The following is a 66,709-nucleotide window of genomic DNA, read 5'->3' as shown; positions in this document are numbered from 1 at the left end:
GGTTAGGGTTAAGGTTAGGGTTAGGGAGACGGTAAGGGTTAGCGTGAGGGTTAGGTTGAGGGTGAGGGTTAGTGTTATGGTTAGGGTGATGGTTAGGGTGAGGGTTAAGGTTAATGTTAGGGTTAGGGTTAGGGTGAGGGTTTGGGTGAGGGTAAAGGTTAGGGTGAGGCTTAGAGAGAGTGAGGGTTAGTGTTAGGGTTAAGGTTAGGGTTAGGATGAGGGTTAGAGTAAGGGATTGGGTTAGGGTTAGGGTTACTGTTAGGGTGAGGATTAGGGTAAGGATGAGGGTTAGGTTTAGGGTGAGGGTTAGGGTGAGGGTTAGGTTTCGTGTGAGGTTTAGGGTTAGAGTTAGGGTTAGGGTTAGGGTGAGGGTGAGGGTTAGTGTTAGGGTTAGGATTAGTATTAGGGTGAAGGTGAGAGTGAGGGTGTGGGTGAGGTTTAGGGTTAGAGTTAGGTTTAGGGTGAGGGTGAGAGTGAGCTTTATGGTTAGGATTAGAATTAGGGTTAGGCTTAGGCTCAGGTTTAGTGTGAGAGTAAGAGGGAGGGTTAGGGTTAGGGTTCGGTTTAGCATTAGGGTGAGGGTGAGGGTTAGGGTTATGGTGAGTTTTAGGTTTAGGTTGAGGGTTAGGGTTAGATTTAGGGTTATGGTGAGGGTGTGGGTGAGGTTGAGGTTTAGGGTTAGGGTTAGGGTTAGGGTTAGGGTGAGGTGATTTTTAGGTTTAGGATTAGGTTTAGGATTAGGGTTAGGATGAGGTTTCTTGAGTGGTTGATCGTTAGAGTTATTGTTAAGTTTAGGGTGAGGGCTAGGGTGAGGGTCACGGTGAGGGTGAGTGTGAGGTTGAGGCTTTCGCTTATGTAAGGGTTAGTTTTTGCGTTAGGTTGTGGATTAGGGTGAGGGTGAGATTTAGGTTGAGTGTTAGGGATAGATTGAGGGTTGGGGTTAGGGTTAGGGTGAGGGTTAGGGTTAGGCTTAGGGTGATATTTAGGATGAGGGTGAGGGTTAGGCTGAGTGTGAGGGTTCGGATGAGTGTTATGGATAGGGTTAGAATTAGGGTGTGGGCTAGGGTGAGGTTGAGGGTTAGGGTTAGGTTTAGGGATAGGTTGAGAATTATAGTTAGGGTTAAGTTTAGGCTGAGGGGTAGAGTTAGGGTTAGGGTGAGGGTTAGGGTTAGGTTAGGGTTTGGGTTAGGGGTAGGGTAAGGGTTAGGGTGAGGGTTAGGGTGAGTTTGAGGTTTAGGTTTAGCATGAGGGTTAGGGTGAGGGATAAGGTGAGGGTTAGGGTTAGGGTTATGGTTAATATGAGGGTGAGGGTTAGGGTTAGGGTGAGGTTTAGTGTTAGGGTGAGGGTTAGGATTAGGGTTAGGGTTAGGGTGAGGTTGAGGGTTAGGGTGAGGGTGAGGGTGAGGTTTAGGGATAGGGTTAGGATGAGGGTGAGGCTGAGGGTTAGGGTTAGGATTAGGGTTACGGTTAGTGTTAGGCTGAGGGTGAGGGTGAGGGTGAGGATTAGGGTTAGGGTTAGGGTGAGGGTTAGGGTCAGTGTGATTCTTAGTGTGAGGGTGAGAGTAAGGGTTACGTTGATAGTTAGTGTGAGGGGGAGGGTTAGAGTTAGGTTTAGGATTAGGGTCAGGGTGACGGTTAGGGTTAATGATAGGGTTAGGATTAGTGTAAGGTTTAGGGTGAGGTTTTGCGTTAGGGTGAAGTTTAGGGTTTGGGTGAGGGTTAGGGTTTGGATTAGGGTTAATGTGAGGGCTAGCGTCAGTCTGAGGGTTAGGGTTAAGCTTAGGGTGAGAGTAAGGTTTAGGTTTAGGATTAGGGTTAGTGTTAAGTGAGGGGTAGGTTTAGGGTTAGTGTGAGGTTTAGGGTTCGTGTGAATGTTAGGTTTAAGGTTAGTGTTTGGATTAGTGTGTGGGTGAGGGTGAGGTTGAGGGTTAGGGTGAGGGTTTCGGTTAGGTAAGTGTTAGGGTTTGGGTTTGGGTGAGTATTAGAGTGAGGGTGAGGGTTAGGGTTAGGATTAGGGTTAGGTTGAGGGTTTCATTAAAGTAAAGGTTAGGGTTAGGGTTAGGGTAAGAATTAAGGTGAAGCTTAGAGTTAGGTTGAGGTTGAGGGTGTGGGTGAGGGGGAAGGTTAGTGTTAGGGTTAGCGTTAGGTTTAGTGTGAGGGTGATGGTTAGATTAGTGTGAGCCTTAGGGTTAGGGTTAGGGTTAAGGTTAGGGTTAGTGTTAGTATTAGTGTATGGGTGAGGGTGAGGGTGAGGGTGAGGGTTAGGGTTAGGGTTAGGTTGAGTGTTTGAATGAGGGTGAGTGTTAGGGTTAGGGTTAGGGTTAGGGTAATGGTGAGGATTAGGGTTAGGATTAGAGTTAAGGTTAGGGTTAGGCTGAGGGTGACGATGAGGTTGAGGGTTAGGGTTGGGTTAAGGTTAGGGTGAGGGCTATTGTGAGGGTGAGGATTAGGGTGAGAGTGAGGGTGAGGGTGAGGGTTTCTGTTAGTTAAGGGTTAGGTTTAGGGTTAGGTTGAGGATTAGGGTGAGGGTGAGGTTTAGCGTCCTCACGCTAAGGTGAAGTTTAGGGTTAGGGTTAGGGTGAGGGATAGGCTTAGGGTGATGTTTAGGATGAGGGTGAGGGTTAGGGTGAGGGTCAGGTTTCAGGTGCGGGTTAGGGTTACAGTTAGCGTTAGGATAAGGGCTAGGGTGAGGTGAATGGTTAGGTTTAATGTGAGGGTTAGGTTTAGTCTGTGGGTTAGTGTTAGGGTTCGAGTTAGGGTTAGTTTGAAGTTAAGGGCTATGGTCAGGGTTAGGGTGAGGTTGACGGTTAGGGATAGGGTTAGGGTTAGGCTCAGTGTGAGAATGAGGGTGAGGGTGAGGGTTAGACTTAGGGATAGGGCCAGGGTTAGTGTTAATGTGAGGGTTAGGGTGAGGGCGAGGATAAGGGTTAGGTTGATGGTTAATGTGAGTGGGAAGTTTAGGATGAGGGTTAGGGTGAGTGTTAGGTTTAAGGTTAGGTTAGGGTTAGGGTGAGGGTTAGGGTTAATGTTAGGGTTAGGGTTAGGGTAAGTGTTCGGGTGAGGGTTAGGGTAAGGGTGAGGGTTAGGTTTAGGGTGCGGGTTAGGGATAGATTGAAGGTTAGGGTTAGGGTGAGGTTTAGGGTTAGGATTATGGTTAGGGTTAATGTGAGTTGTAGTTTTAGAGTTATGGTTAGGGTTAGGTTTAGTGTGAGTGTTAGGGTTAGGCTTAGGTTTAGGGTGAGGATAAGGGATAGGGTGAGGGTGAGGTTTAATGTGAGAGTGAGTGTTAGGGTTAGCGTGAATGTTAGGGTGAGGATTAGGGTGAGGGTTAGTGTTCGGGTTAGGGTTAGGGTTAGGGTTAGGGTGAGGGTGAGGGATAGTGTTAGAATTAGGATTAGGGTTAGGGTTTATATTAGGGTGAGTTTGAGGGTGAGGGTTAGGTTTAGGGTGACAGTGCGGGTCAGGGTGAGGGTTAGGGTTAGGGTTAGGGTTAAGGATAGGGTGAAGATTAGCGTTAGGGTTCTGTTTAGTGTGAGGTTTAGGCTGAGGGATAGGGTTACGTTTAGGGTTAGGGTAAGGTTTAATGTGAGGTTTAGGGTTAGGGTTAGTGTTAGGGTGAGGTTTAGGGTTAGGGTTAGGTTTAGATTTGGGTTTATTGTTAGGGTTTGGGTGAGGGTGATGTTGACAGTGAGGCTGAGGTTTAGGGATAGGGTTAGGATTAGAGTGAGGATGGGAGAGAGGGTTAGGGTTAGAATTAGGATTAGGGTTACAGTTAGGCTGAGGGTGAGTGAGAAGGGGAGGGGAAGGTTAGGGTTAGGGGGAGGTTTAGGGTTAGGGTTACTGTGAGAGTTAGGGTTAAATTTATTGTTAGGATTAGGATAAAGGTGAGGGTGAGGGTTCAGGTGAGGGTTAGGTTTAGGGATAGAGAGGATGAGGGCTAGGATGAGTGTGAGGGTTATGGTTATGGTAAGGGATAGGGTGAGAATTGGGGTTAGGGTTAGGGTTAGTGTGAGGGTGAGGTTTAGTCTGAGGGTTACGGTTAAGTTTAGGGTTAGGTTTAGGCTTAGGGTGAAGGTAAAGGTTAGGGTGAGGGATGGGGTGAGGGTGAGGTTTAGGGTTAGGATTAGGGTGAGGGTTGATTGTGGGTTAGGGTTAGTGTTAGGTTTAGTGTGAGTGTGAGGGTTAGGGTTAGGGTGAGGATGACGGTGAGATTGAGGCTGAGCGTTAGGGTGAGGGTGAGGGTGAGGGTTAATTTGACGGTTAGGGTTAAGGTGAGGGTAAGGTTAAGGATTGGGGTAAGGATTTGGGTTAGGATTAGGTTTAGGCTGAGGATGAGCTTGAGGGTGAGGGTGAGGGTTAGGGTTAGGGTTAGGGGGAGGGTTAGGGTTAGTATGAGGGTTAAGGTGAGTGTAAGGGTAAGGTTTAGATTGATGTTAGGGTGAGGGGGAGGGTTAAGGTTAGGGTGAGGATGAGGGTGAGGGTTAGGATGAGGGTTAAGTTTAAGGTTAGCATTAGGGTTAGGGTGAGGGTTAGGGTTAGTGTGAGGGTTACGGTTAGGGTGAGGTTTTGGGTTAGGATTAGTTATTAGGGTTAGGCGTAGGGTTAAGGTGAGGGTTAGGGTTAGTCTTAGGGTTAAGGTGATGGTTAGGGTTGGGTTGAGGGTTAGGGTTAGGGTGAGGGGTAAGTTTAGGGTTACAGTGAGGCTTATGTTTAGTGTGAGTGTTAAGGTGAGGGAATGTTTAGGGTGAGGGTTTGCTTGAGAATTAGGGTTAGGGATAACTTAAGTGTAAGGATGAGGGTTAGGTTGAGGGTGAGGGTTAGGTTGAGGTTTAGGGTTAGGGTTAGGGTGAAGGTTAGGGTTAGGGTTAGGGTTAGGGTTATTTTTAGGGTTATGTTAAGGGTGAGGGTGAGGGTGATGTTGAGGTTTTGGTTAGGTTTAGGGTTAGGGTGAGGGTGAGAGTGAGCGATAGGGTTAGGATTAGAATTAGGGTTAGGGTTAGGCTGAGGGTGAGGGTGACGGTGAGGGTTAGGATTAGGGTGAGTGTTAGTGTTGGGGTTAAGTTGAAGTTTAGGGTTAGTGTGAGGGTGAGGCTTAGGGTTAGGGTGAGGGGTAGGGTTACGTTTAGGATGAGGGTTAGGGTTAGTTTGAGGGCAAGGGTTAGGGAGAAGGTTAGGGTGAGGGTGAGGTTTAGAGTTAGGGTTAGGGAGAGTGCTAGGGTGAGGGGGAGAGTTAGGGTTAGGTTTAGCGTTAGGGTTAGCCTTAGGGTGAGTGTGAGGATGAGAGTTAGGTTTAGGATTAGTATTAGGTTTAGGGTTATACTTTGGGTGAGGGTGAGGGTGAGGATGAGGGTAAGGGTTAGGATGAGGGTTAGGGTTAGGGTTAGGTAAAGTTTGATGTTTAGGGTGAGGATTAGGGTTAGGGTTAGGGTTAGGATTAGGGTGAGTGTTAGGTTTAGGGTTAGGGTTAGGGAGAGAATGAGGGTTAGGTTTAGGGTTAGGGTTAGAGTTAGGTTGAGGTTTACGTTTAGGGGGAGTATTTGTGTTAGTGTTAAAGTGAGGGTGAGGATGAGGGTTAAGTTTAGGATTAGTGTTAGGGTTAGGGTTAGTCTTAGGTTGAGGATTACTATGAGAGTGAGGTTTAAGTTTAGGGTGAAGGTTAGTGTGTGGGTGAGGGTAAGGGTTAGGGTGAGGATTAGGGTGACAATGAGGGTTATAGTGAGGGTGATGGTTAGGCTTAGGGTTAGGGTGAGGGTTAGGGTTAATGTCAGGGTTAGGGTGAGGGTGAGGTTAAGTGTTAGGCTGAGGGTTAGGATGAGTGGGAGGTTTAGGGTTAGTGTTAGGGTTAGGGTTAGGGTTAGGGTGAGAGTTAGGGTTAAGGTTAGGTTAGGGTTATGGTGAGGATTAGGGTTATTGTTAAGTTTACGGTTACGGAAACTTTTAGGGTGAATGTCAGGGTTAGGGTGAGGGTTAGGTATAGGGTGTGGGTTAGGGTTAGAATGAAGGTTTGGGTTAGGGTGAGGTTTAGGGTTAGGATTATTGTTAGGGTTAGGGTAGGGTGAGGGTGAGTGTTAGGGTTAGGCTTAGGGTTAGGGTGTGCATTAGGGTTAGGGTTAAGGTTATGGTTAGCATGAGGGGTATTTTTAGGATTAGGGTGTGTATTAGGTTTAGTGTGAGGCTTAGGGTTAGTGTAAGGTTTAGTGTGAGTGTTAGGCTGAGGGTTAGGGTGAGGGTTATTGTTAGGATTAGTGTTAGTGTTAGTGTTAGGGTTAGGGTTAGGGTGAGGGTGAGGGTGACGGTGAGGGTGAGGTTTAGGGATAGGGTTAGGTTTAGAGTGAGGGTGGGAGTGATGGTTAGGGTTAGTATTAGGATTAGGGTTAGGGTTAGGCTGAGGATAAGTGGGAATGAGAGGAGGAGGCTTAGGGTTAGGGGTAGGGTTAGGGTTACAGTGAGAGTTATGTTAAAGTTATTATTAGGATTAGGGTGAGGGTGATGGTGAGTGTGAGGGTTCGGGTGAAGGTTAGGGTTTGGGATAGAGTTAGGGTGAGGGCTAGGATGAGTGTGAGAGTTAGGGTTATGAAGAGGGATAGCGTGAGATTTAGGGTTAGGGTTAGGTTTAGGCTGAGGGTTAATCTCAGGTGTAGGGTTAGGGTTAGAGTGAGGGTTATGTTTAGTCTGAGGGTTACGGTTAGGTTTTGGGTTAGATTAGGCTTAGGGTGAGGGTAAGGGTTAGGGTGAGGGTTAGGGTGAGGGTGAGGCTTAGGGTTAGGTTTAGGGTGAGGGTTGGGTGAGGGATAGGTTTAGGGTTAGGGTTAGGGTGAGGGTGAAGTTTATTGTTAGGGTTAGAATTAGGGTGACTGTGAGAGTGAGGCTAAGGGTTAGGGTGAGGGTGAGGGTGAGGGTGAGTTTGAAGGTTAGTGTTAAGGTGAGGGTAAGTGAGGATTATAGTAAGTATTTGGTTTAAGATTAGGGTTAGGTTGAGGGTGAGCTTGAGGGTGAGGGTGAGGTTTAGGGGTAGGTTTAGGGTGAGGGTTACGGTTAGGTTTAGGGTTAGTGTTAGGGTGAGTGTGAGGGCTAGGGTCAGGGTGAGTGTTAGGGTTAGGGTTAGGGTTAGGGTGTTGGCTAGGGTGAGGGTGAGGGTTAGGCTGAGGGTGAAGTTTAGGGTGAGGGTGAGGGTTAGGGTTAGCATAAGGTTTAACTTTAGGTTTAGGGTGAGGATTAGGGTGACTTGAGGATTAAGGTGATGGTAAGTGTTAGTGTGAGGGTTAGCTGTAGGGTTAGGGTGAGGGTGAGGTTTAGTGTGAGCGTGAGGGTTAGGGTGAGGGTGACGGTTCGGGTTCGGGTTAGGGTTAGGGTTAGGGTGAGGGTGAGGGTTAGGGTTAGGTTAGCATTAGGGTTAGGGTGAAGGTATAGGTGAGTATTAGTGTGTGGGTTAGGGTTAGGGTTAGAATTAGGGTAAGGATGAGAGTGAGAGGTAGGTTTAGGATTAGTGTTAGGTTTAGGGTTAGCCTTAGGGTGAGGGTGAGGGTGAGGTTTAGGGTTAGGGATAGGGTTAGGGTAAGGGTGAGTGTTAGGGTTAGGGTGATGTTTAGGGTTAGTGTTAGGGTTAGGGTGAGTTTTAGGGTTAGGGGGAGGTTACGTTTAGGGTTAGGTTTAGGGTGAGGGATGGGTTAGGGTTAGGCTTAGGCTGTGAATGAGGGTGAGAGTGAGGGTTAGGTTTAGGGTGAGGCTTAGGGTTAGGGTTAGGGTGAGGGTTATGTTTAGGGTGATGTTTATGGAGAGGGTGAGGGTTATGGTGAGAGTGAGGGTTAGGGTGTGGGTGAGGGTTAGGGTTAGGGTGAGGGTTAGTGTTAGTTTTAGGGTTAGGGCGAGGGTTAGGGTTAGTTTTAGCATTAGGATTAGTGAGAGGGTTAGGGTTAAGGTTAGGGTGAGGGTGAAGGTTAGGTTTAGGGATAGGATGAGGGTTAGGGTTAATGCTAGGGATAGGGATAGGGTTAGGGTGAGGGAGAGGGTTAGGGTTAGTGTTAAGATGAGGGTAAAGATTAGGGTGAGGGTTAGAGTTAGGGTTAGGTTTAGGGTGAGTGTAAGGGTGAGTGGTAAGTTCAGGATTAGTGTTAGGATTAAGGTTAGGCCTAGGGTGAGAGTGAGTGAGAATATGAGGGTTAGAGTGAGGGTGAGGCTTAGGTTTAGGATTAGGGTTAGGCTTAGGGTTAGGGTTAGGGTTAGGGTTAGTGTGAGGTTTAGGGTGAGGTTTAGGGTTATGGTTAGGCTTAGGATTAGTTTGAGGATTAGGGGGAGGGTAAGGGTTAGGGTCCTGGTTAGGGATCGGGTTAGGGTTATGGTTAGGTTTAGGGTGCACTTTAGAGTCAGGGTTAGGGTGAGGATTAGGCTGAGTGGTAGGGTAAGTGTTAGGGTGAGGGTTAGATTTCTTGTAAGAGTTAGGGTTAGGGTTAGTGGTAGGGTGAAGTTTAGGGTTAGGGTTAGGGTGAGGGTGAGGGTTAGGCTGAGGGGTAGGTTAAGGTTTCGGGTGAGGGTTAGCATTAGGGTAGGGTTAGGGTTATTGTTTGGGTTAGGGTGAGGGTGAGGGTGACGTTGAGGGTGAGGGTGAGGTTGAGGCTGAGGGTTAGGGTGAGGGTGATGGTTAGGGTGAAGTTTAGGGTTAGGGTTAGGGTTAGGCTTAGGATTAGTGTGAGAGTTAGGGTGAGGGTAAGGGTTAGGGCTAGTGTTACAGTGAGGCTTAGGATTATGGTTAGGTTTAGGGTGCATGGTAGGGTCAGGGTTAGTGTGAGGTTATGCAGAGGGGTAGGGTAAGGTTTAGGGTGATTGTTAGATTTAGTGTGAGGCTTAGGGTTAGGGTTAGGGTTAGTGTTAGGGTGAAGGTTAGGGTTAGGGTGAGGGTGAGGGTTAGGCTGAGTGATAGGGAAAGGTTGGGGTGAGGTTTACTTTGAGGTTAAGCGTTAGGGTGAGGGTTAGGGTGATGGTGAGGGCTAGGTTTAGGGTGAGGGTTAGCTTTAGGGTGAGGGTTAGGGTGAGAGTTAGGGTTAGGGTGAGGTTTAGGTTTAGGGTTAGGGTTAGGGTGAGGGTTATGTTTAGGATGATGTTTAGAGTGAGGGTGAGGGTCAAGGTGAGAGTGAGGGTTAGACTGTGGGTGAGGGTTAGGGTTAGGATTAAGGTGACGGTGAAGTTTAAGGTGAGGGTGAAAAATAGGGTTAGGGTTAGGGTGATGGTTAGCGTTAGTTTTAGAGTTAGGTTGAGGGTCAGTTTGAGGGTTAGGGTTAGGGTTAGCATTCGGATTATTGTGGGGGTTAGGTTTAGGGTGAGGGTAAGGGTTAGGGTGAGGGTCACGGTTAGTGTGCGAGTTAGGGTTAAGGTTAGGGTTAGATTGAGGTGGAGGGTGAGGGTTAGGTTTGGGTGAGGGTTAGAGTTAGAGTGAGGTTATGGTTGGATTAGGGTTAGAGTTAGGGTGATGCTGAGGGTGAGGGTTAGGGCTAAGATTAGGGTTAGTGTTAGGGTTACACTGAGGGTGAGGGTGAGGGTGAGGGTGACGGTTTTTTTTAACGTGAGTGTTAGGGTTAGGGTGAGGGTGAAGGTAAACGAAAGGTTTAGGGTTAGGGGTAGGATGAGGGTTAGATTGAGGGGTAGGGTTATGGTTAGGGTGAGGGTTAGGGTTACTGTGAGAGTTAGGGTTAGTGTTAAGTTTAGGGTTATGGAGAGGGTAAGGCTTAGGTTAGTGTGAGGGTTAGGGTTAGGTTTAGGGTGAGGGTAAATGTTAGGATGAGGTTTAGGGTGAAGGTGAGATTTAGGCTTAGGGTTAGTGTTAGGATTAGTGTGGGGGTGGGGGTGATGGTGAGAGTTAGTGTGAGGTTTAGGGTTAGGTTTAGGGTTAGGGTTAGGGTAAAGGTTTGAATGAGAGTGAGGGTTAGGGTTAGGCTGAGGGTGAGGGTGAGTTTGAGGGTTAGGGTTAGGGTTGGCTTAAGGTTAGGGTGAGGGCTATTGTGAGGCTGAGGTTTAGGTTGATTGTGAGGGTGGGGCTGGGGGTTTCGGTTATGTAAGTGTTAGGGTTAGGGTTAGGGTGAGGATTTGGTTGAGTGTTAGGGTTTGGGTTAGGGTGAGGGATAGGGTCGGGTGATATTAAGGATGAGGGTGAGTTTTAGGGTGAGGGTGAGGGTGAGGGTGCGGGTTAGGTTTATGGTTAGAGTTAGGTTGAGGGCTACGGAGAGGGTGAGTGTTAGGGTTAGGGTTAGGGATAGGGTGAGAATTAGGGTTAGGGTTAGGGTTAGGCTGAGGGGAATGGTTAGGGTTAGGGTGAGGGTTAGGATTAGTCTGAGGGTTAGGATTAGGGTTAGGGTTAGTGTGAGTTTAAGGGATAGGGTGAGGGTCAGGGTGAGAGTGAGGTTTAGGGTGTGTGTGAGAGTTAGGGTTATGGTGAGGGTTAGGGTGATGGTGAGGGTTAGGGTGAGTGTGAGGATTAGGGTTAGGTTTAGGGTGAGGGTTATGTTTAGGGTGATGTGTAGCGTGAGGGTGAGAGTCAGGGTGATAGTGAGGGTTAGGGTGTGGGTGAGGGTTAGGGTTATGGTGAGGGTTAGTTTGATGTTGAGGGTTAGGGTTAGGGTGAGTGTTAAGGTTAGGTTTAGGGTGAGGGTTAGGTTTAGGGTGAGGTTTAGGGTTAGGGTGAGGGTTAGGTTTAGGTTTAGTGTGAGGGTTATGTTTTGGGTAATGTTTAGCATGAGGGTGAGGGTCAGGGTGAGAGTGAGGGTTAGGGTGTGGGTTAGGGTTAGGGTTATGTTGAGGATAAGGGTGATGGTGAGCGTTTGTGTGAGGGTGAGGGTTAGGGTTATGTTTAGGGTGAGGGTTAGATTTAGGGTGAGGGTTAGGTTGAGGGTAAGTGTTAGGGTGAGGTTTAGGGTTAGGGTGAGAGTTAGAGTTAAGATTAGGGTTAGAATGAGGTTGAGGTTGAGGGTTATAGGTTGCGTGAGGATTTGAGTTAGAGTGAGGGTTATGGTTGTATTAGGTTTAGAGTTAGGCTGGGGGTGAGTGTGATGGTTAGGGTTAGGTTTAGGTTTAAGGTTAGGGTTAGACTGAGGGTCAGGGTGATGGTGAGAGTGATGGTTTTTTTTTAAGGTGAGGGTTAGGGTTAGGGTAAACGAAAGGGTTAGGGTTAGGTGTAGGATGAGGGTTAGATTGAGGGGTAGGGTTATGTTTATTGTGAGGGTTAGGGCTACTGTAAGGGTTAGGTTTAGGGTTAAGTTTAGGGTTAGGGAGAGGGGAAGGGTTAGGTTAGTGTGAGGGTTAGGGTTAGGGTTAGGTTTAGGGTGAGAGTAAGGTTTAGGGTGAGGTTTAGGGTGAGGGTGAGAGTTAGGTTTAGGGTTTGTGTTAGGGTTAGGGTGTGGGTGAGGGTGAGGGTGTGAGTTAGTGTGAGGTTTAGGGTTAGGGTTAGGGTTAGGGTTAGGGTGAGGGTTTGAGGGAGGGTGGGGTTTAGGGTTAGGGTTAGGGTTAATGTGAGGGTGAGGGTTAGGGTTGGGATTAGGGTTAGGGTTAGGGTTACGCTGAGGGTGAGGGTGAGTTTGAGGGTTAGGGTTAGGGTAAGGGCTATTGTGAGGGTCAGGATTAGGGTGAGGGTGAGGGTGAGGTTTTCTGATAGGTAAGTGTTAGTGTTAGGATTAGGGTTAGGGTGAGGATTTGCTTGAGGGAGAGGGTTAGTGTGAGGGTTAGGGTTATGGTGAGGGTTAGGGTTGAGTTAGGGTGAGGGATAAGGATAGGGTGATGTTAAGGATGAGGGCGAGGGTTAGGTTCACGGTGAGGGTGAGGGTGTGGGTTAGGGTATCGTTTAGAGTTAGGTTGAGGGATAGGTTGAGTGTGAGGGTTAGGGTTAGTGTTAGGGATCGGTGAGAATTAGGGTTACGTTTAGGGTTAGGGTGAGGGTTAGGCTGAGGTTGACAAAGAGTGTGAGGGTAAGGTTTATGCTTATGGTGAGGGTTAGGGTTAATGTGAGGGTTAGGCTGAGGCTTAGGATAAGGGTTACGTTGAGGGTTAGGGTGAGTGGGAGGTTTATGGTTAGGTTTAAGTTTAGGGTGAGGTTTAGGGTGAGGGTTAGGTTTAAGGATAGGTTAGGGTTAGGAAGAGGGTTAAGGTGAGAGTGACAGTTTTAGCATTAGTGTTAGGTTGAGGGTTAGGCTTAGGTTGAGGGTGAGGTTGAGGTTTAGGGTTAGGGATAGCTTTAGGGTTAGGGTGAGGATTAGGGTTAGGGTGAGGGTTAGGATTAGGGTTAGGGTGAGGGTGAGGGTTAGGGTTCAGGTTAGGTTTAGGCTGTGAGTGAGGGTGAGGGTGAGGGTTAGGTTTAGGGTTAGGGATAGGCTGAGGCTGAGGGTGAGGGTAGAGGGTGAGGGGTAGGGTTCAGGTTAGGTTTAGGCTGTGAGTGAGGGTGAGGGTGAGGGTTAGGTTTAGCGTTAGGGATAGGCTGAGGCTGAGGGTGAGGGTAGAGGGTGAGGGTTATGATGAGGGTGAGGGTGAAGGTTAGGTTTAGGATTAGAGTTTATTTCAGGGTCAGCGTGATGGTTAGGTTTAGGGTTAGGGTGAGGGTTAGTGTGAGTGTTAGGGTTAGGGTTAGGGTTAGGGTTAGGTTGAGGTTTAGGGTGAGGAGTATGTTGAGGGTTAGTGTTACGGTTAAGGTTAGGATGAGGTTTAGGGTGAGGGTGAGTGTTATGGTTAGGGTGAGTGCTAGGGATAGGGAGAGGATTAAGTTTAAGGTTTGGTTTAGGGTGAGGGTTAGGCTGAGGGGGTAGGTTTAGGGTTAGGTTGAGAGTTAGGTTTAATGTGAGGGTAAGTGTTCTGGTAAGTGTTAGGGTGAGGGTTAGGCTTAGGGTTAAGGTTATTGTTAGGGTTAGGGTGAGGGTGAGGGTGAGGTTTAGGGATAGGGTTAGATTTAAGGTGAGGGTGAGAGTGAGGGTTAGGGTTTGTATTAGGATTAGGGTTGAGGGTTAGTGTTTGGGTTAGGGTGAGGGTGAGGGATCGGGTGAGGGTTAGGGTTCGGGTTAGCATTAGGGTTATGATGAGGGTGAGGGTGAGGGTTATCATTAGGGTTAGGGTGAGGTTTAAGGTGATGGAGATTGTTAGGCTGAGGGTGAGTGTTAGGGTTAGGGTTAGGGTGAGGGTGAGGGTGAGTGTGAGGGTTAGTGTGAGGTTTAGGATTAGGGTTAAAGTTAGGGTTAGGGTGAGGGTTAGGGTGCTGGTGAGAGTTAAGGTTACCGTTATGATCAGGGTGAGGATTAGAGTGAGGTTTAGGTTGAGAGTTAGGGTTAGCTTTAGGGTTAGGGTGAGGCTGTGGAATAGGGTTAGGGTTAGGGTGAGGGTGAGTATTAGGGTGAGTGTTAGGGTGAGGGGTAAGTTTAGGGTGAGGGTTGGTTTGAGCGTGATGTTTTGGGGGTAGTGTGAGGGTGCGGGTTACGGGGAGGGTGAGAGTTAGGGGGAGGGTGAGGATTAGGGTTAGGTCAGGTTTAGGATGAGGTTGAGGGTGAGTGTGAGGTTTGGAGTTAGGATTAGGCTAATTGTTAGTGTATGTGGGAGGGTTAGGGTGAGGGTGAGGGTAAGGGATTGGGTGAGAGTTAAGGTGAGGGTGAGGGTTAGGGCTAGGATTAGGGTGAGGGTGAGGGTTAGGGTGATGTTTAGGGTGACAGTGAGGGTTAAGTTGACGGTGAGGGCTCGGGTGAAGTTGAAGCATAGGGTGTGGGTGAGGGTTAAGGTTATGGTGAGGGTTAGGGTGACAGTGTTTCTTTGGGTTAGGCTTAGGGTGAGGGTGAGGGTGAGGGTTAGGGTGAGGTGAGGTTTAGCCTTAGCATTAGGGTTAGAGTGATGGTAGGGTTAGGTTTAGAGTGAGGGTTAGGGTGAGATTGAGGGTTAGGGTTAGGGTGAGTGTAAGAGTTAGGGTGAGGGTTAGGGTTAGGGGTAGGGTGAGGGTAAGTATTATTGTGAGGGTTAGGGTGAGGGTTAGGGTGAGGATTATGGTGAGGCATAGGTTTAGCGTTAGGGTTAGTGTTAGGGTGAGGGAGGGTGATAGTCTTAGTTAGATAAGGGTTATGGTAAGGGTTAGGGTTAGGGTTAGGGTTAGGGTGTGGGTTAGCCTGAGGGATAGGTTTATGTTTAATGTGAGGGATAGTGTGAGGGTGAGGGTTAGGGTTAGGGTTAGGGTGAGGGTTAGCGTGAGGGTGAGTGTTAGGTTTAGGGTTAGGGTGAGGGTTAGGGTGAAGTTGAGGGTTAGAGTGAGGGTGAGTTTTAGGGTTAGGGTAAGAATGAGGATTAGGGTGACAGTTTGGTTTAGGGTTAGGGTGAGGAGCAGGGATAGGGTTAGGGTGAGTGTTAGGTTTAGTGTGAGGATTAAGATTGGGGTTTAGTTTAGGGTTAGGGTGAGTATAAGGGTTAGGGTGAGGGTTAGGGTGAGGTTGAGTATTAGGGTTAGCATTTGGGTTACAGCAACGGTTTGGTTAAGGGTTAGGGTAAGGGTTAGGATAAGGGTTAGGGTTAGGGTTAGGGTTTGGGTTAGGGTGAGGTTGAGGGATAGGGTGAGGGTTATGGTTAGGGTTAGCTTTAGGGGTAAGATGAGGGTGAGGGTTAGGGTTAGGGTTAGGGTGAGGGCTAGGGTAAGGGTGAGGGTTAGGGTTAGGATTAGGTTTTGTCTTAGGTTGAGGGTGAGGGTAAGTGTTAGGGTTAGGGTTAGGGTGAGGGTTAGGGTCAAGGTGAAGGTTAGGATTAGGGTGAGGTTTAGGGTTAGGGTTAGGGTGAGGGTGAGGGTGAGCATGAGGGTTAATGTGAGGGTAAGGATTAGGGTTAAAGTTAGAGTTAGGGTGAGGATAAGGGTTAGTGTGAGGTTTATGATGCAGTTGAGGGTTAAGTTTACCGTTAGGATCAGGGTGAGTGTTAGGGTGAGGATTAGGGTTAGGGTTAGGTTCACGTTGAGGTTTAGGTTTTGGGTTAGGGTTAGTGCAAGTGTTATTGTAAGGGTGAGGTATAGCGTTAGGTTAAGGGTTAGGGTGAGGGTGAGGTTGAGGGTGAGGTTGAGGGTTAGATTTAGGATTAGGATTAGGGTTAGGTTTAGCGTTAGGCTTAGTGTGAGGGTGAGGGTCAGGGTGAGGGTTAAGGTTAGTGTTAGGGTTAGGGTTAGGGTGAGCGGAGGGTGAGAGTTTTCATTAGATAAGGGTTATGGTAAGGGATTGGGTTAGGGTTAGGGTTAGGGTGGGGGTTAGGCTGAGGGATATGTTTAGGTTTAGGGTGATGGATAGGGTCAGGGTTAGGGTTAGGGTGAGGGTGAGGGTGAGGGTGAGGGTGAGGGTGAGTGTTAGGGATAGGTTTAGGTTGAGGGTTAGGGTGACGGTGCGGGTTAGAGTGAGGGTGAGGTTTAGGGTTAGAGTGAATATTCGGGTGAGGGTTAGGGTTAGGGTTAGGGTGAGGAGCAGTGTTAGGGTTAGGGTGAGGGTTAGGGTTAGTGTGAGGGTTAGGATTAGGGTTAAGGTTCGGGTTAGTTGAGGATAACGGTCAGGGTGAGGGTTAGGGTGAGGGTAAGTGTTAGGGTTAGCGTTAGGGTTACCGTAACAATTAGGTTGAGGGTTAGGCTGATGGTTATGGTTAGGGTTAGGGTGAGGTTTAGGGTTTCGGTTAGGGTGAGGGTGAGGGATAGGGTGAGGTTTAGGGTTAGGGTTAGCATTAGGGTTAGGTTTAGGGTGAAGGTTAGGTTAGGATTAGGGTGAGGACTAGCGTAAATGTGAGGGATATGGTTAGGTTTAGGTTTAGGTTTAGGGTGATGGTGAGGGTGAGGGTCAGGTTTAGGGTTAGGATGAGGGTTAGGGTGACGAAGATGGTTAGGGTGAGGGTGAGGGTTAAGGTTAGGGTGAGGGTGAGGCTGAGTTTGAGGGTTAGGGTTAGTGTGATGGTTACGATTAGGGTTCAATTTAGGGTTAGGTTGAGGATAAGGGTAAGGGTGAGTATTAGGGTGTGGGTGAGGGTTAAGGTTACAGTTAGGATCAGGGTGAGGATTAGGGTGAGTTTTAGGGTGAGAGTTAGTGTTAGCTTTAGGGTTAGGGTGAGGCTAAGGAATAGGATTAGGGTTAGGGTGAGGGTAAGATTTAGGGTTAGGGTTATGGTGAGGGTTAGGTTTAGGGTGAGTGTTAGGGTGAGGGTGAGTGTTGGGTTTAGGGTTAGGGTGAGTTTGTGAGTGAGTGTGAGGGTTAGAGTTAGAGTTAGGGTGATCATTAGTGTTAGTGGGAGGGTTAGGGTGAGGGTTATGTTTAGGATGAAGCTGACGGTAAGGGTTAGGGTGAGGGTTAGGGTGAGAGTTAGGTTTAGGGTTAAAGTTAGTGTTAGGTTGAATTTGAGCGTTAGGGTTAGGGTTATGTTAGGACGAGTGTTACTGTTAGGATGAGGTTTATCATTAGGTTTAGGTTTAGGGTGAGGGTGAGGGTGAGGGTTAGATTTAGTATTAGGTTAGTGTTAGGGTTAGGCTTATAATGAGGGTGAGGGTGAGGGTAAGGGGTAGGGTTAGTGTTAGGGTTAGGATTAGGATGAGTGTAGGGTTAGATTTTCCGTTAGATAAGGGCTATGATAAGGGTTAGGGTTAGAGTAAGAGTTAGGGTAAGGGTTAGGCTGAAGGATAGGGTTAGGGTTAGGGTGAGGGATATGGTGAGGGTGAGGGTTAGGGTTAGTGTGAGGATAAGAGTTAGGCTGAGGTACAGGGTGAGGGTTAGGGTTAGGTTTATGGTGAGTGTAAGTATTATTTGGAGGTTTAGGGTGAGGGTTAGGTTAATGGTTATGGTGAGGGATAGGGTTAGGTTTAGGGTGAGATTAAGGTTTAGTTTGAGGATTAGAGTGAGTGTTGGGGTGAGGGTTAGGGTCAGGGATAGTGTTAGAGTTAGTGTTAGTGTGAGGTTTAGGGTTAGGTTTAGGGTGAGGGTTTGGATGAGGGTTAGGTTGAGGTGTAGGGTTACTGTTAGGGTGAGGGTTAGGGTTAGTGTGAGGGTTATGGTTAGGGTTAGGGTGAGTGTAAGGCTTAGGGTGATGGTTAGGTTGTGAGTGAGTGTTAGGAGTAGCGTGAGAGTTAGGGCGAGGGTTAGGGTGAGAGTGAGGGTAAGGATTAGTTTGAGCGAAAGTGTGAGGGTGAGAGTTACGGTTAAGGTTATGGTTAGGATTAAGTGAGGGTGAAGGTGAAGATTAGGGTTAGGCTGAGGGTTAGGGTTAGGGTTAGCGTGAGGGAGAGGGTGAAGGTGAGGGTTAGGGTTATGGTTATGGTTAGGGTGATGGGATGGCGAGAGTTTCCGTTAGGTAAGGGTTAGGGTTAGGGTTAGGGTGAGGATTAGGGTGAGGGTGAGGTTTTGGGTCAGGGTTAAAGTTAGGGTGAGGGTTAGGGTTATGGTTAGTTTTAGGGTGATGTTTATGCTGAGGGTGAGGGTTAGAGTGAAGGTGAGGATTCGGGTGAGAGTGAGGGTTAGGCTGTGGGTGAGTGTTAGGGTTAGGATGAGGGTTAGGATGACGGTGATGGTTAGGGTGAGGGTTAGGTTTAGGGGTAGGTTTAGGTTTAGGATGAGGGTTGGTATTAGGGTTAAGGTTAGGGTGAGGTTTAGGGTGAAGGGTAGAGTTAGGGTCAGGGGAGGGTTAGGTTTAGTGTGAGGGGTAGGGTGAGGGTTAGGGTTGAGATTAGGCTGAGGGTAAGGGTCAGGGTGAGGTTTAGGGGGAGTGTTAGGGTTAGAGTTAGGTTGAGGTTGAGGGTTAAGGTTAGAGTTAGGGTTAGGTTTAGGGCGAGGGTTAGGGTTAGGGTGAGTTTTAGCGTTAGGTTTAGGGTTAGGGTGAGGGTGAGGGTGAGGGTGAGGGTTAGGATTAGAGTTAGGGTTAGGGTTAGGCTGAGTGGAGGGTTAGTGTTTACGTTAGATAAGGGTTATGGTAAGGGTTAGGGTTAGAGTAAGGGTTACGGTGAGGACTATGCTGAGGGATAGGGTTAGGGTTAGTGTGAGGGATAGGGTGAGGGTGAGGGTTAGGTTTAGGTTGAGGGTGAGGGTTAGGGTGAGGGTGAGTTTTAGGATTAGTTATAGGGTGACGGTGAGGGTGACGGTGAGGGTAAGAGTTAGGGTTCCGGGAATGGATAGGTTGAGGGTTAGGGTGAGGGTGAGAGTTAGGGTTAGGGTTAGGGTGAGGGTGAGGGTTAGTGTTTAGGTTAGGGTGAAGGTGAGGGATAGGGTGAGGGTTAGGGTTAGCATTAGGGTTTGGGTTCGGGTTCGGTTTCAGGTTAGTGTTAGGGTGAGAGTTAGGGTGAGTGTGAGGGTTAGGGTTAGGATTAGGTTTAAGTTAGGGTGAGGGTGAGGCTGAGGGTTAGGGTTAGGGTGAGGGTGAGGTTTAGGGTGACGCTGAGGGTTAGGGTGAGGATGAGGGTTAGGGTTATGGTGAGGGTGAGGGTGAGGTTGAGGGTTATTTTGACGGTTAGGATTAGGGTTAAAGTTAGGGTTAGGGTGAGTATAAGGGTTAGGGTGAGGGATAAGGTGTGGGTGAGGGTTAAGGTTACCGTTAGGATCAGGGTGACCGTTAGGGTGAGGGTTAGGGTTGGGTTTAGGTTGAGCGTGAGGTTTAGGGTTTGGGTTAGGGTTATTGCGAGGGTTAGTGCAAGGGTGAGATTTAGCATTAGATTTAGGGTGAGTGTTAGGCTAAGGGATAGGGTTAGGGTTAAGGTTAGCATTAGGTTTAGGGTGAGGATGACTGTTAGGATTAGAGTTACGGTTAGGGTGAGGGTGAGGGTGACGGCTAGGGTTAGGCTGAGGTTTAGGGTGACGGTGAGGGTTAGGGTGAGGGTGAGGGTTAGGGTAAGGGTGAGGGTGAGGTTTAGGTTTAGGGTGAGGGTTAGGCTGAGGGGTAGGGTTAGGGTTAGTGTGAGGGTTAGGGTTAGTGTGAGGTTTAGCGTTAGTGTGAGGGTTATGGTTAGGGTTAGGGTGAGGATAAGGGTTAGGGTGAGGGTGAGGGTTAGGGTTAGCGTTAGGTTTAGGGTGAGGGTTAGGGTAACGGTTACGGTTAGGGTTAGGATTAAGTTGAGGGTGAAGGTGAGGGATAGGGTTAGGCTTGGGGTGAGGGTTAGGGTTAGTGTTAGGTTCGGGGTGAGGGTTAGGATTGGGGTGAGGGTTAGCGTTAGGTTTAGGGTTAGGGTGAGTTTGGCGGTGAGCGTTAAATTTAGGGTTAGGGTTTGGGTGAGTGTGAGGGTTAAGATTAGGATTAGGGTTAGGTTTAGGCTGAGGGTGAGGGTGAGGGTGATTGTTAGGGTTATTGTTAGGGTTAGGGTTAGTGTCAGGGTTCGGGTTTGGGTTAGGGTGAGGGTTAGGGTGAGGTTTAGATTTGGCGTTAACATTAGGGTAAGGGTGAGGGTGAGGGTGAGGGTTAGGGTTAGGGTTAGTGGGAGGGCTAGGGTGAGGTTGAGGGTTAGGTTTAGGGCGAGGGTTAGGGTGATGGTGAGCATTAGGGTGAGGGTAAGCGTTAGGGTTAGGGTGATGGTGAGGGTTAGGTTTAGGGTGAGGGTAAGGTTTAGGGTGAGGTTTAGGGTTAGGCTGAGGGACAGGGTGACGGTGAGGGTTAGGGTTAGTGTTAGGGTGAGGGTTATGGTGGTGGTGAGTGTTAGAGTTAGGTTTACTTTGAGGTTTAGGGTGATGGTGAGCATTAGAGTGAGGGTGAGTGTTAGGGTTCCGGGAACGGTTTGGTTGAGGGTTAGGTTGAGGGTGAGATATAGGGTTAGGGTTAGGCTTAGGGTGAGGGTTAGTGTTTGGGTTAGGGGAGGGTGAGGGATATGGTGAGGGTTAGGGTTAGCATTAGGGTTAGGGTAAGGGGGAGGGTCAGGGTTAGGGTTAGGGTGAGGGCTAGTGTGAGGGTTAGCATTAGGGTTAGGTTTATGGTTAGGGTGAGGGTGAGGTTGAGGGTTAGGGTTAGGGTGAGTGTGTAGTTTAGGGTGACCGTGGGGGTTAGGGTGAGGGTGAGGGTTAGGGTTAGGTTAAGGGTGAGGGTGAGTGTGAGGTTTAGGATAAGGGTTAAATTTAGGGTTAGGGTGTGGATAAGGGTTAAGGTGAGGGTTAGTGTGTGGGTGAGGGTTAAGTTTACTGTTAGGATCAGGGTGAGTGTTAGGTTGAGTGTTATGGTTTGGTTTAGGTTGAGGTTGAGGGTTAGGTTTAGGGTTAGGGTTAGGGCGAGAGTTAGGGTTAGGGTGAGGTTTAGCCATAGGTTTAGGGCTAGGGTGAGGTTTTGGGTGAGGGTGAGGTTTAGATTTAGGATTAGGATTAGGTTTAGGATTAAGCTTATGCTTAGGGAGAGGGTGAGGGTGAGAGTGAGGGTGAGCGTTAGTGTTAGAGTTAGTGATAAGATTAGGTTTAGGTTGAGGGGAGGGTGAGAATTTCCATTACATAAGGGTTATGGTAAGGGTTAGGGTTAGGGTTAGGTTTAGGGTGAGGGTTAGGCTGAGAGATAGGGTTAGGGATTGTGTTAGTGATAGGGTGAGGGTGAGGGTTATGGTTAGGTTTAGGGTGAGGGTTAGGGTGAGGGTGAGTGTTAGGGTTAGGGTTAGATTGAGGGTTAGGGTGACAGAGAGGGTTAGACTAAGTGTGAGGTTTCAGGTTAGGGTTAGGTTGAGGATTAGGGTGAGGGTTAGGGTTAGGTTTAGGTTTGGGATTCGGTTTCGGGTGAGGGTAAGGGCTAGGGTGAGGTTTAGGGTGATGGTCAGGGTTAGGGTTAGCATTAGGGTTAGGGTGAGGGTAAGTGTGAGGGTGAGGTTTAGTATTAGGGTTCGGGTTCGGGTGAGGGATAGGTTTAGGGTTAGTGTGAGGGTTAGGTTTAGTGTGTGCGTTAAGTTTAGGGTTAGTTTTAGGCTGAGGGTGAGGGTGTGGGTGAGGGTTAGAGTGAGGGTTAGGGACAGGTTTAGGGTTACTGTGAGGGTTAGGGTGAGGGTAAGGGTTAGGGTTAGGATGACGGTGAGGGTTATTGTGAGGGTTAATGTTAGGGTTAGGCTGAGGTTGAGGGTTAGGGTGAGGCTTGGGTTTAGAGTAAGTATTAGGAATAGGGTGAGGGCTAGGTGAGAGTGCGGGTTAGGTTGAGGGTGAGTGTGAGGGTGATTATTTCGGTTAGGTATGGGTCAGGCTTAGGGTTAGGGTGAGGATTAGGGTGAGGGTGAGGGTTAGGGTGAGCGTTAGGTTTAGGGTGAGGGAAGGGATAGGATTTGGGTGATGTTTAGGTTTAGGTTGATGTTCAGGGTGAGGGTGAGGGTTAAGGTGAGTGTGAGGTTTCGGGTGAGATTGAGGCGTAGGGTGTGGTTGAGGGTTAGGGTTAGGGTGAGGGTTAGTCTGACAGTGAGGTTTTGGGCTAGGGTAAGGGTTAGGGTTAAAGTTAGGGTGAGGGTTATGGTGAGGGTTAGGGTTAGGGTTAGGATGAGGGTTAGGTTTAGTGTGAGGGTTATGGTTATGGTTAGATTGAGGGTAAGGGTTAGGATGAGGTTTAGGGTGAAGGTAAGTGTTAGGGTGAAGTTTAGGGTGAGAATGAAGGTAGGAGTAGCTTGAGTGTTAGGGTGAGGGTTAGGGTGAGGGTGAGGGTTAGGTTTAGGATTAGGGTTAGGTTGAGGAAAAGGGTTAGGGTGAGGGATAGGTTGAGTGTGAGGATTAGGGTGAGGGTTAGGGTTAGGATTAGGTGAAGGTGGGGGTGAAGGTTAGGTTTAGGGTGTGGGTTATAATAAGGGTTAGGATGAGTGTTAGCGTTCAGGTAAGGGTTATGGTGAGATTGAGGGTTAGGGTTATGGTTAGGGTTAGGGTGAGGGGATGATGAGTTTCCGTTTTTTAAGGGTTAGTGTTGGGTGAGGATTAGGGTTATGGTTAGGGTGGTGTTTAGGCTGAGGGTGTGGGTTAGGGTGAGGGTGAGATTTCAGGTGAGGGTGAGGGTTAGGGTGTGGGTGAGGGTTAGGGTGAGGGTGAGGGTGAGTGTGAGGTTTAGGTTTAGGCTGAGGCTTAGGGTGAGTCTTATTGTTATTGTGAGGTTTATGGTTAGGGATAGGGTGAGGGTAAGTTATAGGGTGAAGGTTAGGGTGAGGGTGAGCCTTAGGGTTAGGGTTAGCAATAGGGTTAGGGTGAGGGTGAGGGTTACGGTTGGTGTTAGTGTTAGGGGGAGGGTTAGGGTGAGGGTGAGGGTTAGGGTTAGGGTGAGGGTTAGGGTGATGGTGAGCTTTAGGGTTAGGGTGAGCGTTAGGGTTAGGGTGAGGGTGAGGGTTAGGGATAGGGTGAGGGTAAGTGTGAGGGTGAGGTTTAGTATTAGGGTTCGGTTCGTGTGAGGGATAGGTTTAGGGTTAGTGTGAGGGTTAGGTTTAGCGTGTGGGTTAAGTTTAGGGTTAGTTTTAGGCTGAGGGTGAGGGTGTGGGTGAGGGTTAGAGTGAGGGTTAGGGACAGGTTTAGGGTTACTGTGAGGGTTAGGGTGAGGGTAAGGGTTAGGGTTAGGTTGACGGTGAGGGTTATTGTGAGGGTTAGTGTTAGGGATAGGCTGAGGTTGAGGGTTAAGGTGAGGCTTGGGTTTAGAGTAAGTATTAGGAATAGGGTGAGGGCTAGGTGAGAGTGCGGATTAGGTTGCAGGTGAGGTTGAGGGTGATTATTTTGGTTAGGTATTGGTCAGGCTGAGGATTAGGGTGAGGGTGAGGGTTAGGGTGAGCGTTAGGTTTAGGGTGAGGGAAGGGATAAGGTTTGGGTGAGGTTTAGTTTTAGGTTGATGTTCAGGGTGAGGGTGAGGGTTAGGGTGAGTGTGAGGTTTCGGGTGAGATTGAGGCGTAGGGTGTGGTTGAGGGTTAGGGTTAGGGTGAGGGTTAGTCTGACAGTGAGGTTTGGGCTAGGGTTAGGGTTAGGGTTATGGTGAGGGTTAGGGTTAGGGTTAGGATGAGGGTTAGGTTTAGTGTGAGGTTTATGGTTATGGTTAGATTGAGGGTAAGGGTTAGGGTGAGGATTAGGGTGAAGGTAACGGTTAGGGTGAAGGTTAGGGTGAGAATGAAGGTAGGAGTAGCTTCAGTGTTAAGGTGAGGGTTAGGGTGAGGGTGAGGGTTAGGTTTAGGATTAGGGTTAGTTATTTAGGATTAGGGTTAGTTTGAGGAAAAGGGTTAGGGAGAGGGATAGGTTGAGTGTGAGGTTTAGGGTGAGGGTTAGGGTTAGGATTAGGTGAGGGTGGGGGTGAAGGTTACGGTTAGGCTGAGGGTTATAGTTAGGGTTAGGGTGAGGGTTAGGGTGAGGGTAAGGGTTAGGGTGAGATTGAGGGTTAGGGTTATGGATAGGGATAGGGTGAGGGAATGATGAGAGTTTCCATTTTTTATGGGTTAGGTTTGGGTTAGGGTGAGGATTAGGGTGAGGGTGAGATTTAGGGTGACGGTTAGTGTTGGGTGAGGATTAGGGTTATTGTTAGGGTGATGTTTAGGCTAAGAGTGTGGGTTAGGGTGAGGGTGAGGTTTCAGTTGAGGGTGAGGGTTAGGGTGTGGGTGAGGGTTAGGGTGAGGGTGAGGGTGAGGGTGAGGTTTAGGTTTAGGCTGAGGCTTAGGGTGAGTGTTATTGTTAGTGTGAGGTTTATGGTTAGGGTTAGAGTGAGGGTAAGGTTTAGGGTGAGGGTTAGGGTGAGAGTGAGCATTAGGGTTAGGGTTAGCATTAGGGTTAGGGTGAGGGTGAGGGATAGGGTTGGGGTTAGTGTTAGGGGAGGGTTAGGGTGAGGGTGAGGGTTAGAGTTAGGGTGAGGGTTAGGGTGATGGTGAGCATTAGAGTTAGGGTGAGCGTTAGGGTTAGGGTGAGGGTGAGGGTTAGGTTTAGGGTTAGGGTTAGGATGAGGGGTAGGGTTAGGGTTTGGGTGAGTTTTAGGTTTAGGGTGAGGGTAAGGGTTAGGGTGAGGGTTAGGGTGAGGGTGAGGGTTCAGCTTAGCACTAGGGTTATGGTGAGGATGAGGTTTAGGGTTAGGATGAGTGTTAGGCTGAAGGCTAGGGTTAGGGTTAGTGTGAGGGATAGGGTGAGGGTGAGGGTTAGGGTTAGGGTTAGGTTGAGGGTTAGGGTGAGGGTGAGTTTTCGAGTTAGGTTTAGTGTGAGGTTTAGGGTGACTTTGAGCGTTAGAGTGAGGGTGAGTGTTAGGAATGGTTAGGTTGAGGGTTAGGTTTAGGGTGAGAGTTAGGGTTAGGGTTAGGTCTAGAGTGAGGGTTAGTGTTTGGTGAGGGTGAGGGATACGGTGAGTGTTAGGGTTAGCATTAGGGTTATAGTGAGGGTGATGGTTAGGGTTAGGGTTAGGTTGAGGGCTAGGGTGAGGGTGAGGATTAGGGTTAGGGTTAGGTTTAGGTTTAGGGTGAGGGTGAGGGTGAGGTTTAGGGTTAGGGTGTCTGTGAAGTTTAGGGTGAAGGTGAGGGTTAGGTTGAGGGTGTAGTTTAAAGTGAGGTTGAGGGTTAGGGTGAAGGTTAGGATGAGAGTTAGGCTTGGTGTAGCGTTAGGGTTAGGGTGAGTTTTAGAGTGAGGTTGAGGGTTAGGTTTAGAGTCAGGGTTAGGGTGAGTTTAAGGCTTAGGGTGAGGGATAGGGTGAGGGTGATGGATAACGTTAGGCTCAGGGTGAGCATGAGGGTGTGGATTAGGTTTAGAGTGAGGGTTAGAGTGAGGCTTACAGTTAGCGTTAGGGTTAGGGTTAGGGTGAGGGTAAGGGTTAGGGTGAGGTTTAGGGTGTGAGTGAGGGTTAGGTTTAGCTTGAGTGTTAGGGTGAGGGTTAAGGTGAGTGTTAGGGTTAGGTTGAGAGGTAGGGTTAGGCTTAGGTTTAGGCTGAGTGTTAGTGTTATTTTTACAGTTAGGTTTAGGGTTAGGGTTAGGGTGAGGTTTAGATTTAGGGAAAGGGTTAGGTTGAAGGTGAGGGTGAGTGTGAGGATTCGGGTTACGGTTAAGTTTAGGGTGAGGGTGACGGTGAGGGTTAGGTTTATGATTAGGATTAAGGTTAGATTTAGGCTGAGGGTGAGGGTGAGGGTGAGGATTAGGTTTAGGGTTAGCTTTAGGGTAAGGGTGAGTGTGAGGGTTATGGTTAGTATTAGGGTGAAGGTTAGGATGAGTGTGAGGTATAGGGTTTGTGTTAAGGTTTGGGTGAGTGTGAGGGTCAGGGTTAGGGTTAGGGTTAGGGTTAGGGTTAGGGTGAGGGTGAATGTGAGGGTTAGGTTAAGATTAGGGTTATGGTTAGGGTTAGGATTAGGCTTAGGATGAGGGTGAGTGTGAGTGTTATGTTTAGGGTGAGGGTTAGTTTTAGGGTTAGGGTGAGGGTTAGGGAGAGTGTGATGGTTAGGGTGAGGATGAGTGTTCGGTTGAGGGTTAGGGTTAGGTTATGTTTGAGGCTTAGGGTTAGGGTGAGGCTTAGGGTGAAGGTTAGTATGAGGGTTTGGGTTAGGGTTAGGGTTAGGATGAAATTGAGGGTTAGGGTTACATTTAGGGTGAGGGTAAGGGTTAGGGTGAGGCTTAGGTTGATGGTTAGTTTTACGGTTAGGATGAGGGTTAGGGTGAGGAGTAGGGTTAGGGTTAAGATGAACATTAGGGTTAGGGTGAGGGTTAGGGTTAAGGTTAGGGTTAGGTTTAGGTGAGGATGAGGGTTAAGGTTAGGGTTAGGGTGAGGGTAAGATTTAGGGTGAGGTTTAGGGTGATTGTGCGGGTTAGGATTTGGGAAAGGCTAAGTGTTAGGGTGACAGTTATGGAGAGGGTGAGGTTTAGGGTTAGCATTAGTGTTAGGGAGAGGGTAGGGTTAGGGTTAGCGTGAGGGTTAGGGTGAGTGTTAGGGTTAGAGTTACGGTGAGGGTTAGGGTGAGGGTTAGGGTTAGGGTTAGGGTGAGGGGTAGGGTGAGGTTTAGGGTTAAGGTTATTGTTAGGGTTAGTTTTCGGGTTAGGGTGAAGTTGGGATTGGGTTTTAGTTTTAGGGTTATTGCAAGGGTTAGTTTTAAGTTAAGCGTTAGGGTTAGTGTTAGGGTGAGGGTGAAGATTAGGGTGATTGTGTGAGTGAGGGTGTGGGTGAAGTTTACGGTTAGAGTGAGGGTTAGGTTGAGGGTTAGTGTGATGGTAAGGGTTATTGTGAGTGTTAGCGTTAGTGTTAGGATGAGGTTGAGGGTGAGGGTGAGCGTGAGGGTTAGGGTTAGTGTTAGGGTTAGGGTTAGCATGAGGGCTAGGATGAGGGTGTGGGTTAGGGTGAGAGTGAGGGTGAGGGTGAGGATTTCGGTTAGGTAAGGATTAGGGATACGGTTAGGGTGAGGATTGGGCTGAAGGTGAGGTTTAGGGTGAGGCTGAGGGTTAGGGTGAGGGTGAGTGTTCGGGTGAGGGTGAGACTAAGGGTGTGGGTGAGGGTTAGGTTTAGGGTGAGGGTTAGTGTTAAGGTGAGGGTTATGGTGAGGGTAAAGTTTAGGGTTAGCGTGAGGATTAGGGATAGAGTGAGATTTAGGATTATGATGAGGGTTAGGCTTAGGTTGAGTGTGAGAGTGAGGGTTAGGTTAGGGTGAGGGTTCTTGTGATGCTTGGGGGTTAGGGTGTGTGTGAGGGCTAGGGTTAGGGTGAGGGTTAGGGTAACTGTGACGGTAAGGGTGAGTGTGAGGGTGAGGGTGAGGGTTAGGGTTAGGGTTAGCGTTTGGGAGAAGGTTTGGTTTAGGGTTAGCGTGAGGGTTAGGGTGATGATTATGATTAGGGTGAGGGTTAATATGAGGATTAGGATTAGGGTAGGGTTTGGGTGAGGGTAAGGATTATGGTGAGGTTTAGGGTGAAGGTGAGTTTAGTGTTAGCGTAAGGGTTAGGGTGAGTGTTATGGTGAGGGTTAGTTTTACAGTTAGGTTTAAGGTAGTGTTAGGGTTAAGGATCGTTTAAAGTTAGGGTGAGGATGAGGGTGAGTTTTAGGTTGAGGTTGACTGTTAGGTTTAGGTTTAGGTTGAGGTTTAGTGTGAGGGTGATGTTTAGGATGAGGGTGAGGCTTAGGGTGAAGGTTAGGGTTAGGTTGATGGTAGGGAAATGGTTAGGTTAGGATGAGCTTTAGGATGAGGGGTAGGGTTAGGGTTAGCATGAGGGTTAGGGTTAAGGTTAGGATTAGTGTTAGTGTTAGGTTTAGGGTTAGTTTGAGTTTAAGGGTTATGTTGAGGGTTAGGGTTAGGGTTAGGGTTAGGGTGAGTATTAGGATGAGTTTGAGGGTTAGGTTCAGGGTTAGGTTGAGGGGTAAGGTTAGGGTTAGGTTTAGGGTTAGGGTGAGGATTAGGGTTAGGGTTAGCATTAGGGTAAGGGTGAGGGTTAGGGTGAGGGTGAGGGCTAGGGTTAGGATTAGGGTGAAGGTTAGGATGAGTGTGAGGGTTCGTTATAGTGTTAGGATTAGGGTTAGGGTGAGGGTGAGGGTTAGGCTTAGGGTTCGGTTTAGGGTTAGGGTGAGGTTGAGGGTGAGGGTTAGGTTTAGGTTTACCGTTAAGGTTAGCAGTAGGCTTAGGATGAGTGTGAGGGTGAGGGTTATGTTTAGGGTTTAGGTTAGATTTAGGAATAGGGTGAGGGTTAGGGTGAGGGTGCTGTTTAGGGTGAGGATGAGGGTTTGGTAGAGAGTTTGCGTTAGGGTGTGGTTGAGGCTCAGGTTAGGGTGAGGGTTAGGGTGAGGTTTAGGGTTAGGGTGAAGGTGAGGGTTAGGGTAACGTTTAGTGTGAGGGTAAGGGTTAGGGTGAGGCTTTGTTTGAGGGTTAGGTTTAGTGTTAGGATGAGGGTTAGGGTGAGGTGTAGTGTTATGGTTAGGGTGAGCGTTAGGGATAGGGTGAGGGTTAGGGTGAGGGTTAGGGTTAGGGTAATGGTTAGGGTGTGGTTGAGAGTAAGGTTTAGGGTTAGGGTTAGGGTGAGTATAAGGGTTAGGGTTAGGGTTAGGGTGAGTGTGAGGTTTAAGATTTGGGAAAGGCTAAGTGTTAGGGTGAGGGTTATGTTGAGGCTGAGGTTTAGGGTTAGCATTAGGGTTAGGATGAGGTTAGGGTTAAGGTTAGGGTGAGGGTTAGGGTGAGGATGAGGGTTAGGGTTAGCGGGAGGGTAAGGGTTAAGGTGAAGGTTAGGATGAGAGTTAGAGTTAGGGTTATGTTTAGGGTTAGGTTAAGGGTTAGGTTGAGGGTAGGATTGAGGTTTAGGGTTAGGGTCAGTGTGAGGGTTAAGTTTAGGTTTAGGGTTAGGGTTAGTGCTAGGGTGAGGGTTAGGGTGAGGGTGTGCGTAAGGGTGAGGGTGAGGGTTAGTGTTAGAGTGTGGGTTAGGTTGAGGGTTAGTGTGACGGTTTGGGTTATTGTGAGTGTTAGGGTTAAGGTTAGGCTGAGATTGAGGGTGAGAGTGAGGGTTAGGGTTAGAGTTAGGGTTAGGGTTAGGGTGAGGGCTAGGGTGAGGGTGAGGGTTAGGATTAGGCTTAGGGTTAGGGTGACTGTCAGGGTTAGGGTTATGGTTAGGGTTAGGGTTATGGTTATGGTTAGGGTTAGGTTGAGGGTTAGAGAGAGGGTTAGGTTTAGGGTTAGGGTTAGAGTTAGGTTTAGGGTTAGGGTGAGGGTTAGGTTTAGGGTTAGGATTAGGGTTTGGGTTAGGGTTAGGCTGAGGGTGAGGGTGAGGGTAAGGGTTAGTGTGAGGGTTAGGTCTAGGGTTAGGTTTAGTGTTAGGGTGACGTTGAGGGTTAGGGTGAGGTTGTGGGTGAGGTTGAGGGTGAGGGTTAGGATTAGGGTGAGAGCTAGGTTGAGGTGATGTTTAAGGTGAGGGTGAGGGTGAGGATTTCATTTAGGTAAGTGTTAGGGATTGGATTAGGGTGTGGATTAAGCTGAGGTAGAGGGTTAGGGTGAGCGTTAGGGTGAGGTTTAAGTTGAGGTTGAGGGTGAGGTTGTGGGTGAGTGTTGTGGTTAGTGTTTGGGGTATGGTTAGGGTGAGGGCTAGGATGATGGTGTTGGTTAGGTTGAGGGTGACGATTTCAGTTAGGTAAAGGATAGGGATACAGTTAGGGTGAGGATTAGGCTGAGGGTGTGGTTTAGGGTGAGGGTTAGGGTTAGGCTGATGTTTAGGGTTATGGATAGAGTGAGGGTTAGGGTTAGGGTGATGTATAGGGTGAGGGTGAGGGTTAAGTTCAGGGTGAGTATTCGGGTGAGGGTGAGGGGTAGGGTGTGGGTGAAGGCTGGTTTAGGGTGAGGGTTAGGGTGATGTTGAGGGTTAGGGGAAGGTTTAGGGTTAGGGTGAGAGTTAGAGTTAGGTTTAGGGTTAGAGTGAGTGTTAGGGTTAGGATTACGGTTAGGGTTAGAGTTAGGGTTAGGTTGAGGGGAGGGTGAGGGTTAGGGTTAGGTTTATGGTTAGGGTGAGGGTCAGGTTTAGGGTTAGGATTAGTGTTTGGGTTATGGTTAGGCTGAGGGTTCTGTTGAGGGTTAGGGTTAGGTTTAGGGTGAGGGTAAGGGTTAGGGTTAGGGTTAGGCTGAGGGTGAGGTTGAGGGTGATGGTTAAGTTGAGGGTTAAGGTGAGGGTGAGGATTTCAGTAAGGTAAGGGTTAGGGATTGGTTTAGGGTGGGAATTAGTCTGAAGGTGAGGGTTAGGTTGAGGGCTAGGTTTATGTTAAGGGTTAGGGTGGGGTTTAGGCTGAGGATTAGGGTGAGGGTGAGGGTGAGGGTTGGGATTAGTGTTTGGTTTAGGGTTAGGGTGAGGCCTAGGATTAAGGTGATGGTTAGGGTGAGGTTAGAGTGAGGGTGAGGATTTCGGTTAGGTAAAGGTTAGGGATAAGGTTAGGATGAGGATAATGCTGAGGGTGAGGTTTAGGGTTAGGGTGAAGTTTAGGGTTAGTGTTAGGGTGAGAGTTATGGTTATGGTGATGTATAGGGTGAGGGTGAGGGTTAAGTTCATGGTGAGCGTTCGGGTGAGTGTGAGGTGTAGCGTGTGGGTGAGGGTTAGGGTTAGGATGATGGTGATGGTTAGGCTTATTGTGAGGGTTAGGGTTAGGTTTAGGGTGAGTGTTAGGGTTAGGATTAGGGTTAGGGTTAGGGTTAGGTTGAGGGGAGAGTGAGGGTTAGGGTTAGGTTCTGTGTTAGGTTGAGGGTTGGGTTTAGGGTTAGGATTAGTGTTTCGGTTAGGGTTAGGCTGAGGGTGAGGTTGAGGGTTAGGGTTAGGTTTAGGATGAGGGTAAGTGTTAGGGTTAGGGTGAGGGCTAGGATGAGGGTGATGGTTAAGGTGAAGGTTAGGGTGAGGTTGATGATTTCAGAAAGGTAAGGGTTAGGGATTGGGTTAGGGTGTGGATTAGGCTGAGGGTGAGGTTTAGGGTGAGGGTTAGGGTTAGGGTGGGGGTTAGAGTAGGGTTTAGGATGAGGTTGAATGTGAGGGTGAGGGTGAGGGTTGGGCTTAGTTTTTGGGTTAAGGTTAGGGTGAGGTCTAGGATGAGGCTGATGGTTAGGGTGAGGGTTAGGGTTAGGGTGAAGATTTCGGCTAGGTAAAAGTTAGGTATACGGTTAGGGTGAGGATTAGTTTGAGGGTGAGGTTTAGGGTGAGGGTTAGGGTTAGGGTAAGGGTTATGGTTATGGTGATGTATAGGGTGAGGGTGAGGGATAAGTTCATGTTGAGGGTTCGCGTGATGGTGTGGGGTAGGGTTTGGGTGAGGGTTAGGGTTAGGGTTAGGGTCAGAGTTAGGGTTAGGTTTAAGGTTAGGTTGAGGGTTAGGTTGAGGGGTAGGGTTAGGGTTAGGGTGAGGTTAGGGTTAGGGATGGTGTGAGTCTTAGAGTTAGGGTTAGGGTTATGGTTAAGGTAATTGTTAGGGTGAGATTGAGGAATAGTTTTAAGGTAAATGTGAGGGTTAGGTTGAATGTTAGGGTTAGGATTAGGGTTATTGTGAGGGTTAGGGTGAGGGTTAGGGTTAGGGTGAGGGTGAGGGTTAGGGTGAGGGTATGTGTTAGGTTGAGTGTTAGGGTGAGGGTATGTGTTAGGGTTAGGGTTAGGGTCAGGATGAGTTGTACGGTGAGAGTTAGGGTTGGGGTTAGGGTTAGGGTGAGAGTTAGCGTTAGGGTTAGGGTTAGTGTGAGGGTGAGGATGAGTGTGAGGATTAGGGTTAGAGTTAGGTTGAGGGGAGGGTGAGGGTTCAGTTAGGTTTAGGGTGACGTTTAGGGTTATGATGTGGGTTAGGTTTAGGTTTAGGGTTAGGGGGAGGGGGGGTTGAGGGTTAGATTTGGGGTTAAGTTTATGGTGAGGGGTAGGGTTAATGTTCAGGTGAGGCTAAGGGTTAGGGTGAGGATTAGCATTAGGGTTAAGTTTAGGGTTAGGGTAAGGATAAGGGATAGGGTGAGGGATAGGGTGCAGGTGAGGGTTAAGTTTAGCACTAGGGTTATGGTGAGAGTTAGGGTGAGGTTTAGGTTTAGGATTAGTGTTAGGGTTAGGGTTAGGGTTAGGGTTAGGGTGAGGTTTATTGTTAGCTTGATGGTTAGGGTGAGGGGTAGGGTTAGGGTTAGGGAAAGTGTTAGGTTTAGTGTGAGGGTTAGGGTGAGGGTGAGATTTAGGGTGAAGCTGAGGGTAAGGGTTAGGTTGAGAGTTAGGTTGACCGTGAGGGTTAGAGTTAGGGTTAAGTTTAGGGTTAGGGTGAGGATAAGGGTTAGGATGAGGGTTAGGGGGTGTGTGAGGGTTAGGATTAGGGTTAGCTTTAGGATGAGGGTGAGGGTTAGGGTTAGGGTTAAGGGGAGGGTGAGGTTGATGTTTAGGGTTAGTTTGAGGGTTAGGGTGAGTATGAGGTTTAGGGTGAGATTGAGGGTTAGGTCATGTTTAGGGTTAGGCTGAGGGTGAGGGTGAGCATGAGGGGTGAGTTAGGGTTAGGGTGAGGGATATGTTTAGTGTGTGGCTTAGGGTGAATGTGAGGGTAAGGGTTAGGGTGAGAGTTAAGGTGATTGTGAGGGTGAGAGTTAGGGTGAGGGTAAGGTTTAGGTTGAGGGTTAGGGTTAGGGTTAGTGTTAGGGTTAGGTTTAGGGTGAGGGTTAGGGTTAGTGTGATGGCTAGGTTGAGGGTGAGGGTTAAGGGTTAGGGTTAGGATTAGGGTTTGGGTGAGGGTAAGAGTTAGGGTGAGGGTTAGGATGATGGTGAGTGTGAGGGTTCGGTTTAGGGTGAGAGTAAGTTTTAGGATGAGGTTTAGGTTGATGGTGAGGTTCAGTGTGAGGGTTAGGGTTAGGTTCAGGATTAGGGTGAGTGTGAGGATTAAGTTTTGGTGTAGGTTGTGGTGAGGGTGACGTGGGGGTTAGGGTTAGGATTAGGTTGAGTGTTAGGGTTAGGGTGAGTGTTAGGGTTAGGGTGAGTGTGAGGGTTAAGATTTGGGAACGGCTAAGTGTTAGGGTGAGGGTTAGGGTGAGGGTGAGGGTTAGGGTTAGCGGGAGGGTAAGGGTTAAGGTGAGGTTGAGGATGAGAGTTAGGTTTAGGGTTATTTTTAGGGTTAGGTTAAGGGTTAGGTTGAGGGTAGGATTGAGGTTTAGGGTTAGGGTTAGTGTGAGGGTTAAGTTTAGGTTTAGGGTTAGGGTTAGTGTTAGGGTGAGGGTTAGGTTGAGCGTGTGGGTGAGGGTGAGGTTGAGGGTTAATGTTAGAGTGTGGGTTAGGTTGAGGGTTAGTGTGACGGTTAGGGTTATTGTGAGTGTTAGGGTTAGGGTTAGGCTGAGGTTGAGGGTGAGGGTGAGGGTTAGGGTTAGAGTTAGGGTGTGGGCTAGCGTGAGGGTGAGGGTTAGGATTAGGCTTAGGGTTAGGGTGACTGTGAGGGTTATGGTTATGGTTAGGGTTAGGGTGAGGGTTTGCGTTAGGGTGAGGGTTAGAGTGAGCGTTAGGGTTAGGGTTAGAGTTAGGTTTAGGGTTAGGGTGAGGGTTAGGTTTAGGGTTAGGATTAGGGTTTGGGTTAGGGTTAGGCTGAGGGTGAGGGTGAGGGTAAGGTTTAGGGTGAGGGTTAGGGTTAGGGTTATTGTTAGGTTTATTTTTAGGGTTAGCTTGAGGGTGAGATTGCAGTCTAGGTTTAGGGTTAGTGTAAGGGTTAGGTTTAGTGTTAGGTTTAGTGTTAGGGTGAGGTTGAGGGTTAGGGTGAGGGTGTGGGTGAGGTTGAGGGTGAGGGTTAGGGTTAGGGTGAGAGCTAGGTTGAGGGTGATGTTTAAGGTGAGGGTTAGGGTGAGGGTGAGGATTTCATTTAGGTAAGGGTTAGGGATTGGATTAGGGTGTGGATTAAGCTGAGGTAGAGGGTTAGGGTGAGGGTTAGGGTGAGGTTTAGGCTGAGGTTAAGGGTGAGGGTGTGGGTCAGTGTTGGGGTTAGAGTTTGGAATATTGTTAGGGTGAGGGCTAGGATGAGGTTGATGGTTATGTTGAGGGTAAGGAGAGGGTGACGATTTCAGTTAGGTAAAGGATAGGGATACAGTTAGGGTGAGGATTAGGCTGAGGGTGTGGTTTAGGGTGAGGGTTAGGGTTAGGGTGAGGTTTAGGGTTAGGGATAGGGTTAGGGTTAGGGTTAGGGTGATGTATATTGTGAAGGTGAGGGTTAAGTTCATGGTGATTGTTCGGGTGAGGGTGAGGGGTAGGATGTGGGTGAGGGTTAGGTTTAGGGTGAGGGTTAGGGTGATGGTGAGAGTTAGGGGTAGGTTTAGGGTTAGGGTGAGGGTTAGGGTTAGGTTTAGGGTTAGGGTGAGTGTTAGGGTTAGGATTACGGTTAGGGTTAGAGTTAGGGTTAGGTTGAGGGGAGGGTGAGGGTTAAGGTTAGGTTTAGGGTTAGGGTGAGGGTCAGGTTTAAGGTTAGGATTAGTGTTTGGGTTAGGGTTAAGCTGAGGGTGAGGTTGAGGGATAGGTTTAGGTTTAGGGTAAGGGTTAGGGTTAGGGTTAGGCTGAGGGTGAGTTTGAGGGTGATGGTTAAGGTGAGGGTTAGGTTGAGGGTGAGGATTTCAGTAAGGTAAGGGTTAGGGATTGGGTTAGGGTGGGAATTAGGCTGAGGGTGAGGTTTAGGTTGAGGGTTATGGTTATTGTCAGGGTTAGGTTGGGGTTTATGCTAAGGATGAGGGTGAGGGTGAGGGTTAAGTTCATTTTGTGGGTTCGGGTGAGGGTGAGGGGTATAGTGAGGGTGAGGGTTAGGGTTATGGTGAGGGTTAGGGTTAGGGTTAGGGTTTGTGTTAGTGTTAGGCTTAGGTGTAGGGTTAAGTTGAGGGGAGGGTGAGGGTTAGGGTTCGGTTTAGGGTTAGGGTGAGGTTTAGGTTTAGGGTTAGGATTATTGTTTGGTTTAGGTTTAGGCTGAGGGTGAGGGTGAGGTTTAGGGTTATGATTAATGTGAGGTTAACGGTTAGAGTTAGGGTTAGGGTGAGGCCTAGGATGAGGGTTATGTTTAAGGTGAGGGTTAGTGTGATTGTGAGAATTTCAGTTACGTAAGGGTTAGGGATTGGGTTAGGGTGTGGATTAGGCAGATGATGAGGGTTAGTGTGAGGTTTAGAGTTAGGGTGAGGGTTTTGGTGGGGTTTAGGGTGTGGTTGAGTTTGAGGCGGAGGGTTGAGCTTAGTGTTTGGGTTAGGGTTAGGGTGAGGGCTAGGATGAGGGTAATGGTTAGGGTGTGGGTTAGGTTGAGGGTGAGGATTTCGGTTAGGTAAAGGTTAGTTATACGGTTAGTGTGTCGATTAGGCTGAGGGTGAGGTTTAGGGTGACGGTAAGTTCTATGGTGAGGTTTAGGGTTAGTGTTAGGTTGAGGGTTATGTTTATGGTGATGTATAGGGTGAGGGTGAGTGTTAAGTTCATGGTGAGGGTGAGGGTGAGGGTGAGGTTTAGGGTGTGGGTGAAGGTTAGGTTTAGGCTGAGGGTTAGGGTGATGGTCAGAGTTAGGGTTACGGTCAAGGTTATGGTGAGGGTTAGGGTTAGGGTTAGGGTGAGTGTTAGGGTTAGGATTAGGATTAGGGTTAGGTTTAGTTTGAGGGGAGGTTGAGGGTTAGGATTAGGTTTAGCGTTAGGGTGAGGGTTAGGTTTAGGGTTAGGATTAGTGTTTGGGTTAGGGTTAGGCTGAGGGTGAGGGTGAGGGTTAGGGTTAGGTTTAGGGTGAGGGTAAGTGTTTGGGTTAGTGTTAGGGTGAGGGCTAGGTTGAGGGTGATGGTTAAGTGAGGGTTAGGGTGAGGTTGAGGATTTCATTTAGGTAAGGGTTAGGGATTGGGTTAGGGTGTGAAATAGGCTCTGGGTGAGGGTTAGGTTGAGGGTTAGGGTTATGGTGAGGTTTAGGGTGGGGTTTGGCTGAGGTTGATGAGGGTGAGGGTGAGCGTTGGGGTTAGTGTTTGGTTTAGGGTTAGGGTGAGCGTTAGGGTGAGGGTGAGGATCTCTGTTAGGTAAAGGTTAGGATACGGTTAGGGTGAGGATTATGCTGAGGGTGAGGTTTAGGATTAGGGATAGGTTGAGGGTGAGGTTTAGGGTTAGTGTTAGGTTGAGGGTTATGGTTATGGTGATGTATAGGGTGAGGGTGATGGTTAAGTTCATGGTGAGTGGTCGGGTGAGTGTGAGGGGTAGGGTGTGGTTGAGGGTTAGGGTACGGGTGACGGTGAGGGTTAGGGTTACTGTGAGTTTTAGGGTTAGGGTTAGGGTTAGGGTGAGTGTTTGGCTTAGGATTAAGGTTAGGGTTAGGGTTAGGTTGAGGGGTGAGTGTTAGGGTTAGGTTTAGCGTTAGGGTGAGGGTTGGGTTTAGGGTTAGGATTAGTGTTTGGGTTAGGGTTAGGCTGAGGGTGAGGTTGAGGGTTAGGATTAGGTTTAGGGTGAGGGTAATGGTTACGGTTAGGGTTAGGGTTAGGGTGAGGGCTAGGTTGAGGGTGATGGGTAAGGTGAGGGTTAGGGTGAGGATGAGGATTTCAGTTAGGTAAGCGTTAGGGATTTGGTTAGGGTGTGGATTAGGCTGAGGGTGAGGGTTAGGGTGAGGGTTAGGTTTAGGGTGGTGGTTAGGGTGGGCTTTAGGATGAGGTTGGGTGTGAGCGTGAGGGTGAGTGTTGGGTTTAGTGTTTGGGTTAAGGTTAGGGTGAGGGCTAGGATGAGGGTGATAGTTAGGGTGAAGTTCAGGGTTAGGGTGAGGATTTCGCTTAGGTAAAGTTTAGGGATACGGTTAGGGTGAGGTCTGAGCGTGAGGTTTAGGGTGAGGGTTAGGGTTAGGCTGAGGGTTATGGTTATGGTGATGTATAGGTTGAGGGTGAGGGATAAGTTCATGTTGAGGGTTCAGGTGAGGGTGAGGGGTAGGGTATGTGTGAGGGTTAGGTTTAGCATAAGGGTTAGGGTTACGGTTAAGGTTAGGGTGAGAGTTAGGGTTAGGGTTAGGGTTAGGGTGAGGGTTAGGTTGAGGTGTAGCGTTAGAGTTAGGGTGAAGTTAGGGTTAGGTTGAGGGTTAGGTTGAGGGTTAGGTTGAGGGGTAGGATTAGAGTTAGGGTGAGGTTAGGGTTAGAGTTACTGTGAGTCTTAGAGTCAGGGTTAGGGTTATGGTTAGGGTAAGGTGTAGGGTGAGGTTTACGATTAGGTTTAAGATAAATGTTAGGGTTAGTTTGAATGTTAGGTTTAGGATTAGGGTTATTGTGAGAGTTAGGGTGAGGGTTAGGGTTATGGTTAGGGTTAGCGTGAGGGTTAGGATCATGGTAAGTGTTAGGTTGAGTGTTAGGGTTAGGGTAAGAGTTAGGATTTGGGTTAGGGTCAGGATGAGTTGTAGGGTGAGAGTTAGGGTTAGGGGTAGGGTGAGGGTGAGGGTTAGCGTTAGGGTTAGGGTTAGTGTGAGGGTGAGGGTGAGTGTGAGTATTAGGGTTAGGGTTAGGGTGAGGGGAGGGTGAGGGTTGGGGTTAGGATTAGGGTGAGGATTAGGGTTATGGTGTGGGTTAGGTTTAGGTTTAGGGTTAGGGCACGGGGGAGGTTGAGGGTTAGATTTGGGGTAAAGGTTAGGGTGAGGGGTAGGGTTAATGTTAGGGTGATGGTAAGGGTTAGGGTGAGGGATAGCATTAGCGTTAACTTTAGGGTTAGGGTAAAGATAAGGGATAGGGTGAGGGTTAGGGTGCAGGTGAGGGTTAAGTTTAGCGTTAGGGTTATGGTGAGGGTTAGGGTGAGGGTTAGGGTTAGGATTAGGGTTAGGTTTAGGGTTAGGGTGAGGGTTAGGGTGAGGGTTAGGGTGATGGTGAGGGTTAGCGGGAGTTGATGGTGAGGGTTAGGGTTAGGGTTAGGGTGAGGTTTATTGTTAGGTTGATGGTTAGGGTGAGGGGTAGGGTTAGGGTTAGGGAAAGTGTTAGGTTTAGTGTGAGGGTTAGGGTTAGGGTGAGGCTGAGGGTAAGGGTTAGGTTGAGCGTTAGGGTTAAGTTTAAAGTTAGGGTGAGGATAAGGGTTAGGATTAGGGTTAGGGGCTGTGTGAGGGTAAGGATTAGGGTTAGCTTTAAGATGAGGGTGAGGGTTAGTGTTAGGGTTAAGGTGAGAGTGAGGGTGATGGTTAGGGTTAGTGTGAGGATTAGGTTGAGGATGAGGTTTAGGGTGAGGGTGAGAGTTAGGGTCATGTTTAGGGTTAGGCTGAGGGTGAGGGTGAGGGTGACGATTAGAGTTAGGTTTAGGGTGAGGGTTAGGTTTAGAGTGTGGCTTAGGGTGAATGTGAAGGTAAGTGTTATGGTGAGAGTTAAGGTGATTGTGAGGGTTAGCGTTAGGGTGAGGGTAAGGTTTAGGGTGAGGTTTAGGTTTAGGTTTATTGTTAAGGTTAGGTTTAGGGTGAGGGTTAGGGTTAGGGTGATGGCTAGGTTGAGGGTGAGGGTTAAGTTTTAGGGTTAGGATTAGGGTTTGGATGAGGGTAAGAGTTAGGGTGAGGGTTAGGGTGATGGTGAGTGTGAGTGTTAGGGTTAGGGTGAGTGTTAGGGTTAAGTTTAGGGTTAGGGTGAGTGTGAGGGTTAAGATTTGGGAAAGGCTAAGTGTTAGGGTGAGGGTTATGTTGAGGCTGAGGTTTAGGGTTAGCATTAGGGTTAGGGTGAGGGTAGGGTTAAGGTTAGGGTGAGGGTGAGGTTTAGGGTTAGCGGGAGTGTAAGGTTTAAGGTGAGGGTTAGGATGAGAGTTAGGGTTAGGGTTATTGTTAGGGTCAGGTTAAGGGTTAGGTTGAGCGTAAGATTGAGGTTTAGGGTTAGGGTTAGTGTGAGTGTTAAGTTTAGGTTTAGGGTTAGGGTTAGTGTTAGAGTGTGGGTTAGGTTGAGGGTTATTTTGACCGTAAGGGTTATTGTGAGTGTTAGGGTTAGGATTAGGCTGAGTTTGAGGGTGAGGGTAAGGGTTAGGGTTAGAGTAAGGATTAGGGTTAGGGTGTGGGCTAGGGTGAGGGTGAGGGTTAGGATTAGGCTTCGTGTTAGTTTGATGGTGAGGGTTAGGGTTATGGTTAGGGTTAGGGTGAGGTTTAGGGTTAGGGTGAGTGTTACGGTTAGGGTGAGGATTAGGGTTAGGATTAGGGTTAGGGTGAGGGCTACGTTGAGCGTGAGGGTGAGGGTTACTGTTAGGGTTAGGGTTAGGGTTAGGGTTAGAGTCAGGGTTAGGGTTAGGATGAGGGTGTGTATTAGGGTTTTGGTTAGGGTTCGGGTTAGGCTTCGGGTTAGGTATAGTGTGAGGGTTAGGTTTACGGTTATTTTTAGGGTTAGGGTTAGGTTGAGGGTGAGTGTGAGGGTTAGACTTAGGGTTAGGTTAGGGTGAGGTTGAGGGTGAGGGTGAGGTTGAGGTTTACTGTTTTAGTTAGGAAAGTGTTAGGGTTATGGTTAGGGTGAGAATTATGGTGAGGGTGAGGGTTAGTGTGAGGGTTAGGGTTTGGGTGAGCGTTAGGGTGTGAGTTAGGGTTAGGATTAATGTTAGGGTTAGGGTGAGGGGGCGAGGGAGGTTTAAGGTTAGGTTTTGTGTGAGGTTGAGGGTTAGGTTTAGGGTTAGGGCAAGGGTTTGGGTTAGGGTGAGGATTAGGATTACAGTTAGGGTGAGAGTGAGGGTGAGAGTGAGTGTTCGAGTTAGGGTTAGGGTGAAGGTGATGGTGAGGGTTAGATTTAGGATTAGGATTAGGGTTAAGTTTAGGGTGAGGATAAGGTTTAGTGTGAAGGTGAGGCTAGGGTGAGGGTGACGGTTAGGGTGATGGGTAGGGTGAGGGATAGGGTTAGGGTTAGGGTGAGGATTAGGGTTAGTGTGAGGGTTAGGATTACGGTTAAGTTTAGGGTTTGGGTGGGGATAATTGTTAGGGTGAGGTTTAGGGTGCGGGTGAGGATTATGGTTAGCATTAGGTTTAGGGTAAGGTTTAGGGTGAGGGTAAGGGTGAGGGTGAGGCTTAGTTTGAGGGTTAGGGTTAGGGTGAGTTTGACAGTGAGGCTTAGGGTTAGGGTTAGGGTTTGGGTGACGGTTAGGTTGAGGTTAAAGGTTAGGATGAGGGTTAGGATGAGGGTGAGCGTTAGGGTTAGTGTGAGGGTAAGGGTTAGGGTCAAAGTTAGGGTGAGAGTGAGAATTAGAGTTAGGATGAGGGTGAGGTTTAGGGTTAGTGTTCGGGTTAGGGTGAGGGCTAGGGTGAGGGTGAGGGTGAGGTTTAGGGTTTGGGTTCGGATGAGGTTTAGGGTTAGTGTGAGGGTTAGGTTGAGGGTGAGGGTAAGGGTTAAGGTGAGAGTTAAGGTGAGGGTGAGGGTTAGGGTTAGGTTTAGGGTAAGGGTGAGGTTAACGCTTAGGGTTAGGATTAGAGTTAGGGTTAGGGTGAGGGTTAGTGTTAGGTTTAGTGTGAGGTTGAGGTTTAGGGTTAGCGTTAGGGCGAGGGTTAGCGTTAGGGTGAGGTTTAGGGTTAGGGTTAGGCTTAAGGTGAGGGTGAGATTGAGGTTGAGGGTTAGGGTTAGGGTTAGGGTGAGGGTGAGGGTGAGGGTAAGGTGTTGGATTAGGTTTAGGGTTAAGGTTAGAGTGAGGGTAATTGTTAGGGTGTGGGTGAGGGCTAGTCTTAGCGTTAGGGTTAGGGTAAGGTTTAGGTTGAGGTCAAGGGTGAGGTTGAGGGTTAGGGTTACTGGTAGGGTTAGTGTGAGGGTTAGTATTATGGTTATGGTGAAGGTTACGGTTAGGGTGAGTTTTAAGGTTTGTGTTAGGTTTAGGGTTAGGTTTATGGTGAGGGTTAGTATAAGGGTTAGGGTGAGGGATAGGGTGAGGTTGAGGGTTAGGCTTAGCGTTAGGATTAGGGTAAGGGTTAGGTTGAGGTCAAGGGTGAGGTTGAGGGTTAGGGGTAGGGGTAGGGTTAGTGTGCGGGTTAGGGTTATGGTTAGGGTGATGTTTAGGGTTAGGGTGAGGGTTAAGGTTTATGTTAGGATTAGGGTTAGGATGAAGGTTAGGTTTAGGGTTAGGGTGAGAGTGAGGGTTAGGGTTAGGGTTAGGGTTAGGGTGAAGGTCAGGGTGAGGTTAAGGGTAAGGATGAGTGTTTGGGTGAGTGTGAGCATTAAGGTTAGTGTGAGGGTAATGGTTATGCTGAGGGTTAGGGTGAGGGTGAGCATTACTGTTAGGGTGAGGTTGAGGTTTATGGTTAGGGTTAGGGGTAGGGTGAGGGCTAGGGTGAGGATGAGGGTTAGAGTTAGTGTTAGGGAGAGGGTTAGGTTGCAGGTGATTGTTAGGGTCAGGGTTAGGTTTAGTGTGAATGTTAGGTTGAGGGTGAGGGTAGGGGTTAGGGTGACAATTAAGGTGAGGGTGAGGGTTAGAGTAAGGATTAGGGTTAGGGTTATTGTGATGGCTAGGTTGAGGTTGAGGTTTAGGCTGCAGGTGACGGTTAGTGTTAGCGTTAGGGTTATGGTGAGGGTTAGGTTGAGGGTAAGGGTTAGGATTAGGGTTAGGGTTAGGGTGAGGTTGAGAGTGAGGATGACGGTTAGGGTTAAGGTTAGGGTTAGGGTTGGTGTGTAGCTTAGGGTTGGTGAGATGGTTAGGGTGAGCGTGAATTTAAAGTTTAGGGTGAGAATTAGTGTGAGTGTGAGGTTTAGGGTTAGGGTTTGGGTGAGTGTTAGGGTGAGGGTGAGGGTTAGGTTGAGGGTGAGTGTTAGGGTTAGGGTGAGGATTAGAGTTAGGATTAGTGTTAGGGTTAGGGCTACGGTAAAGTTGAGGGTTAGGGTAAGGTTTAGGGTTTTGTTAGAGTGAGGGATAGGGTTAATGTGAGGGTGTGTGTTAGGGTGTATGTTAGGGTTCGGGTTAGGGTGAGGTTTAGGTTCAGTGTGAGGGTTAGGGTTAGGTTTATTTGAGGGTGAGTGTGAGGGTTAGAGTTAGTTTTAGGTTAGGGTAAGGTTGAGCTTGGGGGTGAGGTTGAGGGTGAGTGTTTTAGTTAGGAAAGTGGTAGGGTTAAGGTTAAGGTGAAGATTAGGGTGAGGGTGAGTGTTAGGGTGAGGGTTAGGGTTTGGGTGAGGGTTAGGGTGAGAGTTCGGGTTAGAATTTGGGTTAGGGTGAGGGTGAGGGTGAGGGTGAGGATTAGGTTTATGGTTAGGTTGAGGTTGAGGGTTAGGGTGATTGTTACGATGAGAGTTAGTTTTAGGGAGAGGTGTAGGGTTAGGGTTTGGATGAGGGTGAGGGTGAGGGTTAGGGTTAGGGTTAGGGTGAGGGTGAGGGTGAGGGTTAGGTTTAGGATTACGGTAAGGGGTAGGTTTAGGGTGAGGGTAAGGTTTAGGGTGAGGGTGAGGGTAAGGGTGAGCATTAGGGGTAGGGTGAGGGCTAGGGTGAGGGTGAGGTATAGGTTTATGGTTGAGATTAAGGTGAGGGTGAGGGATAGGGTGATGGTGAGGGTGAGGGTTAGGGTGAGGGGTATGGTGAGGGATACATTTAGGGTTAGGGTGAGTGTTAGTGTTAGTGTTAGGGTTAGGGTAAGGGTTAGGATTAGGTTTAGAGTTAGTGTTAGGTTTAGGTTTAGGGTTACGGTTAGGGTTAGGGATAGGGTTAGGGAGAGGATAAAGTTTAGGCTGAGGGTTAGGGTGAGGGTGAGGGTTTGGGTTAGGTTTAAGGTTAGGGTAAGTATTATGTTGAGAATAACGTTGAGGGTGAGGGTTAGGTTTAGGGGTATGGTTAGGGTAAGGGTGAGGGTGAGTGTTAGGGTGAAGGTTAGGGTTAGGGTTAAGGTTATTTTTATTGTTAGGTTTACTGTGAGGTTGAGGGTGAGGGTGAGGATTAAGGTTAGGGTTAGATTGAGGCTGAAATTGAGGGTGACGGTTAGGTTTAGGATTATTGTTATGGTTAGAGTTGGGCAGAGTGTGAGGGTGAGGGTGAAAATGAGGGTTAGGTTTAGGGTTAGGTTTTGGTTTAGGGTGAGGGTTAGGTTTAGGGTGAGTGTAAGGGTGAGGGTTAGGTTTAGGATTATTGTTAGGGTTAGAGTTAGGCTGAGGGTGAGGGTCAGGGTGAGGGTTAGGGTTAGTGTTAGGATTAGGGTGAAGTTTAGGTTTAGTGTGAGGGTTAGAGTTAGGGTTAGGGTGAGGGCTATTTTTAGCATTAGGTTTAGGGTGAGAGTGACGGTGAGGTTGAGGGTTAGATTTAGGATTATTGTTAGGTTTAGAGTTAGGCTGAGGGTGAGGGTGAGGGTGAGGGTGAGGTTTAGGGTTAGGGTTAGGGTGAGGGTGAGGTTGAGAGTGAGGTTTAGGGTTAGGATTATTGTTAGAATTAGGGTTAGGGTAAGGGTTAGGGTGAGGGTTAGTATTAGGGTTAGGGTGAGGTTTAGGTTTAGGGTTATGGTTAGGGTTAGGGTGAAGGTAAGGGTTAGAGTTAGGTTTTAGGAAAGGGTTAGGGTTAGGGTTAGAGTTAGTGTGAGGGTGAGGTTGAGGGTTATGTTGAGGGTGAGGTTTAGGTTTAGGGGTAGGGTGATGGTTAGGTTGAGAGTAATGTTTAAGGTGAGGGTGTGTGTTCCTGTTAGGGTTAGGGTTAGGATGTGGGTGAGGCTTAGGTTTAGGGTGAGGGTTAGGGAGATGGTGAGGTTTAGGGAGACGGTGATGGTTAGAGTTAGGGTTAGGTTAGGATGAGGGTTAGGGTTAGGGGTTTGGTTAGGTTTAGGGTGAGGTTTAGAGTGAGGGTTAGTGTTAGTGTTAGGGTATGGTTGAGGGTTAGGGTGAGTGTTAGTTTTAGGGTCAGGGTGAGGGTTAGGGTGAGGGTTAGGGTTAGTGTTAGGGTTAGGGTGAAGGTTAGGTTTAGTGTGAGGGTTAGAATTAGGGTTAGGGTTAGGGTGAGGGTTATTTTTAGCATTAGGTTTAGGGTGAGTGTGACGGTGAGGGTGAGGGTTAGGATCAGGATTATTGTTATGTTTAGTGTTAGGCTGAGGGGGAGGGGGAGGGGGAGGGGGAGGTTTAAGGTTTAGGGTTAGGGTGAGGGTGAGGTTGAGAGTGAGGTTTAGGGTTAGGATTATTGTTAGAGTTAGGGTTAGGGTAAGGGTTAGGGTGAGGGTTAGTATTAAGGTTAGTGTGAGGGTTAGGGTTAGGGTTAGGGTTAGTGTTAGGGTGAAGGTTAGGGCTAGAGTTAGATTGGAGGTAAGGGTTAAGTTTAGGGTTAGGCTTAGGTTTAGAGTTCTTGTGAGGGTGAGGGTGAGTGTTAGGTTGAGGGTGAGGTTTAGGTTTAGGGGTAGGGTGAGGGTTAGTTTGAGGGTAATGGTTAGGGTGAGGGTGTGGGTTCCTGTGAGGGTTAGGGTTAGGGTGTGGGTGAGGATTAGGTTTAGGGTGAGGGTTAGGGAGATGGTGAGGGTTAGGGAGACTGTGTGGGTTAGAGTTAGGGTTAGGGTTAGGATGAGGGTTAGGGTTAGGGGTTGGGTTAGGGTTAGGGTGAGTGTTAGGGTTATTATGAAGGTTGGGTTTACTGTTAGGGTTAGGGTTAGGTTGAGGGTAAGGGTTAGGTTGTGGGTTAGTGTGAGGGTGAGGGTTTGGGTTAGGTTTAGAGTGAGGGTTAGAGTGAGGGTTAGTGTTAGCATAAGGGTTTTGTTGAGGGTTAGGGTGACTGTTAGGTTTAGGGTGAGGGTTAGGGTGATGGTTAAGGTGAGGGTGAGGTTTAGGATTAGGGTTAGGGTGAGGGGTAAGGTGAGGGTGAGGGTTAGGTTTAGGGTTAGAGGGAGGAGTATGGTGAGGTTTAGGGTTAGTGTTACAGTTAGGGTTAGTGTGAGGATTAGGGTTACGGTGATGGTTAGGGTTAGGGTGAGTATTAAGTTGAGTATTAAGTTGAGGTTGAGGGTTAGGGTACGGGTTAGGGTGAGGTTTAGGTTTAGTGTGAGGGTTAGGGTTAGGATTAGGGTGAGGGTGATGGTCAGGTTTAGGGTTAGGGTTAGGGTGAAAGTAAGGGTTACAGTGAGGATTAGTGTGAGGGTGAGGGTAAGGGTTCACATTCGGGTTAGAGTTAGGTTTAGGGTGAGTGTAAGGGCTAGGCTTAGGATTATTATTAGAGTTAGGTTGAGGCTGCGAGTGAGGGTTAGGGTGAGGGTAAAAATGAGGGTGAGGTAGAGTTAGTGCTAGGGTTAGGGTTTGGTTGAGGATTAGGTTTAGTGTTAGGTTTAGAATGAGCATTAGGGTGAGGAGTAGGGTAGGGTTAGGGTGAGGGTTATGGTTAGAGTGTGGGTTAGGGTGATGGTGTGGTTTAGGGTGAGGGTGAGGGTTAGGGTTAGGGTGATGGTGAGGGTTAGGTTTAGGTTTAGGTTTAGTGTGAAGGTTAGGGTTTGGGTTCGGGTTAGAGTAAGGGTGAGGTTTAATGTTAGGATTAGGATTAGGGTTGGGGTGAGGGTGAGTGTGAATTTTAGGTTTAGGATTAGGGTTAGGTTTGGGATGAGGGTGAGGGTGAGGTTTAGGGTGAGGTTTAGGGTGAGGGACAGGGTTAGGGGTCAGGTGAGTGTTAATGTTAGTGTGAGGGTTAGGATTAGGGTTAAGGTTAGGTTTAGGGTGAGGATAAGGGTTAGGCTGAGTGTTAGGGTGAGGGTGAGGTTAAGGGTTAGCTTTAGGGTTAGGGTAAGTATTATGTTGAGGGTAAGGGTGAGGTTGAGGTTTAGGTTTAGGGTGAGGGTGAGGTTTAGGGTAAGGGTTAGGGTGAGGGCTTGGGTGAGGGTGAAGGTTAGAGTTAGGGTGAGAGTTAAGGTGAGGGTGAGGGTTAGGGTTAGGGTTAGGCTAACTGTGAGGGTGATGGTTAGGGTTAGGTTTAGGGTTAGGGTTAGGGCGACAGCTATGTTGAGGGTGAGGTTTAGGGTGAAGGTGAGGTTGAGGGTGAGGGTTTTGGTTAGGTCATGATTAGGGTTAGGATTAGAGTTAGGGTTAGGTTGAGGGTTAGGGTGAGGGTTAGGTTTAGAATTAGGGTGAGGGTTAGGTTTAGCGTGAGGGGTAGGGTGAGGGTTAAGGTTAGGGTGAGGGTGAGTGTAAGGGAAAGGGTGAGGGTTAGGGTGAGGGTTAGGGTGAGCGTGAGGGTTAGGGTGAGGAATTGGTTTAGGGTTAGGGTGAGCATTAGGGTTAGGGTGAGGGTTGGGGTTAGGGTTAGGGTTAGGGTGAGGTTGAGCGTTAGGGGTAGAAATAGGGTGAGGATAAGGGTTAAAGTGAGGTTTATGGTGAGGTTTAGGGTTAGGGTAAGGTTGAGGGTGAAGGTTAGGGTTAGGATTAGAGTTAGGGTTATGGTGACAGCTAGGTTGATGGTGAGGTTTAGGGTGAGTTTGAGGTTGAGTGTGAGGATTAGGGTTAGGGTGAGGGCTAAGGTGAGGTTGAGGGTTAGGGTTAGGTTTAGGGTGAGGTTTAGGGTTAGGTTTAGGGTTAGGGTGAGGGTTAGAGTAAGGGTTAGGTTTAGGGTGAGGGTGAGGGTTAGGGTTAGGGTTAGGGTAATAGTTCGGGTGAGGGTTATGGTTAGGGTTTGGGTTCAGGTGAGGGTTAGAGTGAGGGTTAGGTTTAGGGTGAGGGTGAAGTTTAGTGTTAGGGTTATGGTTAGGGGGAGGTTTTGCATGAGGTTAAGGTTGAGGGTGAGGGTGAGGGTTAGGGTTAGGGTTAGGGTGAGGGTAAGCGTTATGTTGAGGGTTAGGGTTAGGGTGAGAATAAGGGTTAGGGTGAGGGTTAGGGTGAGGGTGAGGATTAGGTTTAGCATTAGGGGTGGGTGAGGTTTAGGGTGAATATGAGTGTTTGGGTTAAGGGAGGGTACGGGTTAGAGTGAGGGTTAGGCTACGGGTGAGGGTTAGGGATAGCATTAGGCTTAGGGTGAGGGTGAGGCTAGGGTTAAGGTTAGGGTTAGGGATAGTGCGAGTATTAGGATTAGGGTTAGGGTGAGGGTTAGGCTGAGGGGTAGGGTGAGTGTTAGGGTGATGGTTAAGTTTAGAGTCAGGGTTAGGATTAGCTTTAGGATTTGGGTTAGCATGAGGGTAATGGTTAGGGTGAGGGTTCGGTTGAAGGTGAGTGTTAGGGTTAGCATTAGGGTTAAGTTTAGGGTTAGGGTGAGGGTTAGGGTATGGGTTAGTGTTAGTGTAAGGGTAAGGGTTACGTTGAGGGTGAGGGTTAGGTTGAGGTGTTGGTTTAGGGTTAGGGTGAGCGTTAGGTTTAGGGTGAGAGTTAGGGTGAGAGTTAATGTTAGTTTGAGGGTGATGGTTAGGGTTAGGATTAGGGTTAGGGTTAGGGTGAAAGCTAGGTTGAGGGTGATGTTTAGGGTGAGGGTGAGATTGAGGGTGAGGGTTTTGGTTAGGTAAGGGTTAGTGTTAAGATTAGGGTTAGGGTTAGGGTTAGGATAAGGTTTACGGTAAGGTGTAGGTTTAGGGTTAGGGTGAGGGTTAGGTTTAGTGTGAGGGTTACTGTGAGGGTTAATGTTACGGTGAGGGTGAGGGTAAGGGTTAGGGTGAGGGTTAGGGTGAGCGTGAGGGTTAGGGTGAGTGGTAGGTTTAGGGTTAGTGTGAGCTTTGGGGTTTCAGTGAGGCTTAGAGTGAGGGTTAGGGTTAGGGTTAGGGTTAGTTTGAAGGTGAGGGTTAGGGTTAGGATTAGGGTGAGGGAAAGGGTTAGGGTGAGGGTTAGGGTGACGGTTACGGTTAGGGTTAGGAAAGGGTTAGGGCGAGGATTAGGGTTAGGGTTAGAGTGAGGCTTATGCTGAGGTTTAGGGTTAGTGTGAGGGTGAGGGTTAGGGTTAGGGTTAGGATTAGGGTATGGGTGAGGTAAAGTGTTAGGGTTAGGGTTAGGGTTAGGGTGAGGGTGAGGGTTAGGGTTAGCATTAGGGTGAGTGTAAGGGTTTAGGTAAGGATTAGTGTGAGCATTAGGGTTACAGTAATGGTGAGGATGATGGTTAGGTTTAGGATTAGTGTTAGGGTTAGGTTGACAGCTAGGTTGAGGGTGAGGTTTAGGGTGAGGGTGAGATTGAGGGTGATGGTTTTGGTTAGGTAAGGGTTAGGGTTAGGATTAGGGTTAGGGTTAAGGTTAGGTTGAGGTTTAGGGTAAGGGGTAGGTTTAAGGTTAGGGTGAGGGTTAGGTTTAGTGTGAGGGTTACTGTGAGGGTTAATGTTAGGGTGAGGGTAGTGTAAGGGTTAGGGTGAGGGTTAGGTTGAGGGTGAGGCTTAGGTTGAGGGGTAGGTTTAGGGTTAGTGTGAGCGTTCGGGTTAGGGTTAGGATTAGGGTGAGAGTAAGGGTTAGGGTGAGGGTTAGGGTGACGGTTAGCGTTCGGGTTAGGAAAGGGTTAGGGCGAGTATTAGGGTTAGGGTTAGAGTGAGGGTTACGCTGAGGGGTAGAGTTATTGTTAAGGTTAGGGTTAGGTTTGGAATGAGGGTTAGGGTTAGGGTTTGGATTAGGGTAAGCGTGAGGGAAAGTGTTAGGTTCAGGGTTAGGGTGAGGGTTAGGGTTAGGTTTAGCCTTAGGGTTAGGGTTAGGGTGAGGTTTAGGTTAGGGTAAGTTTTAGGGTGAGGATAAGGATGAGGGTAAGGGTAAGGTGAGTGTTACGTTTAGTGTGAGGGTTAGGGTTAGGGTTGAGTTAGGGTGAGGTAAGGTTTAGGCTGAGGATTAGGGTGAGAGCGAGGTTGAAGGTGAGGTTTAGGGTTAGGGTTAGGGTGAGGGTTAGTGTTAGGTTTAGGGTGAGTGTTAGAGTTAGGGTTAGGGTTAGGGTTAGGTTGAGGGTGAGGGTTAGGGTGATGGGTAGGTTTAGGGTTAGCTTGAGGGTTAGGTTTAGTGTGAGGGTTACTCTGAGAATTAAGATTAGGGTGAGGGTGAGGGTAAGCCTTAGGGTGAGGGTTAGGGTGAGGGTGATGTTTAGGGTGAAGGATAGGTTTAGGGTTAGTGTGAGCTTTAGGGTTAGGGTGAGGTTTAGGGTGAGGATTAGGGTGAGGTTTAGGTTTGGGTTTAGGGTTAGTGTGAGGGTGAGGGTTAGGGTTAGGATTAGGGTGAGGGTAAGGTTAAGGGTGAGCTTTAGAATGATGGTTAGGGTTAGGGTTAGGAAAGGGATAGGGTGAAGGCAAAGTTGAGGGTGTGGGTTGGGGTTAGGTTTAGGGTTAGTGTGAGGCATAGGGTTAGGGTGAGGGTGAGAGTTAGGGTTATTTTTAGGGTTAGTGTTAGGTTTAGGGTGAGGGTGAGTTTCAGTGTGAGGTTTAGGTTAATAGGGTGAGGCTGAGGTTTAGGGTTAGTGTGATGGTAAGGCTTAAAAGGAGGGTTAGGGTGAGGGTAAGCATTAGGGTTAGGGTGAGAGTGAGGTTTTGGGTTAGGGTTAGGATTAACGTGAGCATTAGGGTTAGGGTGTGGTTGAGGGTTAGGCTTAGGGTGAGGGAGACGATAAAGGTGAGTGTGAAGGTTAGAGTTACAGTTAGGGTGAGGTTTAGGATTAGGGTTAAGTTTAGGGTTAGGGTGAGGATAAAGTTTAGGCTGAGGTTTAGTGTGAGGGTTAGGGATAGGGTTAGTGTTTGGGTTAGGATAAGTATTATGTTGAGGTTAAGGGTGAGGGTGAGGGTTAGGTTTAGTTGTAGGGTTAGGATGAGGGTTAGGGTTAGGGTTAGGGTGAGTATTAGGGTGAGGTTAAGGGTTACGATGAGCGTTAGAGTGAGGGTGAGCGTTAGGGTTAGTGTGAAGGTAAGGGTTAGGGTGAGGGTTAAGGTGAGGGTGAGCATTAGGGTTAGGGTGAGGGTGAGGTTTAGGGTTAGGGTGAGGGATAAGGTGAGGGTTGGGTGAGCGTTAGTTTTAGGGTTAGGGTGACAACTAGGTTGAGGTTGAGGGTTAGGGTTATGGTTATGGTGAGGGTGAGGGTGAGGTTTAGGGTTGGGATTAGTGTTAGGGTTTGGGTTAGGCTGAGGGTGAGGGTGAGAGTTAGGTTTAGGGTTAGGGTGAAGGTTAGGGTTAATGTGAGGGTTAGGGTGAAAGTGAGGGATAATGTTAGGGTTAGGTTTAGGCTGAGGTTTAGGGTGAGGGTGAGGGTTAGTTTGAGGGTGAGGGTTAGGTTTAGGGTGAGGATTAGTGTTAGGATTTGGGTTAGGGTGAGGGCTAAGATGAGGGTGTGGGTTGAGCTTATGGTTAGGGTTAGGGTGAGGGCTAAGATGAGGGTGTGGGTTGAGCTTATGGTTAGGGTTAGGGTTCGGGTGAGGGTGAGGGTTAGGGTGAGGGGTACGGTTAGGATCAGTGTGAGGGTTACGTTTAGTGTGATGGATAGGGTTAGGCTTATTTTTAGGGTTAGGGTTAGGTTTAGGGTGAGTGTGAATGTCAGTATGAGGTTTAGGTTTAGTGTTAATGTAAGGGTTACTGTGAGGGTAAGGGTGAGGGTTAGGGTTAGGTTTAAGTTTAGGGTTAAGATTAGGCTGAGGGTTAGATTGAGGGTGAGGGTTACAGTTAGTGTTAGGGTGAGGGTTAGGCTGTGGGTTAGGGTTAGGGTTAGGTTTAAGGTGAGGGTTAGGGTGAGGTTAAGTGCTAGCGTGAGTGTTAGGGTGAGGTTGAGGTTTAGGTTTAGTGTGATGGTAAGGGTTAGGAGGAGAGTTAGGGTGAGGGTGAGCATTAGGATTAGGGTGAGGGTGAGGTTTAGGGTTAGGGTTAGGATTAAAATGAGGATTAGTGTTAGAGTGAGGGTGAGGGTTAGGGTTAGGGTTAGGGAGAGGGTTACGGTGAGGGTGAGGGTGAGGGTTAGAGTTAGCGTGAGGGTGAGGGTTAGTGTTAGGTTTAGGGTGAGTGTGAGGGTGAGGGTTAGGTTTAAGATTAGGGTTAGGGTTAGGGTTAGGTTGAGGGTAATGGTTAGAGTGAGGGTGAGGTTGAGGATGAGGGGTAGGGTTAGGATGAGGGCTAGGATGAGGGTGAGGGTTAGGGTGAGGTTTAGGGTGAGGGATAGGGTAGTGGTAGGGTGAATGTTAGGGTTAGTGTGAGGGTGATGAGTAGGGTTAAGGTTACTGTTAGGGTGAGGCTAATTGTTAGGATGAGGGTTAGGCTGAGGGTAAGGTTTAGGCTTAATGTTAGGGTTAGGGTAAGTTTTAGGTTGAAGGTAAGGGTGAGGTTGAGTGTTAAGGTTAGGGATAGGGTTGATGTGAGGGTTTGAGTTAGGGTTAGAGTGAGGTGAATGTTACGGTGAGGGTTAAGGTTAGGGTTAGGGTTACGGTTAGGCTTAGGGTTAGGGTGTGGGTTAAGGTGATGGTGAGGGTTAGCGTTGGGTTAGGGTGAGTGTGAGGTTGAGGGTTAGGTTTAGGATTAGGGTTAGGGTGAGTGTTAGGGTGAGGGTGAGGGTTATTGTGAGGGTGAGGGTTAGTTTTAGGGTGAGGATTAGGTTTAGGATTAGGGTTAGGGTGAGGGCTAAGGTGAGGGTGTCGGTTAGGGTTAGGGTTAAGGTTAGGGTGAGGTTTAGGGTTAGGGTGAGTGTGAGGGTTAGGTTTAGTGTGCAGGTTAGGGTTAGTGTTAGAGTTAGGGTGAGGGTAAGGGTTACGGTGAGGGTTAGGATGACATTGAGGGTGAGGTTGAGCGCAAGGGTTAAGTTTAGGGTAAGGGTTAGGGTTAGGGTGAGTGTTAGGGTTAGGGTTAGTTTGAGGGTGAGGGTGAGGATCAGGGTGAGGGTTAGGGTTAGGATTAGGGTTAGGGTTTCTGTTAGGCTGAGGATGAGGGTGAGGGTGAGGGTGAGTGTAAGGTTTAGGGTGAGAGTTAGTGTGATCATGAAGTATACTGTTAGGTTTAGGGTGAGGGTTAGGTTTAGTGTGAGGTTTAGGGTTAAGGTAATTTTTAGGGTTAGGGTTTGGTTTAGGGTGAGGGTGAGTGTCAGTGTGAGGTTTAGGTTTAGTGTTAGTGTTAGGTTTAGGGTCAGGGTGAGGGTGAGGGTTATGGTTAGCTTTAGGTTTAGGGTTAAGTTTAGGCTGAGGGTGAGGGTGAGGGTGAGGGTAAGGGTGAGTGTTAGGGTGAGGGTTAGGGTGAGGGTTAGGATTAGGGTTAGGGTGAGAGTCAGCGTGAGGTTAAGTGCTAGGGGGAGTGTTAGGGTGAGGGTGAGATTTAGGGTTAGTGTGAGGGTAAGGGTTATCAGGAGGGTTAGGGTGAGTGTGAGCATTAGTCTTAGGGTGAAGGTGTGGTTTAGGGTTAGGTTTAGGATTAACGTGAGCATTAGGGTTAGGGTGAGGTTGAGGTTTAGGGTTAGATTTAGGGTGAGGTTGAGGGTGACAGTGAGGTTTAGGGTTAGGGTTAGGGTGAGTGTGAAGTTGAGGGTTAGGTTTAGGATTAGGGTCAGGGTTAGGGTGAGGGTGAGGGTAAGGTTTAGGTTTAGGGTATGGTTGAGGGTTAGGGTTAGGGTGAGGGCTAGGATGAGGATGTGGGTTAGGTTGAGGTTTAAGTTGGGGGATAGGTTGAGGGTTATGGTGAGGGTGAGGGCAAGGTTGAGGGTGAGGGTTAGGGTGAGGTTTATGGTGAGGGATAGGGTTAGTGTTAGGGTGAATGTTAGGGTTAGTGGGAGGGTTAGGATTAGGGTTAAAGTTAGGATTTGGGTGAGGATAAGGGTTAGAGTGAGGGTTAGGGTGAGGGTAAGGGTTAGGCTTAGCGTAAGGTTTAGGGAAAAGTATAGGTTGAAGGTAAGGGTGAGGGTGAGGGTTAATGTTAGGGTTAGGTTTAGGGTGAGGGTTAGAGTTAGGGTGTGGGTTAAGGTGAGGGTGAGGGTTAAGGTTAGGCTTAGGGTGAGTGTGAGGGTAATGGTTAGGTTTAGGATTAGGTTTAGGGTTTGCGTTAGGGTGAGGGTAAGGATTAGGGTGAGGGTGAGATTGATGGTGAGGGTTAGGGTTAGGGTGAGGGGAGGGTGATGGTCTCCTTTAGGTAAGGATTAGGGTTAGAGTTAGGGTGAGGGATAGGTTTAGGGTTAGGGTTAGGGTGATGTTTAGGGTGAGGGTGATTTTTTGGGTGAGGGTGAAGTTTCGGGGAAGGGTAAGGGTTAGGGTGTGTGTGAGGATTAGGCCTAGAGTGAGTGTTACGGTGTGTGTGAGGGTTAGGGTTAGGGTGAAGGTTAGTATGACAGGGAGGTTTAGGTTGTGGATGAGGGTTAGGCTGAGGGTTAGCGTGCGGGTGAGGTTTAGGGTTACCATTAGGTTTAGGGTGATGTTTAGGTTCAGGGTTATGGTTAGGGTTAGTTTAGGTTAAGGTTGAAGGTTAGGGTTAGGGTGAAGGTGAGGTTTAAGGTGAGGGTGAGGGTGAGTGTGAGCCTTAAGTTTAGGTTTAGGGGGAGGGGAAGGGTGAGGTTTAAGTTTAGGGTTAGGGTTAGGGGTAGGTTTAGGCTGAGGGTGAGAGTGAGGGTGAGTGTCAGTGTGAAGGATAGGGTTAAGGTTAGGGTGAGGGATAGGGTTAGTGTGAGGGTTAGGATTAGGATTAAGATTAGGGTTAGGGTGAGGATATTGGTTAGGGTGAGGGTTAGGGTGAGTGTGAGGGTTAGGGTTAGATTTAGGTTTAGGGTAAGGTTTAGGTTGAGGCTAAGGTTGTGAGTGAGTGTTAGGGTTAGGTTAGGGATTGGAAGAGCGTTAGGGGGAGGGGGAGGGTAAGGGTTAGGGTGAGGCTTAGTGTGAGGGTGAGCATTATATTTAGGGTGAGGGTGAGGTTTAGGGTTAGGCATAGGTTTAGTGTGAGCATTAGGGTTAGGATGAGGGTGAGGGTTAGGTTTAGGGTTAAGGAGACAGTTAGGGTGAGGGTGAGGTTTAGGGTTAGGGTTATGTTCAGGGTTAGCGTAAGTGTGAGGGTTAGGCTGAGGGTGAGGGTAAGGTTTGTGGTGAGATTTAAGGTGAGGCTGAGGGTTAGGGTGAGGGTGAGGGTTATGGTTAGGGTGAGAGTTAGCTTTAGGGTGAGGGTTAGTGTGAGAGTTAGGGTTAGGCTTAGGGTGAGGGTTAAGGTGAGGCTTAGGTTTAGGGTGAGGGTTAAAGTTAGGGTTAGGGTGAGGGTGAGGGTTAGGGTGAGGGAGAGGGTGAGTGTCAGGTTGAGGGTTATTGTTAGCTTTAGAGTGAGGGTGAGGGTGACGTTTAGGGTTAGGATTAGTGTTAGGGTTTGGGTTATGCTGAGATTGAGGGTGAGGTTGAAGGTTAGGGTTAGGGTTTGGGCTAGGTTGAGGGTGAGGTTTAGGGTAAGGTTTATGTTGAGGGATAGTGTTAGTGTTAGCGTGAATGTTAGGGTTAGTGTGAGGGTTAGGATTAGGGTTAAGTTTAGGATTAGGGTGAGGGTAAGGGTTAGGGTGAGGGTTAGGGTGAGGGTAAGTGTTAGGCTTAGCCATCGATTTAGGGTAAGGGTTAGTTTGAAGGTAAGGGTGAGGGTGAGGATTGAGGTTAGGGGTAGGGTTAAGGTGACGGTTAGAGTTAGGGTAATGGTGAGGTTAGGGTTAGGGTGAGGGTTAAGGTTAGGGTTAGGGTTAGGGTTATAATTAGGGTTAGGGTGTGGGTTAAGGTGAAGGTGAGGGTTAGGGTTAGGGTTAGGGTGAGTGTGAGGGTGAGGGTTTGGTTTAGGATTAGGGTTAGGGTTAGGTTTAGGGTGAGGGAAAGGGTTAGGGTCAGTGTGAGGTGAGGGTTAGGGTGAGGGTTAAGGTTAGGGTTAGGGTTAGGGTTAGGATTAGGTTTAGGGTGAGGGTGAGGGTTAAGATTAGGTTTAGGTTGAGGGTTAGGGTGAGGTTCAGGTTTAGGATGAGTGTGAGGTTGAGGGTGTTGGTTTTCGTTAGTTAAGTGTTAGGGTTAGGATTAGGGTTAGGGTTATGGTTAGGGTGAGGGTTAGGGTGAGGGTTAAGTTTAGGGTGAGGGTGAGTGTGAGGGATAGGGTGAGTGTTAGGTTGAGGGTGAGGCTTAGGTTGAGGGGTAGTTTTAGGGTTAGTTTCAGCGTTAGGGTTAGGGTTCGGGTTCGGGTTCGGGTTAGGGTTAGGGTGAGGGTTAGTGTGAGGCTGAGGTTTAGGTTTAGGATTATGGTGAGGGCATGGGTTAGGTTGAGGGTTAGGGTGAGTGTTAGTATTAGGGTTAGGAAAGAGTTAGGTGAGGGTGAGGGTTAGAGTTAGGGTTGGGGTGAGGGTTAGGGTTAGGGTGAGGGCTAGAGTTAAGGTTAGGGTTATGGTGATGGTTAGGGTGTGGTTTTGGTTTAGAGTTAGGTTTAGGGTGAGGGTTAGTGTGTGTTAGGGTGAGGGTAAGTGTTAAGGTTTGGTTTAGGGTGAGGGTTAGGGTGAGCATTAGGTTTAGGGTGAGGGTGAGTTTTAGGGTTAGGGTTAGGGTGAGGGTGAAGGTTATTGTGAGGTTGAGGCTTAGGGTAAGCTTAGGATGAGGTTTAGGTTTAGGAATAGGGTTAGGGTTAGTGTTAGGCTGAGGGTGAGGGTGAGGGAGAGGGTTAGGGTGAGGGTTAGGTTTAGCGTTAGGGTTTGGGTAAGGATTAGGTTGAGGATAAGTGTGTGGGTGAGGGTTAGGTTTAGGGTAGGATTAGGGTGAGGGTTAGGGTGAGGTGAGGGTTAGGGTTAGGGTGAGGGTGAGGGTGAGGGTGAGCATTAGGGTTAGGGTGACGGTGAACTTTAGGTTTAGGCTAAGGGTTAGGGTGAGCATTAGTGTTAGGGTGAGGGTGAGGTTTAGGGTTAGGTTCAGGGTTAGGGTAAGTGTGAGGGTTAGTGTGAGGGTGAGGGTAAGGTTTGGGTAAGAGTTAAGTTTAGGGTGTGGGTTAGGGTGAGGGTGAGGTTTATTTTTAGGGTGAGGGTTAGGGTTAGTTTGAGGGTTAGTGTGAGGGTTAGGGTTAGGGTTAGGGTTAGAGTGAGGGTTAGGGTGAGGGTTAGGGTTAGGGTGAGGTTTAGGGATAGGGTTAGGATTAGGGTTAGTGTTAGGATTAGACTGAGTGTGAGGGTCAGGGTGAAGGAGAGGGTGAGTGTTAGGGTTAGGGTTAGGGTTAGAGTGAGGGCTAGGGTGAGAGTGAGGATTAGCGTTAGGCTGAGTGTTAGGATTAGGGGTAGGATGAGGGTTAGGTTTAGGGTCATGTTTAGGGTGACGGTGAGTGTGGGGGGTAGGGTTCAGTTTTGGTTTCGGTTAGGGTGAGGTTTGGGGTGAGGGTGGGGGTGAGGGTATGGGTGAGGTTTAGGGTTTTGTTTAGGTAAGGGTTAAGGTTATGATTAGGTTTAGGGTTAGGCTTAGGGTTAGGGTTAGGTTTAGTGTGAGGGTTAGGGTGAGGATTAAGGTTAGGATGAAGGTGAGGGTAAGGGTTAGCGTGAGGGTTAGGGTGAGGGTGAGGGTTTGGGTTAGGGTTAGGGTTAGGATTAGGGTTAGGTTTAAGGTTAGGGTTAGGGTTAGGGTTAGGATTAAGATTAGGCTGAGGGTGAGGGTTAGGGTTAGGGTTAGGGTTAGGTTTAGGGTTATTGTGAGGGTTAGGGTTAGGGTTAGGGTTATTGTTAAGGTTAGGGTTAGTGTTAGGGTGAGGGTGAAGGTGAGGGTTAGCCTTAGGGTTAGGGTTAGGTGAGGGTGAGGGTGAGGTTTAGTGTTAGCATTAGGGTTAGGGTTAGGATTAGACTGGGGGTGAGGGTGAGGGTGAGGGTGAGGTTTAGGGTGAGCGAGAAGGTTAGGGTGAGGGTGAATGTTCGGGTGAGTGTGAGGGTTAGGGTTGGGGAGAGGGTAAGGGTTAGGATTAGGGATAAGGTGAGGGTGAGATTTAGCGTTATTGTTAAGGTGAGGGTTAGGGTGAGGGTTAGGTATAGTCTGAGGATTGGGTTAGGGTTAGGGGTAGGTCTATTGTGAGGGTTAGGATGAGGGTTAGGGTTAGGGTTAGGCTGAGAGTTAGGTTGAGGGTAAGTGTTAGGCTGAAGGTGTGGCAGAGGGTGAGGTTTAGGGTTAGGTTTTGGGTGAGGGTTAGGGTTAGACTGAGTGTTAGGCTGAGGGTGAATGTAAGGGTTGGGTGAGGTTGAAGGTTAGGGTTAGGGTTAGGGTTAGGTTGAGGATTAGGTTGAGGGTTAGGGTTAGGCGTAGGGGTAGGGTTAGGGTGAGGGTTAGGGTTAGGGTTAGGTTTAGGGTGAGGGTAAGGGTTAGGGGAAGGTTAGGATGAGAGTGAGGGTTAGGGTTAGCGTGAGTGTTAGGGTGAGGGTTAGGGTGAGAGTGAGGTTTAGGGTGAGGGTGAGGGTGAGGGAGAGTGTTTTATTTAGGAATGTGTTAGGCATAGGATTAGGGTTAGGATTAGGGTGAGGTTGAGGGTTTGAGTGAGGGTTAGGGTTAGGCTGAGGGTTAGGATTAGGGCTAGGATGAGGGGTAGGGTTAGGGTCATGTTTAGGGTGACGGTGAGGTTGAGGGTGAAGGTGAGGGTTAGTGTGTGGTTTGGGGTGTGGGTGAGGGTGAGGGTGAGGGTGAGGTATAGTTTTTTGGTTAGGTAAGGTTAAGGTAAGGATTAGGTTTAGGATTAGGGTTAGGGTGAGGGTTATGTTGTGGGATAGGGTTAGGCTTAGGGTTAGGGTTAGGTTTAGTGTGAGGGTTAGGGTGAGGGTTAAGGTTATGATGAGGGGGAGGGTAAGGGCTAGGGTGAGGGTTAGGGTGAGGGTGAGGGTTGGGGTGACTGGTTAGGGTTAGGGATAGTGTTAGGGTTTGGGTTAGGGTTAGGATCAGGTTGAGCATTATGGTTAGGCTGAGGGTGAGGGTTAGGGTTTGGGTTAGGGTTAGGGTTAAGTTTAAGATTAGGTTGGGGGTGAGCGTTAGGGTTAGAGTTAGGGTTAGCTTTAGGGTTAGGGTTATTGTTAGGGTTAGGGTTAGTGTTAGGGTGAGGGTGAGGGTGAGGGTGAGGTTTAGGGTTGAGATTAGTGTTAGGGTTTGGGTTAGGCTGAGGGTTAGGGTGAGGGTGAGGGTTAGGTTTAGGGTTAGGGTGAAGGTTAGGGTTAGTGTGAGGGTTAGGGTGAAAATGAGGGATAATGTTAGGGTTAGGTTTAGGCTGAGGTTTAGGGTGAGGGTGAGGGTTAGTGTGAGGTTGAGGGTTAGGTTTAGGGTGAGGAAAAGTGTTAAGATTAGGGTTAGGGTGAGGGCTAAGTTGAGGGTGTGGGTTGAGGTTATGGTTAGGGTTAGGGTGAGGGTTAGGGTTAGGGTGAAGGTGAGGGTTAGGGTGAGGGGTACGCTTAGGACCAGTGTGAGGGTTACGTTTAGTGTGATGGTTAGGGTTAGCGTTATATTAAGGGTTAGGTTTAGGTTTAGGGTGAGTGTGAATGTCAGTGTGAGGTTTAGGTTTAGTGTCAGTGTTAGGGTTTGGGTTAGGGTGAGGGTCATGGTTATGGTTAGGTTTAGGTTTATTGTTAATTTTAGGCTGAGGGTGAGGGTGAGGGTGAGGGTAAGGGTTAGGGTTATTGTTAGGGTGAAAGTTAGGGTGAGGTTTAGGGTTAGGGTTAGGTTTAGGGTGAGGGTTTGGGTGAGGTTAAGTACTAGGGTGAGTGTTAGGGTGAGGGTCAGGTTTAGGGTTAGTGTGATGGTAAGGGTTAGGAGGAGGGTTAGGGTGAGGGTGAGCATTAGGATTAGAGTGAGTTTGAGGTTTAGGGTTAGGGGTAGGATTAACATGAGCATTAGGATTAGTGTGAGGGTGAGGGTTAGGTTTAGGGTTAGGGAGAGGGTTACTGTGAGGGTGAGGGTGAGGGTTAGGGTTAGCGTGAGGTTGAGGGTTAGTGTGAGGGTGAGGGTTAGGTTTAGGATTATGGTTAAGGTTAGGGTTAGGTTGAGGGTAAGGGTTAGGGTGAGGGTGCGGTTGAGGGTGAGGTTTAGGGTTAGGGTGAGGGCTAGGATGAGGGTGAGGGTTAGGGTGAGGTTTAGGGTGAGGGATAAGGGTTAGTGTTAGGGTGAATGTTAGGGTTAGTGTGATTGTGAGGATTAGGGTTAAGGTTAGGGTTAGGGTGAGGATATGTGTTAGGGTGAGTGTTAGGCTGAGGGTAAGGTTAGGCTTAATGTTAGGGTTAGGGTAAGTGTTAGGTTGAAGGTAAGGGTGAGGGTGAGGGTTAAGGTTAGGGATAGGGTTGATGTGAGGGTTTGAGTTAGGGTTAGGGTGAGGTGAGGGTTAAGGTGAGGGTTAAGGTTAGGGTTAGGCTTAGGGTTAAGCTTAGGGTTAGGGTGTGGGTTAAGGTGAGGGTGAGGGTTAGGGTTGGGTTAGGGTGAGTGTGAGGTTGAGGGTTAGGTTTAGAATTAGGGTTAAGGTTAGGGTGAGGGTAAGGTTTAGGGTGAGGGTTAAGGTGAAAGTGAGGTTTAGGGTTAGGGTTAGGGTTAGGGTGAGGGTTCAGGTGAGGGTGAGGGTTAGTGTGTGGGTGAGGGTTAGGGTGAGGATTAGGTTTAGTATTAGGTTTAGGGTGAGGGCTAAGGTGAGGGTGTCGGTTGGGGTTAGGGTTAGGGTGAGGTTGAGGTTGAGGTTTAGAGTGAGGGGTACGGTGAGGGTTAGTGTGAGGGTTAGGTTTAGTGTGAGGGTTAGGGTTAGGGGTATTTTTAGGGTTAGCGTTAGGTTTATGGTGAGGGTGAGTGTCAGTGTGAGGTTTAGGTTTAGTGTTAGTGTTAGTGTTAGGTTTAGGGTGAGGGTGAGGGTTATGGTTAGATTTAGGTTTATTGTTAATTTTAGGCTGAGGGTGAGGGTTAGGGTGAGGGTAAGGGTTAGTGTTAGGGTGAGGGTTAAGTTGAGGGTTAAGATTAGGGTTAGGTTGAGGATCAGGGTGAGGTTAAGTGCTAGGGTGAGTGTTAGGGTGAGGTTGAGGTTTAGGGTTAGGGTGAGGGATATGGTGAGGGTTTGGGTGAGCGTTAGTTTTAGATTTAGGGTGACAACTAGGTTGAGGGTGAGGGTTAGGGTTAGGGTTAGGGTGAGGGTGAAGTTGAGGTTTAGGGTTGGGATTAGTGTTAGGGTTTGGGTTAGGCTGAGGGTGAGGGTGAGGTTGAGGGTTAGGTTTAGGGTTAGGGTGAAGGTTAGTGTTAGTGTGAGGTTTAGGGTGAAAATGAGGGCTAATGTTAGGGTTAGGTTTAGGCTGAGGTTTAGGGTGAGTGTGAGGGTTAGTGTGAGGTTGAGGGTTAGGTTTAGGATGAGGATTAGTGTTCGGATTAGGGTTGGGGTGAGGGCTAGGTTGAGGGTGTGGGTTGTGGTTATGGTTTGGGTTAGGGTGAGGGTTAGGGTTAGGGAGAGGATGAGGGTTAGTGTGAGGGGTACGGTTAGGACCAGTGTGAGGGTTACGTTTAGTGTTATGGTTAGGGTTAGGGTTATTTTTAGGGTTAGGTTTAGGTTTAGGGTGAGTGTGAATATCAGTGTGAGGTTTAGGTTTAGTCTTAGTGTTAGGGTTAGGTTGTGGGTGAGGGTCAGGGTTATGGTTAGTTTTAGGTTTATTGTTAAATTTAGGCTGAGGGTGAGGGTGAGGGTGAGGGTAAGGGTTAGGGTTAGTGTTAGGGTGAGGGTTAGGGTGAGGGTTAGGGTGAGGGTTAGGGGTAGGTTTAGGGTGAGGGTTAGGGTGCGGTTAAGTACTAGGTTGAGTGTTAGGGTGATGGTGAGGTTTAGGTTTAGTGTGATGGTAAGGGTTACGATGAGGGTTAGGGTTAGGGTGAGCATTAGGATTAGAGTGAGTTTGAGGTTTAGGGTTAGGGTTAGGATTAACATGAGCATTAGGATTAGTGTGAGGGTGAGGGTTAGGTTTAGGATTAGGGAGAGGGTTACTGTGAGGGTGAGGGTGAGGGTTAGGGTTAGCGTGAGGTTGAGGGTTAGTGTTAGGGTTACGGTGAGTGTGAGGGTGAGGGTTAGGTTTAGGATTAAGGTTAGGATTAGGGTTAGGTTGAGGGTAAGGGTTAGGGTGAGGTTTAGGTTGAGGGATAGGGTTAGTGTTAGGGTGAATGTTAAGGTTAGTGTGAGGGTGAGGATTAGGGTTAAGGTGAGGATATGTGTTAGGGTGAGGGTTAGGCTGAGGGTAAGTTTAGGCTTAATGTTAGGGTTAGGGTAAGTGTTAGTTTGAAGGTAAGGGTGAGGGTGAGGGTTAAGGTTAGGGATAGGGTTGATGTGAGGGTTTGAATTGGGGTTAGGGTGAGGTGAGGGTTAAGGTGAGGGTTAAGGCTAGGGTTAGGATTAGGCTTAGGGTTAGGGTGTGGGTTAAGGTGAGGGTGAGGGTTAGGGTTGGGTTAGGGTGAGTGTGAGTTGAGGGTTAGGTTTAGAATTAGGGTTAGGGTTAGGGTGAGGGTAAGGTTTAGGGTGAAGGTTAAGGTGAAAGTGAGGTTTAGGTTTAGTGTTAGGGTTAGGGTGAGGGTTCGGGTGAGGGTGAGTGTTAGTGTGTGGGTGAGGATTAGGGGTAGGGTGAGGATTAGGTTGAGCATAAGGGTTAGGGTGAGGGCTAAGGTGAGGGTGTCATTTGGGGTTAGGGTTAGGGTTAGGGGGAGGGGGAGGTTTAGAGTGAGGGGTACGGAGAGGGTTAGTGTGAGGGTTAGGTTTAGTGTGACGGTTAGGGTTAGGGTTATTTTTAGGGTTAGCATTAGGTTTATGGTGAGGGTGAGTGTCAGTGTGAGGTTTAGGTTTAGTGTTAGTGTTAGGTTTAGGTTGAGGGTGAGGGTGAGGGTTTTGGTTAGGTTTAGTTTTATTGTTAATTTTTAGGCTGAGGGTGAGGGTTAGGGTGAGGGTAAGTGTTAGTGTTAGGGTGAGGGTTAAGGTGAGGGTTAGGATTAAGGTTAGGGTGAGGGTCAGGGTGAGGTTAAGTGCTAGGGTGAGTGTTAGGGTGAGGTTGAGGTTTAGGGTTAGTGTGAGGGTAAGGGTTAGGAGGAGGGTTAAGGTGAGGGTGAGCATTAGGCTTATGGTGAGGGTGTGGTTTAGGATTAGGGTTAGGATTAACGTGAGCATTAGGGTTAGGGTGAGGGTGAGGGTGAGGGTTAGAGTTGGGGTCAGGGTGAGTGTGAGATTGAGGATTAGGGTAAGGGTTAGGGTGAGTGTGAAATTGAGGGTTAGGTTTAGGATTAGGGTCAGGGTTAAGGTGAGGGTGAGGGTAAGGTTTAGGGTGAGGGTGAGGTTGAGGGTTAGGGGTAGGGTTAGGGTGAGGACTAGGATGATGATGTGGGTTAGGTTGAGGTTTAGGTTGGGGGATAGGTTGAGGGTTATGGTGAGGTTAAGGGCAAGGTTGAGGTTGAGCGTTAGGGTGAGGTTTATGGTGAGGGATAGGATTAGTGTTAGGGTGAATTTCAGGGTTAGTCGGAGGGTTAGGATTAGGGTTAAGGTTAGGATTTGGGTGAGGATAAGGGTTAGGGTGAGGGCTAGGGTGAGGGTAAGGGTTAGGCTTAGCATTAGGTTTAGGGAAAAGTATAGTTTGAAGGTAAGGGTGAGGGTGAGGGTTAAGGTTACTGGTAGGGTTAGGGTGAGGGTTAGAGTTAGGGTGTGGGTTAAGGTGAGGGTGAGGGTTAGGGTTAGGGTTAGGGTGAGTGTGAGGGTGATGGTTAGGTTTAGGTTTAGTTTTAGGGTTAGGGTTAGGGTGAGGGTAAGGTTTAGGGTGAGGGTGAGGTTGAGGGTGAGGGTTAGGGTTAAGGTGAGGGGAGGGTGATGGTCTCCTTTAGGTAAGGGTTATGGTTAGAGTTAGGGTGAGGGCTAGGGTTATGGTTAGAGTTAGGGTGAGGGCTAGGGTTAGGTTTAGGGTTAGGGTGATGTTTAGGTTGAGGGTGATTTTTAGGGTGAGGGTGAAGTTGCGGGTAAGGGTAAGGGTTAAGGTGTGTGTGTGAGCGTTAGGGTTAGAGTGAGGGTTACGGTGTGTGTGAGGGTTAGGGTTAGGGTGAAGGTTAGGATGACTGGAGGGTTAGCGTGAAGATAAGGTTTAGGCTGAGGGTTAGGGTGTGGGTGAGGTTTAGGGTTACCATTAGGTTTAGGGTGATGGTTAGGTTCAGGGTTAGTTTTAGGGTTAGTTTAGGTTAAGGTTGAAGGTTTGGGTTAGGGTTAGCGTGAGGGTGAGGATGAGGGTAAGGTTTAGGATTTGAGTTAGGGTTAGGCTTAGCGTGAGGGTGAGGGTGAGGGTTAGGGTTAGGGTTAGGGTGAGGGTTAGGGTGAGGGTTAGCGTTAGGTTGATGTTTACTCTGAGGGTCAGGTTTAGGGTGAGGTTTCAGTTTCGTGTGAGTGTGAGATTTAGGGTGTGGTTCAGGCTTAGGTTTAGGTTGAGGGTTAGGGTGTGGGTGAGGCTTAGAGTTATGGTGAGTGTTTGGGCGAGGGTGAGGTTGAGGGTGAGGGTAAGTGTGAGGGTTAGGGTGAGGGATAAGTTCAGGGTTAGGGTGAGGGTTAGTGTTAGTGTGTGGGTTAGGATTAGGGTTAAGGTTCGGGTTAGGGTGAGGATAACGATTAGAGTGAGGTTTAGGTTGAGAGCTAGGTTGAGGGTGAGGATCAGGATGAGGGTCAGGGCTAGGGTGAGGTTTAGGATTAGGTTTAGGGTTAATGTTAGGGTTAAGGTTAGGGTGAGGGTGAGGGTGAGTGTTAGGGTGAGGTTCAGTTTTTGGGTAAGGGTGAGATTTAGGGTTAGTGTGAGGGTAAGGATTAGGGTGAGGGTGAGCATTAGGCTTAGGGTGAGGGTGAGGTTCAGGGTTAATTTTAGGGTTAGTTTGAGGGCTAGGGTGAGGGTGAGAGTTAGGTTTAGGGTTAGGGATATTTTTAGGGTGATGGTGAGAGTTAGGGTTAGGGTTAAGGTGAGGGTTAGGGTTAGTGTGGTGGTTAGGTTTAGGGATAGAGTGAGGGTTAGGGAGAGGGTTAGGGTTAGTCTAAGGGTTAGGGTTAGGGTGAGGGTGAGGGTGAGGGTTAGCGTTAGGGTTAGGGTTAATGTTAGGGTTAATGTTTGGTTTAGGGTGATGGTTAGGGTGAGGGTTAGGGTAAGGGTGAGGGTTACGGTGTGGGTTAGGGTGTGGGTTAGGGTTAGGATAATGTTTAGGGTGAGGGTGAGGGTGAGGGTTAGGGTTAGTGTGAGGGATCGGGTGAGGTGAGGCATAGTGTGTGGGTGATGGTTATGGTTCGGGTGAGGATTCCGGTGGCGGTCAGGGTTTGGGATAGTGTTAGGGTTAGGGTGAGAGTTAGGGTTAGGGTTAGGGTTAGGGTGAGGGTTAGTGTGAGGGGTAGTTTTAGGGTTAGGGTGATGGTTCGGTTTAGGGTTAGGATGAGGATTAGGGTGAGGGGTAAGGTTAGGGTTAGATTGACCGTTAGGTTTAGGGTGAGGCTTAGGGTGAGGGTTAAGGTGAATTTGAGGTAAACCTCATTAGAGTAAGGGTGAGGGTAACGTTAGGATTAGGGTGAGGGTCAGTGTTAGGTGAGGGTAAGGGTTAGGGTGGGAGTTAGGTTTTAGGTGAGGGTTAGGGATAGCATTAGGGTTAGGGTGAGTTTGAGGCTAGGATTAAGTTTAGGGTTAGGGTTAGTTTTAGGTTTAGTGTGAAGGTTGGGGTTAGGGTTAGCATTAGCGTTAAGTTGAGGTTAAGGGTTAGGTGAGGGTTAGGGTGAGGGTGAAGTTTAGGATTAGCATTAGAGTGAGGGTTTGTGTGAGATTGAGGGTTGGGTTAGCGTTATTTTTAGTGTGAGGGTCAGGGTGAGGGTGAGTGTTAGCATTAGGGATTGGGATAGGTTAAGGTTTAGGGTGATGGTTAGGTTTAGTGTGTGGGTTAGGAATAGGGTTAGGGTTAGGGAGAGGGGAAGGGTTAGGGTGAGGGTAAGTTTGAGGGTGAGGTTTAGCGTGAGGTTGAGATGAGTGTTAGGGTTGGGTTGAGGGTGATTGTGAGGGTTAGGGTTAGGGTTAGAGTGAGTGCTAGGGTTAGGATTAGGGTGAGAGTGAGGCTGAGGGTGAGGGTTAGTGTGAGGGTGAGCGTGAGAATGAGGGTGAGTGTGAGGTTTAAGATTAGGTTTAGGGTTAGGATGAGAGTGAGGTTTAGGGTTAGGATTAGGGTTAGGTTTAGGGTTAGGCTGAGGGTGAGGTTGAGGTGAGGGTGAAGGTTAGGTTTAGGCTTAGGGTGTAGGTTAGGGTTAGTGTGAAATTTAGAGTGAGGGTGAGTGTAACGGTTAGGGTGAGACTTAGTGTATCTGTGAGGTTTAGGGTTAGGGTGAGGGTGAGGTTTAGGGTGAGGGTTAGAGTTAAGGTGAGGGTGAATGTTTGGGTTAAGTTGAGGATTAGGGTTAGGTTGAGGGCTAGGGTGATGGTGAAGCTTAGGGTTATGGTTAGGGATATGGTTAGGGTGAGGGTTAGGCTTAGGTTGAGGGTGAGTATTAGTGTGTGGGTTAGGGTTATGGTGAGGGTTAGGTTTAGTGTGAGGGTTAGGGTTAGGGTGAGGGTAATGGTAAGAGTGAGGACTAGGGTGAGGGTGAGGGTTAGGGTGAGGGTGAGGGTGATGCTTAGGGTTAGGGTTAATGTTAGGGTGAGGGGAATGTGAGGTTTTCCGTTAGGTAAGGTTTAGGGTTATGGTTAGTGTGAGGGTTAGGCTTAGGTTGAGGGTTAGGGTGAGGGTGAGGGTTAGGGTTAGCGTTAGGGTTAGGGTTATTGTTAGCGTTAATGTTTGGGTTAGGGTGAGACGGGGAAGGAGGGTTAGGTTTAGGGTTACGGTGAGGGTTAGATTTAGGGTTAGGGTTGGTGTTAGGGTTAGGGTATGTGTCAGGGTTATGGTGAGCATGAGGTTGAGGGTGAGTGTTGGTTTAGAATGAGGGCTTGTTTGAGGGTGAGGGAGAGGGTAAGGGTGAAGAGGAGTTTTAATGTTAGGATTAGGGTTAGGTTTAGGGTTAGGCTGAGACTGAGGGTTAGGATGAGGGTTAGAGTTAGAGATAGGGAGAAGGTTGGGGTTAGTGAGAGGGATAGTGTGTGGGTGAGGGTGATGATTAGGGTTAAGGTGAGGGTTATTGTGATGGTTAGGGTTAGGGTTATGCTGAGGTTGAGGGTGATGGTGAGGTGAGTGTGAGGGTTAGGTTTAGGTTGAGGGCTAGGATGAGGGTGCAGGTTAGCTTGAGCTTGAGGGTGAGCGTGAGGATTTCGGTTAGGTAAGTTTTAGGGTTAGGGTGAGGATTAGGTTGAGGGTGAGGGTTAGGGTTAGGGTGAGGATTAGGGTTAGCGTTAGGGTGTGGGTTAGGGTTAGGGTGATGTTTATTGTTCAGATGAGGGTTAGCATGAGGGTGAGGGTTCAGGTGAGGGTGAGGCGTAGTGTGTGGGTGAGGTTTAGGGTTTGGGTGAGCATTAGGGTGATGGTGAGGTTTGGGTTAGGGTTAAGGTTAGGATGAGTGTTAGGTTTAGGGTTAGGGATAGGTGAGATGTAGTATAAGGTGTAGGGTGAGGGTTAGGGTTTCGGTTAGGGCTAGTGTGAGGGTACGGGTTAGGTTTAGGGTTAGGGTTAGGGTGAGAGTGAGGTTTAGTGTTATGTTTAAGGTGATGGTTAAGGTTAGGGTAAGGGTTAGTGTTAGGTTTAGGGTTAGGGTGAAGGTGAGGGTGACGGTTAGGATTTAGGTTATGGTTAGGGTGAGGGTAAGGATGAGGATTATGGTTAGGATTATGGTTAGGGTTAGGGTTAAGGTTAGGGTTAGGGTTAGTCTGAGGGTGAGGGTGAGGTAAAGGGTTAGGGTTAGCGTGAGGTTTAGGGATAGGTTTGGTATTAGGGTATAGGTGAAGCTTAGGGTTAGGGTAAGGGTTAGGGCTAGGGTGAGGGTGATCGATATGGTCAGTTTTAGGGTGAGGATAATGATTAGGGTGATTGTTAGGGTGTGGGCTAGGGTAAGGGTGAGGAATAGGGTGAGGATGAGGGCTAGATTGAGGGTTAGTGTTAATGTTAGGGTTAGGGTTAGGGTGAGGGGGAGAGGGAGGGTTAGCATGAGGGTTTGGGATACAGTCAGGGTTAGGGTGAGGGTGAGGGTTAGGGTGAGAGTGAAGATTAGGGTGAGGGTGAGGGTTAGTTTTAGGATTAGTGTTAGGGTGAGGGTTACGGTTACGGTTTGGGTTCTGGTGACATTTAGGTTGAGGGTTAGGCTTAGGCTTAGGGTTATTTTGCGGGTTAGTGTGAGGTTTAGGGTTAGTGTTAGGTTTAGAGTGAGGGTTAGGGTGAGGGTAAGTGTTATGTTGAGGTTTAGGGTGAGGCTGAGGGTTAGGGTTAGGGTTAGGGTGAGGGGTAGGGTGAGATTTAGGGTTAGGGTTAGGGTTATTGTTAGAATTAGGCTGAGGTTGAGAGTGAGGGTGAGGGTGCGGGATAGGGTTAGTGTGAGGGTTAGGGTGAAGCTGAGGTTAAGGGTTAGGGTGAGGGATAGGGTGAGAGTGATGGTTAGGGTTAGGGTAAGGATTAGGTTGAGGGTTAGGGTGACGGTTAGGGTTAGGTTTAGGGTTAGGATTAAGGGGAGGTTTAGTTTTAGTGTGAGGGTTAGGGTTAGGGTTAGGATTAGGATGAGGGTAAGGGTTAGGGTTAAGGTTAGGGTGAGAGTGATGGTTAGGGTTAGCGGGAGTGTTAGGGTGAGGGTTTGAGTGAGGTTTAGGGATAGGGTTAGGGTTAA

Source organism: Dipodomys merriami, unplaced genomic scaffold, assembly GCF_024711535.1.
Source record: "Dipodomys merriami isolate MVZ:Mamm:240054 unplaced genomic scaffold, mDipMer1.0.p SCAF_66, whole genome shotgun sequence".
In the NCBI taxonomy this organism is placed as follows: Eukaryota; Metazoa; Chordata; class Mammalia; order Rodentia; family Heteromyidae; genus Dipodomys; species Dipodomys merriami.
Note: the sequence above shows the minus strand (reverse complement) of the source record.